We start from the raw sequence: 72089 nt of genomic DNA, 5'->3' as shown, positions 1-72089 counted from the left end.
GCTACAGTAATCAAAACAGCATGGCATTGGTATAGAAAGATGTATTTGTGAGAATTATCGTGTATACATACTTATGACACATATAACTGTTCATATATGTTTACATACATAAAATATGATATGATATCTAATACACATTTTTATTACAAAAATAAGAATAGCTTTGTAAATAATATAAAAATACTGCCTCATCCAGGTCAAGGTTGGTTTCTGGTTTGTTTCTGGTGGTCTTCTCCTTCTTCAAAATTTTTTCTTTGTTTCTTCTACTAGTTCACTCACCTCTGTGGCTGCTGGTAAAAGAAATAAAACCTTTGTTAGTTTTCCAGCATAGATGACTCCATGCGGGGAATTACATTTAGAATTAGAATCATAAGATTCCTTTTATTTTTTGAATCAATTGCATTTTCTTTTTTTTTTTTTAATTTACTTTTTTTTTTTAAATGGAGGTACTGGGGATTGAACCCAGGACCGCATGCATTAACCCAGGGCCTCATGCATGTTAAACATGCACTCTACCACTGAGCTATACCCACCCCTTGGCTCTCTTTTATTTATTTTTATTTTTTATAAGCATAGTTTTTTAAACTTTTTTTTTCAGGGGGAGTAATTAGGTTTATTTATTTATTTATTTGATGGAAGGACTGAGGATTGAACACAGGACCTCATGCACATGCTAAGCATGTGCTCTACCACTGAGCTCTACCCTCCCCTCTCCAGATCTCTTTTAGAGTTAAAGAGACTGAAGAGGTCTCTCTAGTTTCCTCATCCCCATTTCAGAGATGAGAACACTGAGGTTGGAAGGAATGGAGAAGGTTGCCTACGTCACAATGCACATTTGGTTGTGGAGCAGGGATTGAAAGGGGGCTTCCGACCTGAGCCTTGTTCACCCCATTCTGTGCCCTGTTCCTTACAGTGTCCGTAACTCAGGGGCTGACCAAACAGCTTGTCCATTATTCTGAATCTGGATTTACTTTGACCCCCCCCCCCCGAGCCCACCCTGTCCCCCTTGTGATCATTTCAGCACTGGAGAAAGGGCAGGAGGGAGGTGAGGGGCACTACATGACAATTTGAAAAAAGAAACGTTGAAATGATCAGTAAGTGAGCCTTAGATTTTTAAGATGCCACTCGTACTCCTCCTATGTACATTAAGTAATCCAAGTCGCTCACTGGAGTCTCACCTGTCTCTCTAGGATAATGACAGTTAAGTGTTTTTACTGAACATTTATTAAGTGCCAGCTCCAGGCCCTGATTTCAGTGGCTTAGCGTATAACTCACTTAGTTCTCACCCCCTCACCACGGCATAGCTGAAACCCTTGCTATCATCACTGCTATTTTACAGATGAGGAAACTGAGGCCCAGAGGGTGAAGTCAGCCTGTCTTTACTGCCCCACACCCTCCCAAGCACACGAGCCCCTGGATGTGTACCCTAGTGCCCCGCGGCCTGGACTCGGGCGGTCCGTGCTTCCCCATGTTCGCGGGGTGCACATGTCGCAGGCAGCCTTCTCCTTGGAGGCGGGCGCGCTGCTGTCAGGTTGGTGGGGGAGGGGTTGGGGGGCGGCGGCCTGTGCCGCTGCAGCCGGGAAAGGGGTCGGCCCCTGCGAGCCTGTTGATTTGCTCCCATCTCCCGGCGGCCTGGCCTGGGGGCGACCTCTAATGCCCCAGGTTCGTGGGACTCAGGTTACAGATCAGTCTGCTTCTGAGGGGCGGGCGCCGTGTGGTCAGTGTGAGGGGGCAGCGGCAGCGCGAAATGGGAGCAAATCCCCGCGCTCGCACGGGGCAGCCCCAATCCCGCCATCGCCGCCGCTCTTGCGGCCCCCTGACAGCACAGCGCTCCCCTTCCAGGAGCAGGCTGGCCTGTAACCTGTGACCTGCGAACCTGGGGTAGCAGAGGCTGCCCCCAGGACAGGCCGCGGGGGCGATGGGGACAAATGGACCAGTGCACCAGGGGCAGCGCCCCTCTCCATGCCGCTGCCCCAGCTTTGCGGGACCTTTGTTTCCAGGTCAGTTGGCTCTTGGGAGGGAGGCAGGTGCCGTGTGGTTTGGGGGCGGCAGCGGAGAGGGTTGCTGTCCCCCGAGAGCAGGTGGACTTGCTCCCACCTCCCCCTGGCCTGTCCTGGGGGCGGCCTCTGTTGCCCCAGGTTCGAAGGACGCATGTCTTCATGCCAATCTGCTCCTGGGAGGAGAGCACAGTGCAGTCAAGGGGCAGCGTCAGATACAGGCAAGGACTTCCCAGGACTGGGCTGTAGCCCAGGATAACTAATTCTCCTTTCCTCTTTTGCTTCCTCAGTTGGTGGCTGCAGCGGCTTCTCCATTATAGGTTGTTATCAGCTATTGAACATAGGTTTTTGTGCTACACAGAAGAAACTTTTTAAAAAATCTGTTTCTATATATAGTGTAATATTTGTAAATCGTCAACTCCCAAATTTATCCCTTCCCACCCCCTTTCCCTGGTAACCATGAGATTGCTTACTAAGTCTGCAAGTCTGTTTCTGTTTTGTAGATGAGTTCATAGTGTCTTTTTTTTTTTTTTTAGATTGCGTATGTGAGTGATATAATATGGTATTTTTCTCTTTCTGGCTTATTTCACTTAGAATGATGACCTCTAGGTCTATCCATGTTGCTGCAAATGGTGTTATTTGATCCTTTTTATGGCAGAGTAGTATTCCACTGTATAAAAATACCACAACTTCTTTATCCAGTCATCTGTTGCTTCATTTAGGTTGCTTCCATGTCTTGGGTATTACATAGAGTGGTGCTTTGAATACTGAGGTTCAGGTATCTTTTCGCATTGGAGTTCCCTCCAGATAAATACCCAGAAGTGGGATTACTGGACCATAGGGTAAGTCTGTTTTTAGTTTTTCGAGGAATTTCCATACTGTTTTCCATAATGGCTACAACCAAACTACATTCCCACCAGCAGTGTAAGAGGGTTCCCTTTTCTCCACACTCTCCAGCATTTAACTTCATGAACTTGAGTGATGGCCATTCTGACTGGTGTGAGGTGATACCTCATTGTAGTTTTGATTTGCCTTTCTCTGATATTTAGTGATACTGAGCAATTTTACATGTGCCTATTGGCCATTTGCAGTGTTTATTGGAGAAAAGCTTGTTTAGGTCTTCTGCCCATTTTTGTCAAATCTGCTGGCTCACTTTTTAATAGATTCCTGTGGCCTGCAGATATTTTCAAGCCTGTTTTATTTCTTTAAACACAGGGAATATAGTTGTATGATAATCTTTGATAACTCTAATATCTAATATGAAAGACATATTTATTCTACTTATTGTTTTGGCTGGCTTTATGTTTACGATGCCTTGTTTTCCTGTGTGCTTGGTTATTTTTGACTGTGTAGTGCTCATTGTCCTTGTAGTGTTTATGGACCTCTGTTGAGGAACCATTAATTGATAAAAATATTTGTGGCTGATTCTTCCAGGTGCCCCCAAGAACTACCAGTCTGGGATCGTATTAAATAAATTCACAGTGTGAGGTCTTCTGCATCAGGCAGGCAATGTGAGGCTTTGATGCCCATCCCTTCATGTTTGTAAGGAAGTGCATTGAATATTTAATTTGGAATGTTGAGGGTTGATTCAAATAACTTGGCTGAAATTTCTTTAGGGAAAATTCTCTATATTATTATTATTTTATTATTTTATTATTTTATAGTACCTAGTCCATGGGTACTATGGCCTTCTACAGGTGGGGTGAGAATCAGAGACAGAAAGGCGAAGTTGCTGCAGAGAAAGAACAGAGTGAAAGAACAAGCGCTTTGGGGCTTCCAGAGTAGATATAACAAAGGGGGTGAACTCAACAAACCCATGCCTGCCTTTCCTTATATTGACATGTCCTCAACATCCTTGGCAGGAAAGAGGCATGGTTGTTCCCTCCTACCTGTGATTTCGGTCCTCTGAGACTTGGTATCAATCACATCAATTTGGTGGCCAAATAAGTTGTACTATCTTTTCCCTCTTTCATAAGTGGATCCCTTGACCAATATTATGAATCTTGGAGGGTGGGGATATATCTTGTCTTTCCTTTCTTATTTCCTTTAGAGTCAAAAAGAGTGCTATGCCCCCGGTATTGTTGGACAAAAACTCATTGCATAACGAATTGGTTTGGTTGATTTGCAGTTTCTATTAGAGCTGAATTTAGAGGTGCCCTGTGATCCAGTAATCACACTCCTAGAAATACTCCCCCAACAAATGCTTCTTTATGTTCCAAAAGACATGAATAAGAATGTTTGTAGCAGGACTAGAAATGATTCAAATTCTCATCAATGGTAGAATGAACAAGTAAAGCATGGTACAGTCATCAAGTGGAATACTATACACCCAGGAAAATGGACAAACTATGGCTACATGTAAAACATAGAGGAACCTCACAAACAAAATATGTGCACAATACATCAGCAATGAGAGACTTCACACTGTGTGGCTCAATGGAGATAAAATTTAAAAAGAGGCAAAACTACTCTGCAGTGTTGGAAGTTAGGGTCATGATTACCTCAGGCTGGTGGTAGGGAAGGAGGAAGTGAGTGGGAGAGGGCCAGGGAGGGCTCTGGGTTCTCTTTCTTGGTTACATTTCTGTATCTTGTTCTGGTTTCCCTGCTAAATTGACCTTGTGAATATCAATCAAACTGTATATTTATGATATGATTTCTCGATGTATGTTGTATTTAAAATTTTTCAAGGTAATAAAGCAGAGTTGAATGTCATTTTCTTTTCCTAAGAAAGACCATTTCTGTTCAGTTTTTGGGTCTAGAGGAGCCCTTCTCAATATGGCTTTTGGGTTCTCTCTGGGAGTTAATGCTGGGGTAACAGCACCCAACTCTGAAAATCAGCACCAGGGCATGATACCTCTGGGGCAGCTCGGAGCAACTCCAGAGATCTGTGTGAGACGTGCCTCAGTGTACAGACCCACCAAGGACTCACTCGCTGCTCCACCCTCAAGTGAATCTGGTCGTGTTTTATTCAGTAAAAATATGGATTTTTATCATCTGCCCTTCCTTCTCTCTGAAGGCGGTGGTTATGAGGATCTGTCACCAAAATCCAGCCTCTATCTCTTAGGGGGCTTTCTCTCCCTCCCCCACCCCCCCCCAGCACTTGATCCCCTGCCAGCTGCTCTCCCCTCTTCCTTAAGAGCCCAACTGTCTGGAGGAAACTAACAGGGCCAAGGGGCAGGGGCTTTTGTTTCCCGTTGTTCTAGGAGTGGGTCTGGGTTGGAGGGTGATGCTAAAAGGGAGGGAAGGACATTAAAAGTGCACATAGATTACCCTTCGGTTTGTTGCTCAGGACCCAGTTTCTCTCTGCACAAGCAATCTGATTTCTCTTTGGGTCTCTAAGGGCTGAGAGCAGCACACGTGTGGACCTATCAGGGTGATGTGTGCACATGCACAATAGGCACAGACAGGAGGGGCGGGGCGAGACCCCCGGGACATGGTAGGGAGGACACCTAGAGTGGGGGTGACTTTAGGAAAAATGAAGCAAGGTTTTAAAACACAGCAACAGATTCGCATCTCAACTGAGGCGACCATCCCAGTTTTGTTGTTTCCCTTTTGCTGAGCAAATCTGTTTTCAGAAATGTCCTTAGCAGTGGGAAGGATTTGGAGAGGGAAATGGGCGGGTAGCAGGTTGGGTGGTGGGAGGGGGAACCAGCGACTTGACGGCTAGTGTTCTCCCATTTGTCAGAGGAGAAAACCTTTAGAAATCCCTGAGGAGAGCGACTCCGGCTCCCCGCTTTCCGCTCTGTTCTGACTCACAGACACAGCAAAGCCAGATTTTGAAGGGTTTGAAGTTGTAAAACTTGAGGGACCCTCATTAAGAAAAATAATACAAAGTTACAGTTGCAAAACTACCAGGGCCCCTCCCAGGACCTTGAAAAGGGTTCACGTGCGTGAGGGACCCAGGTTTTACTTCATTAGCTTTGTAGTAATGCCTCCATTCACAGAACACTTTCTTTATGAAAGACACGCTTTGAAATAAATTTGGAAGTTTGAGATTTACAAATGTTAGTCACTATATATAAAAACAGATTTTAAAAGTTTCTGCTGTATAGCACAGGGAACTATGTTCAATATCTTGTAAGAACCTTTAATGAAAAAGAATACGATAGCGAATATATGTGTATGTATGTATGACCGGGACATTGTGTTGCACACCAGATATTGACATATTGTAACTGTACTTCAATTAAAAAAAAAAGAAACACTACAAGTAATTGTATATAAAATAAGTGGGTAATCTAGGGTACATCTGAAGATAGAAAGTGATGTGTAAGATAAAAGTGGTAATGTTTGGAACAGGACAGAGACTAAGAACCATAACCAGCTGACTGATACCTTAAGTGCTATTGCAACAAAGCTCTCTGAAATTTCCATTTGAAAGGAAATAAGGCGAATGGGAAATATCTGATTTAAAATTGCAAGAGAAGTGACCCAAATGTCCACTGATGGATGAATAGATAAACTCTGGTATATCTATTGGAATATTATTTAGCCTTAAAAGGGAGGAAATTCTGATGCTCGCTACATCGTGGGTAAACCTGGAAGACACCATGCTCAATAAAATAAGCTGGTCACAAAGACACAAATACTGAGTGATTCCAATCATATGAGGCAACTAGAACAGTCCAGTTTATAGAGACAGAAAGTAGAATGGTGGTTGCCAGGGGTTGGGGGTGAGGGAGTGGGAGTTACTGTTTAAGGGACAGAGTTTCAGTTTTGCAAGATAAAAAGAATTCTGGAGATAGATGTGGTGATGGTTGCACAGCAATGAATGCCACTGAACTGTATAGTTAAAAGTGATTAAAATGGTACATTTTATGTTATATATATACATATAACCACAATTTTAAAAATGGCAAGGGAGATTTGCAGCTACAATTCCTACTGCCTCTTAGCTGGGAGACACTTTCCAAAAACAATTTCTCACAGACTTGGAACTTTCCAAATCAACCATCCTCAAACATGGAAAATTTCAGACATGTACTTCTATCTGGTTTGGGGACATCAAAATGTGGTTAACCTCGTTTAAATTGAAAAAAATCAAAAGACTTTTTCTTTCCAATGATTAAGAGGTCATGTGACCCCAGAATCTGAGTTGGTTTCCAAGGCACACGCAGGACCCTGAGCAGGGAGCTCCATTTCTGCATGAGTCATCCTCATGGGCAGGGGTGGCTTGGTGGCTCCTGGGATGCAGCTGTGTACTCCGAGATGTCAAAGGCCTGCAGGCCAGTCCGTTCTTTGCTGCTAGTGATAGCAGCACGATGGCCACTTCTTTGTCCCCGACCCCAACTGTAACTCCTGCTCAGGGCTAAATTGCACCTTGCTCCTCCAGCGACCTCAGGGGGATTTGGAGAAGCTTAATGAAACCCAACAAGGGTGGGAAACCCAACAAGCTGGTTGGCAGGAAGCATGATAAGAATACGAGTCATTTTGCAGCCCCCACCAACCTGGCGCTGTAGCGGCCACCCCTCCCCCTGCAAATCTGGCCTGTACGAAAGACCCACGGAGAGACTAGGCAGCTGCGACCCCAAAGACCGAGAATTCAAAACCTGAGTCGTGAAGGAAGTGTCTGCAGTTCTCCCAGGGTGACAGGGCCTCACCTCAGGGGAGCTGCTCTTAGACCATCAACTCGTCTAATGCATTACTTCCTGGGAAGTGGGTGCAGGGTGTTTATAATGCTCAAGGCTATGATTTTTATTTAATATGATGTACTAGATGTAGAAAACCCTAAAGGCTCCACACAAAAGCTATTACAGCTGATAAAAGAATTAGACAATGTTGAAGGATATAAGATTGACATACAGAAATAAGTTGCATTTCTTTACACTAACAATGAAATATCAGAAAAGGCAAGTAAAGAAACAGTTGGTTTTATAATTACATCCAAAAAATACTTAGGAATAAATCTGACCAAGGAAGTGAAAGACCTATATACAGAGAACTACAAAACACTGACTAAAGAAACTAAAGATGACTTAAAGAAATGGAAAGCTATCCATGTTCTTAGATTGGAAGAATTCATATTGTTAAAATGGCCATATTACCCAAAGCAGTCTACAGATTTAATTCAATCCCTATCAAGTTGCACAGGGTATTTTTCACAGAACTAGAACAAATAATCCTAAAATTTATATGGAATCACAAAAGACCCCGAATTGCCAAAGCAATACTGGAGAAAAAGAATGAATCTGGAGGAATAAGCCTTCCAGGCTTCAGACAATACTACAGAGCTACAGTAATCAAAACAGCATGGCATTGGTATAGAAAGATGTATTTGTGAGAATTATCGTGTATACATACTTATGACACATATAACTGTTCATATATGTTTACATACATAAAATATGATATGATATCTAATACACATTTTTATTACAAAAATAAGAATAGCTTTGTAAATAATATAAAAATACTGCCTCATCCAGGTCAAGGTTGGTTTCTGGTTTGTTTCTGGTGGTCTTCTCCTTCTTCAAAATTTTTTCTTTGTTTCTTCTACTAGTTCACTCACCTCTGTGGCTGCTGGTAAAAGAAATAAAACCTTTGTTAGTTTTCCAGCATAGATGACTCCATGCGGGGAATTACATTTAGAATTAGAATCATAAGATTCCTTTTATTTTTTGAATCAATTGCATTTTCTTTTTTTTTTTTTTAATTTACTTTTTTTTTTTAAATGGAGGTACTGGGGATTGAACCCAGGACCGCATGCATTAACCCAGGGCCTCATGCATGTTAAACATGCACTCTACCACTGAGCTATACCCACCCCTTGGCTCTCTTTTATTTATTTTTATTTTTTATAAGCATAGTTTTTTAAACTTTTTTTTTCAGGGGGAGTAATTAGGTTTATTTATTTATTTATTTGATGGAAGGACTGAGGATTGAACACAGGACCTCATGCACATGCTAAGCATGTGCTCTACCACTGAGCTCTACCCTCCCCTCTCCAGATCTCTTTTAGAGTTAAAGAGACTGAAGAGGTCTCTCTAGTTTCCTCATCCCCATTTCAGAGATGAGAACACTGAGGTTGGAAGGAATGGAGAAGGTTGCCTACGTCACAATGCACATTTGGTTGTGGAGCAGGGATTGAAAGGGGGCTTCCGACCTGAGCCTTGTTCACCCCATTCTGTGCCCTGTTCCTTACAGTGTCCGTAACTCAGGGGCTGACCAAACAGCTTGTCCATTATTCTGAATCTGGATTTACTTTGACCCCCCCCCCCCGAGCCCACCCTGTCCCCCTTGTGATCATTTCAGCACTGGAGAAAGGGCAGGAGGGAGGTGAGGGGCACTACATGACAATTTGAAAAAAGAAACGTTGAAATGATCAGTAAGTGAGCCTTAGATTTTTAAGATGCCACTCGTACTCCTCCTATGTACATTAAGTAATCCAAGTCGCTCACTGGAGTCTCACCTGTCTCTCTAGGATAATGACAGTTAAGTGTTTTTACTGAACATTTATTAAGTGCCAGCTCCAGGCCCTGATTTCAGTGGCTTAGCGTATAACTCACTTAGTTCTCACCCCCTCACCACGGCATAGCTGAAACCCTTGCTATCATCACTGCTATTTTACAGATGAGGAAACTGAGGCCCAGAGGGTGAAGTCAGCCTGTCTTTACTGCCCCACACCCTCCCAAGCACACGAGCCCCTGGATGTGTACCCTAGTGCCCCGCGGCCTGGACTCGGGCGGTCCGTGCTTCCCCATGTTCGCGGGGTGCACATGTCGCAGGCAGCCTTCTCCTTGGAGGCGGGCGCGCTGCTGTCAGGTTGGTGGGGGAGGGGTTGGGGGGCGGCGGCCTGTGCCGCTGCAGCCGGGAAAGGGGTCGGCCCCTGCGAGCCTGTTGATTTGCTCCCATCTCCCGGCGGCCTGGCCTGGGGGCGACCTCTAATGCCCCAGGTTCGTGGGACTCAGGTTACAGATCAGTCTGCTTCTGAGGGGCGGGCGCCGTGTGGTCAGTGTGAGGGGGCAGCGGCAGCGCGAAATGGGAGCAAATCCCCGCGCTCGCACGGGGCAGCCCCAATCCCGCCATCGCCGCCGCTCTTGCGGCCCCCTGACAGCACAGCGCTCCCCTTCCAGGAGCAGGCTGGCCTGTAACCTGTGACCTGCGAACCTGGGGTAGCAGAGGCTGCCCCCAGGACAGGCCGCGGGGGCGATGGGGACAAATGGACCAGTGCACCAGGGGCAGCGCCCCTCTCCATGCCGCTGCCCCAGCTTTGCGGGACCTTTGTTTCCAGGTCAGTTGGCTCTTGGGAGGGAGGCAGGTGCCGTGTGGTTTGGGGGCGGCAGCGGAGAGGGTTGCTGTCCCCCGAGAGCAGGTGGACTTGCTCCCACCTCCCCCTGGCCTGTCCTGGGGGCGGCCTCTGTTGCCCCAGGTTCGAAGGACGCATGTCTTCATGCCAATCTGCTCCTGGGAGGAGAGCACAGTGCAGTCAAGGGGCAGCGTCAGATACAGGCAAGGACTTCCCAGGACTGGGCTGTAGCCCAGGATAACTAATTCTCCTTTCCTCTTTTGCTTCCTCAGTTGGTGGCTGCAGCGGCTTCTCCATTATAGGTTGTTATCAGCTATTGAACATAGGTTTTTGTGCTACACAGAAGAAACTTTTTAAAAAATCTGTTTCTATATATAGTGTAATATTTGTAAATCGTCAACTCCCAAATTTATCCCTTCCCACCCCCTTTCCCTGGTAACCATGAGATTGCTTACTAAGTCTGCAAGTCTGTTTCTGTTTTGTAGATGAGCTCATAGTGTCTTTTTTTTTTTTTTTAGATTGCGTATGTGAGTGATATAATATGGTATTTTTCTCTTTCTGGCTTATTTCACTTAGAATGATGACCTCTAGGTCTATCCATGTTGCTGCAAATGGTGTTATTTGATCCTTTTTATGGCAGAGTAGTATTCCACTGTATAAAAATACCACAACTTCTTTATCCAGTCATCTGTTGCTTCATTTAGGTTGCTTCCATGTCTTGGGTATTACATAGAGTGGTGCTTTGAATACTGAGGTTCAGGTATCTTTTCGCATTGGAGTTCCCTCCAGATAAATACCCAGAAGTGGGATTACTGGACCATAGGGTAAGTCTGTTTTTAGTTTTTCGAGGAATTTCCATACTGTTTTCCATAATGGCTACAACCAAACTACATTCCCACCAGCAGTGTAAGAGGGTTCCCTTTTCTCCACACTCTCCAGCATTTAACTTCATGAACTTGAGTGATGGCCATTCTGACTGGTGTGAGGTGATACCTCATTGTAGTTTTGATTTGCCTTTCTCTGATATTTAGTGATACTGAGCAATTTTACATGTGCCTATTGGCCATTTGCAGTGTTTATTGGAGAAAAGCTTGTTTAGGTCTTCTGCCCATTTTTGTCAAATCTGCTGGCTCACTTTTTAATAGATTCCTGTGGCCTGCAGATATTTTCAAGCCTGTTTTATTTCTTTAAACACAGGGAATATAGTTGTATGATAATCTTTGATAACTCTAATATCTAATATGAAAGACATATTTATTCTACTTATTGTTTTGGCTGGCTTTATGTTTACGATGCCTTGTTTTCCTGTGTGCTTGGTTATTTTTGACTGTGTAGTGCTCATTGTCCTTGTAGTGTTTATGGACCTCTGTTGAGGAACCATTAATTGATAAAAATATTTGTGGCTGATTCTTCCAGGTGCCCCCAAGAACTACCAGTCTGGGATCGTATTAAATAAATTCACAGTGTGAGGTCTTCTGCATCAGGCAGGCAACGTGAGGCTTTGATGCCCATCCCTTCATGTTTGTAAGGAAGTGCATTGAATATTTAATTTGGAATGTTGAGGGTTGATTCAAATAACTTGGCTGAAATTTCTTTAGGGAAAATTCTCTATATTATTATTATTTTATTATTTTATTATTTTATAGTACCTAGTCCATGGGTACTATGGCCTTCTACAGGTGGGGTGAGAATCAGAGACAGAAAGGCGAAGTTGCTGCAGAGAAAGAACAGAGTGAAAGAACAAGCGCTTTGGGGCTTCCAGAGTAGATATAACAAAGGGGGTGAACTCAACAAACCCATGCCTGCCTTTCCTTATATTGACATGTCCTCAACATCCTTGGCAGGAAAGAGGCATGGTTGTTCCCTCCTACCTGTGATTTCGGTCCTCTGAGACTTGGTATCAATCACATCAATTTGGTGGCCAAATAAGTTGTACTATCTTTTCCCTCTTTCATAAGTGGATCCCTTGACCAATATTATGAATCTTGGAGGGTGGGGATATATCTTGTCTTTCCTTTCTTATTTCCTTTAGAGTCAAAAAGAGTGCTATGCCCCCGGTATTGTTGGACAAAAACTCATTGCATAACGAATTGGTTTGGTTGATTTGCAGTTTCTATTAGAGCTGAATTTAGAGGTGCCCTGTGATCCAGTAATCACACTCCTAGAAATACTCCCCCAACAAATGCTTCTTTATGTTCCAAAAGACATGAATAAGAATGTTTGTAGCAGGACTAGAAATGATTCAAATTCTCATCAATGGTAGAATGAACAAGTAAAGCATGGTACAGTCATCAAGTGGAATACTATACACCCAGGAAAATGGACAAACTATGGCTACATGTAAAACATAGAGGAACCTCACAAACAAAATATGTGCACAATACATCAGCAATGAGAGACTTCACACTGTGTGGCTCAATGGAGATAAAATTTAAAAAGAGGCAAAACTACTCTGCAGTGTTGGAAGTTAGGGTCATGATTACCTCAGGCTGGTGGTAGGGAAGGAGGAAGTGAGTGGGAGAGGGCCAGGGAGGGCTCTGGGTTCTCTTTCTTGGTTACATTTCTGTATCTTGTTCTGGTTTCCCTGCTAAATTGACCTTGTGAATATCAATCAAACTGTATATTTATGATATGATTTCTCGATGTATGTTGTATTTAAAATTTTTCAAGGTAATAAAGCAGAGTTGAATGTCATTTTCTTTTCCTAAGAAAGACCATTTCTGTTCAGTTTTTGGGTCTAGAGGAGCCCTTCTCAATATGGCTTTTGGGTTCTCTCTGGGAGTTAATGCTGGGGTAACAGCACCCAACTCTGAAAATCAGCACCAGGGCATGATACCTCTGGGGCAGCTCGGAGCAACTCCAGAGATCTGTGTGAGACGTGCCTCAGTGTACAGACCCACCAAGGACTCACTCGCTGCTCCACCCTCAAGTGAATCTGGTCGTGTTTTATTCAGTAAAAATATGGATTTTTATCATCTGCCCTTCCTTCTCTCTGAAGGCGGTGGTTATGAGGATCTGTCACCAAAATCCAGCCTCTATCTCTTAGGGGGCTTTCTCTCCCTCCCCCACCCCCCCCCAGCACTTGATCCCCTGCCAGCTGCTCTCCCCTCTTCCTTAAGAGCCCAACTGTCTGGAGGAAACTAACAGGGCCAAGGGGCAGGGGCTTTTGTTTCCCGTTGTTCTAGGAGTGGGTCTGGGTTGGAGGGTGATGCTAAAAGGGAGGGAAGGACATTAAAAGTGCACATAGATTACCCTTCGGTTTGTTGCTCAGGACCCAGTTTCTCTCTGCACAAGCAATCTGATTTCTCTTTGGGTCTCTAAGGGCTGAGAGCAGCACACGTGTGGACCTATCAGGGTGATGTGTGCACATGCACAATAGGCACAGACAGGAGGGGCGGGGCGAGACCCCCGGGACATGGTAGGGAGGACACCTAGAGTGGGGGTGACTTTAGGAAAAATGAAGCAAGGTTTTAAAACACAGCAACAGATTCGCATCTCAACTGAGGCGACCATCCCAGTTTTGTTGTTTCCCTTTTGCTGAGCAAATCTGTTTTCAGAAATGTCCTTAGCAGTGGGAAGGATTTGGAGAGGGAAATGGGCGGGTAGCAGGTTGGGTGGTGGGAGGGGGAACCAGCGACTTGACGGCTAGTGTTCTCCCATTTGTCAGAGGAGAAAACCTTTAGAAATCCCTGAGGAGAGCGACTCCGGCTCCCCGCTTTCCGCTCTGTTCTGACTCACAGACACAGCAAAGCCAGATTTTGAAGGGTTTGAAGTTGTAAAACTTGAGGGACCCTCATTAAGAAAAATAATACAAAGTTACAGTTGCAAAACTACCAGGGCCCCTCCCAGGACCTTGAAAAGGGTTCACGTGCGTGAGGGACCCAGGTTTTACTTCATTAGCTTTGTAGTAATGCCTCCATTCACAGAACACTTTCTTTATGAAAGACACGCTTTGAAATAAATTTGGAAGTTTGAGATTTACAAATGTTAGTCACTATATATAAAAACAGATTTTAAAAGTTTCTGCTGTATAGCACAGGGAACTATGTTCAATATCTTGTAAGAACCTTTAATGAAAAAGAATACGATAGCGAATATATGTGTATGTATGTATGACCGGGACATTGTGTTGCACACCAGATATTGACATATTGTAACTGTACTTCAATTAAAAAAAAAAGAAACACTACAAGTAATTGTATATAAAATAAGTGGGTAATCTAGGGTACATCTGAAGATAGAAAGTGATGTGTAAGATAAAAGTGGTAATGTTTGGAACAGGACAGAGACTAAGAACCATAACCAGCTGACTGATACCTTAAGTGCTATTGCAACAAAGCTCTCTGAAATTTCCATTTGAAAGGAAATAAGGCGAATGGGAAATATCTGATTTAAAATTGCAAGAGAAGTGACCCAAATGTCCACTGATGGATGAATAGATAAACTCTGGTATATCTATTGGAATATTATTTAGCCTTAAAAGGGAGGAAATTCTGATGCTCGCTACATCGTGGGTAAACCTGGAAGACACCATGCTCAATAAAATAAGCTGGTCACAAAGACACAAATACTGAGTGATTCCAATCATATGAGGCAACTAGAACAGTCCAGTTTATAGAGACAGAAAGTAGAATGGTGGTTGCCAGGGGTTGGGGGTGAGGGAGTGGGAGTTACTGTTTAAGGGACAGAGTTTCAGTTTTGCAAGATAAAAAGAATTCTGGAGATAGATGTGGTGATGGTTGCACAGCAATGAATGCCACTGAACTGTATAGTTAAAAGTGATTAAAATGGTACATTTTATGTTATATATATACATATAACCACAATTTTAAAAATGGCAAGGGAGATTTGCAGCTACAATTCCTACTGCCTCTTAGCTGGGAGACACTTTCCAAAAACAATTTCTCACAGACTTGGAACTTTCCAAATCAACCATCCTCAAACATGGAAAATTTCAGACATGTACTTCTATCTGGTTTGGGGACATCAAAATGTGGTTAACCTCGTTTAAATTGAAAAAAATCAAAAGACTTTTTCTTTCCAATGATTAAGAGGTCATGTGACCCCAGAATCTGAGTTGGTTTCCAAGGCACACGCAGGACCCTGAGCAGGGAGCTCCATTTCTGCATGAGTCATCCTCATGGGCAGGGGTGGCTTGGTGGCTCCTGGGATGCAGCTGTGTACTCCGAGATGTCAAAGGCCTGCAGGCCAGTCCGTTCTTTGCTGCTAGTGATAGCAGCACGATGGCCACTTCTTTGTCCCCGACCCCAACTGTAACTCCTGCTCAGGGCTAAATTGCACCTTGCTCCTCCAGCGACCTCAGGGGGATTTGGAGAAGCTTAATGAAACCCAACAAGGGTGGGAAACCCAACAAGCTGGTTGGCAGGAAGCATGATAAGAATACGAGTCATTTTGCAGCCCCCACCAACCTGGCGCTGTAGCGGCCACCCCTCCCCCTGCAAATCTGGCCTGTACGAAAGACCCACGGAGAGACTAGGCAGCTGCAACCCCAAAGACCGAGAATTCAAAACCTGAGTCGTGAAGGAAGTGTCTGCAGTTCTCCCAGGGTGACAGGGCCTCACCTCAGGGGAGCTGCTCTTAGACCATCAACTCGTCTAATGCATTACTTCCTGGGAAGTGGGTGCAGGGTGTTTATAATGCTCAAGGCTATGATTTTTATTTAATATGATGTACTAGATGTAGAAAACCCTAAAGGCTCCACACAAAAGCTATTACAGCTGATAAAAGAATTAGACAATGTTGAAGGATATAAGATTGACATACAGAAATAAGTTGCATTTCTTTACACTAACAATGAAATATCAGAAAAGGCAAGTAAAGAAACAGTTGGTTTTATAATTACATCCAAAAAATACTTAGGAATAAATCTGACCAAGGAAGTGAAAGACCTATATACAGAGAACTACAAAACACTGACTAAAGAAACTAAAGATGACTTAAAGAAATGGAAAGCTATCCATGTTCTTAGATTGGAAGAATTCATATTGTTAAAATGGCCATATTACCCAAAGCAGTCTACAGATTTAATTCAATCCCTATCAAGTTGCACAGGGTATTTTTCACAGAACTAGAACAAATAATCCTAAAATTTATATGGAATCACAAAAGACCCCGAATTGCCAAAGCAATACTGGAGAAAAAGAATGAATCTGGAGGAATAAGCCTTCCAGGCTTCAGACAATACTACAGAGCTACAGTAATCAAAACAGCATGGCATTGGTATAGAAAGATGTATTTGTGAGAATTATCGTGTATACATACTTATGACACATATAACTGTTCATATATGTTTACATACATAAAATATGATATGATATCTAATACACATTTTTATTACAAAAATAAGAATAGCTTTGTAAATAATATAAAAATACTGCCTCATCCAGGTCAAGGTTGGTTTCTGGTTTGTTTCTGGTGGTCTTCTCCTTCTTCAAAATTTTTTCTTTGTTTCTTCTACTAGTTCACTCACCTCTGTGGCTGCTGGTAAAAGAAATAAAACCTTTGTTAGTTTTGCAGCATAGATGACTCCATGCGGGGAATTACATTTAGAATTAGAATCATAAGATTCCTTTTATTTTTTGAATCAATTGCATTTTCTTTTTTTTTTTAATTTACTTTTTTTTTTTAAATGGAGGTACTGGGGATTGAACCCAGGACCGCATGCATTAACCCAGGGCCTCATGCATGTTAAACATGCACTCTACCACTGAGCTATACCCACCCCTTGGCTCTCTTTTATTTATTTTTATTTTTTATAAGCATAGTTTTTTAAACTTTTTTTTTCAGGGGGAGTAATTAGGTTTATCTATTTATTTATTTGATGGAAGGACTGAGGATTGAACACAGGACCTCATGCACATGCTAAGCATGTGCTCTACCACTGAGCTCTACCCTCCCCTCTCCAGATCTCTTTTAGAGTTAAAGAGACTGAAGAGGTCTCTCTAGTTTCCTCATCCCCATTTCAGAGATGAGAACACTGAGGTTGGAAGGAATGGAGAAGGTTGCCTACGTCACAATGCACATTTGGTTGTGGAGCAGGGATTGAAAGGGGGCTTCCGACCTGAGCCTTGTTCACCCCATTCTGTGCCCTGTTCCTTACAGTGTCCGTAACTCAGGGGCTGACCAAACAGCTTGTCCATTATTCTGAATCTGGATTTACTTTGACCCCCCACCCCCCGAGCCCACCCTGTCCCCCTTGTGATCATTTCAGCACTGGAGAAAGGGCAGGAGGGAGGTGAGGGGCACTACATGACAATTTGAAAAAAGAAACGTTGAAATGATCAGTAAGTGAGCCTTAGATTTTTAAGATGCCACTCGTACTCCTCCTATGTACATTAAGTAATCCAAGTCGCTCACTGGAGTCTCACCTGTCTCTCTAGGATAATGACAGTTAAGTGTTTTTACTGAACATTTATTAAGTGCCAGCTCCAGGCCCTGATTTCAGTGGCTTAGCGTATAACTCACTTAGTTCTCACCCCCCCACCACGGCATAGCTGAAACCCTTGCTATCATCACTGCTATTTTACAGATGAGGAAACTGAGGCCCAGAGGGTGAAGTCAGCCTGTCTTTACTGCCCCACACCCTCCCAAGCACACAGACACACACCACTGATAGTCATCGCTTTCTGTCTCCATCCATGGGCCCAGTAATCAGGGATCAAGGACTAAGGTGTTCAGCGCACTAAGGAAGGAAAGCTCTAGGGGTGCAGAGCGACCGAGCCCAGCTGGGGCGAGGGGGGCACGTGCACAATGACAGTCAAGATAGACCAAGAAGGCCTAGAAGCATGGACAGGGCCTCAGGGGACCGCACAGTAGGCGGTGGCTGCCTGGGAGGAGGCAGGGAAGCGGTCTTCACACAGGAATTGCAATGTCAGCTGCGTATTAAAATGAAACAGAACTTGAACAATCAAGAGGGGCTGGGCTAGTTAAGAGGTTAAAAAGGGCATTTGGGGCCGAGAACACGCTGTATGCAAAAGTTTGGAAGCCTGAAGGAATGTCCGTTTCACTCAGGCCCCCAGTACACTGCACACACATGATGGTGTTTGTCGCTTAAACAGTGACACAGCCGAGAGGAAAGAGGTGGGGCTGTGAGTCATCCTCTCTAACTGCACTGTTCCCCCAGCCACCTTTGGCCTCAAAGATGCCAAAGAATGACTTGCAATTGAGCTGCCATGGCAAGAAAAACCTGATGGTGGAGAGCAGCTCTGCGCTGAGACGAGCCACCAAAACTGGACTGAGATGTGTCAGCTTTCAAAGTAGAAGGACCGGACGAGTGAGAATTTAAACTAAGAAGGAAGGTGGGTATTTGGGAAGACACTGAAAATTTGCAAAGCAGTAATGGAAAGGACCTTACGGTGCAGGGGCAGTGAGGGAGATGCGCAGTGTATAGGGAAGGAGGGGACCAGTTAAAAAAGTCTGATGACAGAATTTGCGACAGGGATATGGGATGTGGGAGGTGGTAGACAGCCAGGGCTGTCCTGGACCAGGCACTGCCAGGGCCACGGAGACAAGGGCCTGGGTTCTGACCTTGGGCTATGGGGTCTAGAACACGGACAGCAGCTTGGCATGACCACAGGTGTAGGCAAGGCTGGGCAGTGAACAGGGCCCCAGCCCTCCCAGGTAAGCCCCAGCTGGCCGCACTGAAGATGCAGGTGTGCTTACCTGGGATGGTCCAGCTCCCAGCGGGGAGCATCTCTGCTGGGGCCTCTTGGTCATCTTTTCTCTACATCTTTACCACCTCTGTGCTCTTCTTCTTAGGGATGTACTTCACGTATCTGTGTCTATCTACAGATTTTTCCAACGTATTCACTCCAATGCTTACATGCCCATGGCCTTGTTTGTTACAGGAGGCAGTTTAATCATTACACTTATCGAAACATGGACTAACCAGAGCGTAGAACGGGTTGAAGTTTGTTCACAGCAGGGGAGCGTTGCATCACCCAACTGGGAGAGGCTGGGGAGAACCGGGGGCTAGGAAATGAAGGCTTATTTTCTCTGGAGCACACAAAGGCCTTTAGAAGCCATGTTTCCAGCAATGCAATGGGGACAGGAATGCTTTCAGTGACCATCCCCAGGCCCTTCAGTCAGCCTTTTCTGTGGGCAAGCGTTTCTCCATACAGTCTTCCCCTAAAGGGTCAGATGGTGCAGTGCAGCTGCTGTGTATGGTTCTGGCTGTGGCTTTGAATTTTGGTGTTTACCTCCACCTGCAAAGTGAAACCAACCAAAGATCAACTCTGCTGCTTGATTCTAGCATTTACACAGCAAAAAAAACAGGCTACAGAGTCATGGACTTAGCTGAGCTCCTCTGTCCTGGAGGAAAATGAATTGCTAGGGCAGCCATCCTTGAATGTCATGCATAGGTGGGGATGTCGCATCGAGCTGTACTGCAGTCATCACCGGTGACGCTTTAGCTCAAGGCTCGGTGGACCCTGCTGACTCTCCTGGGCTCAATCTTTCAGAAAGATGTGAAGTGGCGTGGCCAAGGAAGGCTGTAACCCTTCCCTGAGAAACCCATCACTCCGGAATCTCAGGGAAACTTAGCAGAAGTGTGGCCAGAGCGCCACTCGCACACACAGAGTGGAGATGCACTGTGGCTGGATGTCTCCCAAGTGCCCATCAGAGCTAAGACAGATTTCAGCATGGTGATGCACCCACACCCATATGGAGCTCATTTCTCTTTCACGGTGGCAAAAAAACAGCCAACAAAGGACTTCTTCCTGCTTGTCCTGGACTTCCCCACTGCAGGATTTCTGCATAGTCAAAAGTGATGAAAGGGAAGGAGGAAATAAGGTGAATGAAGTTTTTCAGATGGAAAAGCAGGCTGACTTGGGATTTTCAGGAACGTTTTGGTCAGTTTGTATTTTATCTCAGAGATGCCATCAAAAAGCCTGCCTTTCCGTATGACTCATGTCTCCTCTTTTTTTTATTCTGGTGCTTTGACTTCTTGGGGGCTTTTTGATCCGGGAAGAGACTGTCCCTCTGCAGGTTGGCTAGTTTCTAGAGACTGTGAACCTCTCACCTGAGAGCGCCGCTTTCACAGGCAAATCAGCCAATCCAGAGCCCCCCTTCCCCCACCTCCTCCATGGGACTCTCTCACTGTCCCCCTGCCCTAGTCACCAGGCCCAGGTTTCAGACCACTAGGGACAGCCCTCCACCCCAGAGCCCTGAAATGATTAAAATTAGCCAATCCTGAGCTTGATGACTCTGCCTCACCTGTTCCTTCCCCCAGAAACCCCAGTAAAGGCTCTTGCCCTTCTGCCCCTCCTCCCCCCATCACTGGCCCTGGAGCTTCCCCATGTGGTCCTCCCCCAATGGCGCAGTGCTCCCTCCTCCTGGGACCTGTGGGTAACAAGCTCTTTTTTCAATGGCAGTCACCTCCTGATCTGTTGGCCTCACAGTACCTGAGTAAGAATGAAACCTACATTTGGACATGCTCTTTCCCAGCGCTGCTGACCTGGTGAGTGGGCACCAGGACGGAGATGCAGTGCTCCCCCAATGTGAGGCTGGCCTTCCTTGCCCCCCACGCCCACCCCTCACCCCGTCTCTTCAGCCATGTCCTGTCCCATCAATTATTTGAAAATGGTAACAAGCAGATTTTCCATACCTGCTGAGAAAACCAGATAAAAAACTAAGGGAAAATCTGTCCTCCTCCTCCCACCCCCCTGCTCTGAAGGAAATGGCTTTCATCAGGGTCACTTTGTCCCCTGGGAACTGCCTGACTAGTCCACCCAGTTTCAGGGTGGTTGAAACAGGATGGGGCAGACAGATGATGTGTGCTGTGATCCCCTCCAGAAAGCCGCTCTTCTGGGAACCTGGTTAACACTCAGACAGCTGCTCTTCCAACAGGTCGAGAAAGTCAGAATCAAGGAAGTGATTGCATTAAAAATCTCTACTATTAAAAAAAAATCTCTTTAATTCCCTATTTTCTCCTGACCATCTCAAAATCCTTCACATGAGAACCAGTCTCCTGCAGGTGGGTTACACACACGTCTCCAACAGATGGAGGCAAGGTTAGCTGGAGCATGTGACTTATGAGCTGAGAAATAAAAGACACCAAGGATGCTGGGGAAGCCTTTAGACTGGAGGAGCCGGTCACATTCCTGTGAGGCCAGTGATGGGACACACGCCACCTGACTTGCCCTTCAAGGACATGCCACTCAAGGACCCTTAAGGACAGCACATGGTTAAAGGGTGGGGGGATGGGGGGCTTCTGATGCCATGGGATCGTTTGGCCCTGGCAGGTTGACACTTCATCATGTGCCCACTGGGTGGCTAGTGAGATGGACACTTCTCAACTCTCATCTTCAGCGAGAGGGTTTTCCAGCAAGGGGCAGCCCAGGGGCAGATGAGACGTGTCTGTGCTGTGCCCCTCTCTCCCACCATTGCCCTGTGTCTATGGCATTTCCCCTCCTCCTGCCCATCCTCCTCATGTACCCCCTCCCTCTTCATCAGTTTTCTCTTTTGCCTTTTGGTGAGGATGCTGTTGAACTCTGGGAAACCAGGTTGGAAAAGCCATAGCCTTCAGCTCAGTGGCAGAGACAGTCCTAACAGCAGCCCCACCACCACCTGGCTCCAGACAAAACTGACAGCAAGCATTTCTGAACTCCTGCTGCATGCCACGCCTGCTCGATACCCGGGGCCTGGGGATGGCTGAGCTGCCGCCTCGGGGCATCCATGTGCGGCAGGACTAGACTGTGTGCGGGCAAAAAGACAGGCCCAGGGTGTGGTCAGGGCAGCCTTGGACCTGGGACAAGGCCTTACGTGGAACGAATGGTCAGGAGAGTTTCTCCTGGAGGCACAATGTGACCACATTTCAAACACTGGAGGGCTGAGGAGGGTAAGAGGCACTTGACTTGCCCTTTGTTTGCTCAGGGTTGAAGACCATGGCCAAGGAAGGTAGCCTTGAAGATGCCCTTGGCTAAGAGGAGGGGCTGAAATCACCCTTCTTGGTCAGCGTGAGTTCCCTGGTCCCAGATATATCTGGGCGAGAACTAGCCCCCACACTGACCCCTTAGACTGGTGGCTTGTGCTTTATCCATGAAAAGTCAGAGGTGAAAATCATTGGTGAAAATAGAGTCTACTTCATGAATCCAATACTGAAAGGGAACTTAAAAATGCATTTCCCTATTTTAGAAAATGAGCCTTTTTTGTGAGTACACAGTGAGTTCTGAGGATGGGCTGAAATAACTATAAGTCTGTGTGCTAATGGGATGGTTATAGTGGGAGCCTGTGATTTTATTCCTTGATGCAGTCATGGGATGTACATCAAGAAAATCAAAATTATAAGGCTTTCCATAGAGTAAATACTCAGTAAATGTTTGATGAGTTGAAATGCATTGACTCATCCTGTCCTACAGGTCAGGAAACTGAAACAAGGCATCTGCAGCTTGAGTAGAACAGGGTGGGATTCTGGGCCTGGCTGTCCTTGTTCGTGACCCCAGCAAACCACGCAGCTCCGTGCCTGCTGGCCCTCGCGTGACCTTGGGAGAAGACTGGGCTGCTCTGGGGAAGGACTGGTTTACAAGCTCAAAGTGCTACTATTGCTGCTCATTGCTGCTCTCATTGTCACTGTTGCTATGCTTTAAATATTACAAGCATACAAGATTTTAAGCCAGAAGAACGCCTTCCTTAACAAGGGGAAAGAGGCAGCATACGGACGTAGCTCTGAGAAACGGTGGAGCAGGAAAGAGGGAGGCGGGTATAGCCGGGCACGGGAAGGCTGTGTTGATCAGACACAGGCTTGCGTCTGTTGCCGAATGGAAGTTCGTGTGCCCGACGCAACCTGAGGCCAAGCAAACTAAAACATCAGAGTTTGGAGCAGAGAAAGGTTTACTGCAGGGCTGGGCGAGGAGGACGGGGTGGCTCATGCCCAGGAAAACCCCAAATTCCTCCAAGGGTTTCAGCAAAGAATATTTAAAGGCAGGGTAGGTGATCAGCTCTGCACAGTCCTCTGGTTGATGTGGAGGGAACAGGGTGTCAACAGCATCACCCCGTGGGAGCCGGAAATCTGGGGACCATGTGCTCTTGATCATCAAGGGGTTAATTTCTACTCTTTGGTGGTGGGTTTTAGTATCTGAAAAACTCAAGAAACATACATGAGACACTATGATCTGGGTGCTTCAGAGAGGGGCTGCAGGAGAGGACATAGAGGAGGGGTCTCCCCCAGGAAGGCCCCACAGGGTCCTGCTCGGTTACAAATCCTAGCTTTTTAAAAATCTGTGTGACTCTGGGTGAATGTCAGAACTCCTGGTGGTAGATCGTGTGACTGTTGAAATACTTTCTGCCCTTCCCTGCGGAGCTGTCCCTGGGGGAAGATTCTGCTGCTTTTCCCGTTGCCATTAGACTTGTCAGGGTGACTGAGTTTGGCCAGTGAGACGTAAGTGGAAGTGACATGAGCCTCCTCTGAGCAGAAGTGTGGTCCGTCCTTGCCTCTTTAACCCGTGCCATGGGGAGGGCGGCATCTCAGACGAGGGCTGCTCCCTCAGCCTGGAGAACCCAGCTGTAGCCAGTGTGTAACACGGGTGAGAACCTTCTGTGCCGGTCAGCCACCTGGACTTGGCAGTTGTTACTGCATTATAACAAAACCAGCACTGATGGGTGTGCTGCGAACCTCAATCTCTTCATCTGCAAAATGAACATAATAGAATCCATGGTGAGAAATGTGGTGATGATCACGGGGCTGGTGATGAGAGTCCTCATAATAAAAATGTCCACACGGCGAGCGCTTCCGATGTGCCAGGGGCAATCCCCAATTCTGATGTGCTCTGTATGTTGTAGCTATTTGCTCCTCACACAACAAACCCATCATAGGAATACCGTTATGATCCAGATTTATAGAGGAGGAAACGGGCACCCAGGGGCTGACATGTGTGAAGGAGACCGAATCGTGGCAGGAAATTAGTAAATGTCAATCTCCTTTCCCTTTCTTTGACAGCAATGGTGGTTTGGGGGCTTTCTTCCCCACCACCACCATCCCCGACTCCCTAACCTCCTGTGTCAGAGGCATGAGGGAGACTAATGAAGCTGCTAGAGGACACACTCCCCCTGGAAGTCCATCAGCTGTGGGACATGGGCAGATGCCACGTTCTGTAGACCTTCCCACTGCACCTTGCGCGGGGGTCTGGCTGAGACCAGGTGTGTGCCTGCTACCACGGACTAGCTTCTGGGTAGTGAGGAGCTACAGTCCGTGAGCTCATGATCAGCTTGGGCCACCACTGTCCCATCACTTCACGTGTGGCCTGATTACTCCTGCGGTTTGTTTTACCTGAATAAAATTTGCTTAGCTTAACGGCAGATTCAAGCAATTTGCAAAAGACATAGCTTGGGAATTTTGAGTGAGGATCAGGTTAGGGAGGAAGTCGCCCATGACTTTTTCTTTGTAATATCCTGGGGTGGTAGTTAATTAGCACAAGGGTCTTTACTTCGAGCAGCTGCTTAGTGTAAATTCTGCCGAAGCTCAGGGAATTTCGTCAGGGCGAATTAAACAGTGAGGTCAGAAGCTGCATTTCCCTTCTCTGAAAAATAATAATCATAATTACCTGCCACTCCACAATGATTTGAAGGCTAAAAACTGCATCTCACTGTTTTCCACTCGTTTCTCCCCAGATGCCATGGCGGCTAGTGCTTCCCAGCCCAGCACACATGCTCTGCACAGCGGTGCCTGATGGTGGGAGCCACACCAGGACTGTCTGATACATTCCCTGCTCCTTTGTGCTCCTTACCTTGTTTGACTGAAAACATGCAAACTCTGGAAGGTGGTTTCACTGCCATATGGGTGATGGAAGCTGTAAATGTGATTGTAATAAATCACAGGAGGATTGGAAAGGTGCCTGCAGGTTTACCTGCCTGAAACTGAGCAGGGATCTCCCCCCACAAACGTGCTCCCCCCTTCCCTTCCAGATCCTGGAAAACAATGCCTCCTTTCACCAGTTGGAAATCTGGTGTCCCTCCTGATATATTTTCTTCCCCCCACATCCAGTCCACAGCACATCCTAAATGTACCTCGAAGACATTTCATCCAGCTGCCTCCCAAGCTCCACTGGGTCCAACCTCTGCTCTTGAACACTTACTGCCACAGCTTCCTAAGGTCTCCTGGCTCCAGGTCATCCTTCCTCCAGCAGTTTGATCCATAACCCCACAGTCTGTCCTTGTCCCTTAATTGATGACACGCCAACCCCCACGATTCTGTCATCTGCTGTAGATGCCCAACCCTCCCCACCTGGCGGCTCTACTCATCTCTTCTCTAGTTCTTCCCAGGCCAGCTCCTACAAGTCGTCCAAGTGTCAGCTCAAATGTCACTTCTTTAAAAAAGTCTTCCCTGATCCCACCACCCAGTCAAACCTGGTTCTCCTGTCCCGATCTTTCACTGCCTCTATTATTTGCTACACTGAGGGCAATATCACAATCTGTATGTCTGTCTTTACTGGGTGGTGATTTGTTTCCTGGGGCCCTGCCACCCTACACTGTTAGCAAGGCCAGTCCCAGGGCTCAGGGCTAATTACTATTTCACAGCGGAAGGACAGTTTCCAAAGAGCAGTGTGTCTGTGAGATGATTGACAGGTCTAGTGAATAGTCAGTGGGGAGGGAGATGGCATGGCAGAGGGCACCATGAACAGGCTGTTTAGGGGGACTGGGTGGACATGATGGAGAGACTTAGGGCAATCAGGAAACTGCTGTGGTTTGGGCAGGTGGGCAAGGATGGAGGGGGGATGTGCCCAGAAAGGGGCGTGTTTCATATGCATTGAGCAAAGATGACAGTGAGATTCAAGGGAAAATGTCCCAGACACGAGAGACATGGGAAGTTAGGCATGCAAAAAATGGACACGTAAGGTTTAAAGGATTTTTAAACATCACACTAAGCTTAAGTTTTTTCATGAGTTTAGAAATGTTTTCAATATCATTTGCAATTTTTCCATTACTTTAGGTTTTAAAGCAACTTTCACTTTGTAACTCATGAAATGGTGGTGACACCAGTGAAGATACGTGGGCAAGAGAAGGAACCACAGTAGATTGACAGGTGCAGACGGCAGCTCACCAAGGTCAGGGCAGCCCCGGGCCCTGCAGCGCTCACTCTTCTGGCTCTGGGGCGATGTTCGCTTCTCCCTGGCTTTGTGTCCCTGAATCCCTCCTTCCCTCGGCACCCCCTCTCTGAGAAGCCTCTCTGACATTTTGGTCAAGTGGATGACCCATTCTTGGTTCCAGAGCCCAGCAGAAGCACCTCCAGAGAAGTGCCCACCTCACGCTATTGCAAGGTCCGCTTGTCCCAGACACACCCGGGTCTGCACCCAATTTCTCTACTTACTAGCGGGGTGGTCTTAGTGAGAATTCTTCTGGTTTTCAGCCCTGCACCTGCCGGTTAAGCCTGGTCACTGCTCTAGACTCATTCATTCATTCAACCCTTCCGGCATGTGCTCCTGCTACGGACTGGGTCCTGGGCTAAGGGCCGAGCTCAGAACTACAAACAAAACAGGCAAAGTGCCTGCTCTCATGGGGTTTATGTCCCCTGCAGAGAGACAGTGACTATGATGAGCATATAACGCATCAGCTCCCAGGGGAGGGCCAACCCCGCCCTCCCCCGCCCCCCAAACTTTGGCAGCGCCTCCCTGCTGGGGCCTCCAGGAAGGGGCGTTTGGAAGCAAGGGGAGGATTATTTTCCAATCAGGGGGAAAATTCTCTAAGGTAACACACGACCGTGACACTGATCTTTTTCCTGCTTAAAGTCAGTGAATCTAGAAAGCTCCTCACCCTCTAGAAGCGAGGAGAAAGTCCCCAGGCATCTCCTTCTTGACGGGAGCTGAAAGGAAGAGCCGGTGCAGCAGGGGGGCTGAGGAAGACTCTGGGACAAAGACCGTGGTGACTGTCGTGTTTGTCTGATCCTGCATGTGACCCGCCCAATGTGCTGGAACAGGTCAGAGGGGAAAGGCAGAAACCGAAAAAGCCCTGAGGACAAGAGGCAAGAAATGAAGACGGGGCAGGGCAGGGAGATTTCCTAAGAGTCCCACCGACGCCATTAAGGGGGATTAGAAGTGCTACGTCTCTGTGTGCCATTTGCAGCTTTTGTATGCATAATTTCTATATAAGACAGCAGCTGAATAAACGAGGCATATTTCAGAGTGTGGTTCAGCTATTCCCGATAAGCCTCCCTTGTTTACATAGTATGCTAAATTGAATGCGAAACACACACTGCACCAAGGACTTGGGTCTGGGAATGTATCAAGAACTCAAAGGTCAATTACAGAAGACAAATGATCCAATTTTTTTTTTAAGTAGGCAAAAGATTTACCAAAGAAGATACACAGATGGCAAAATAGCACATGAAAAGACACTCAGCATCATTTTCATTAGGGAAATGCAAATCAAAATCACAATGAGAAATTGCTGAACAGCAGTGAGAGTAGCTAACATTTCAAAAAGGAACCATACCAGAATGCAGTTTGGTGCAGCCATTATGAAAAACAGTAGGGCGATTCCTTAAAAACCTGAAAACAGACTTACCCTATGATCCAGCAATCCCCCTCCTGGGCATATATCTGGAGGGAACGCTAATGTGAAAAGATACGTGCATCCCAGTGTTCATAGCAGCATTTACATTTAGTTCATAGCATACTATTTACAATAGCCAAGACATGGAAGCAACCTAAATGTCCACCAACAGATGACTGGATAAAGAAAATATGATGTGTATATATGTGTGTATATATATATAATGAAACACTACTCAGCCATAAAAAAGAATAAAATAACACCATTTGCCGCAACATGGATGGACCTGGAGATCACCATGCTAAGGGAAGTAAGTCAGAGAGAGAAAGAAAAATACCATATGATTCACTTATATGTGGAACCTAAAAAAATGACACAAATGAACTTATTTACGCAACAGTAACAGACTAACATACATAGAAAACCAACTTATGGTTAACCGGGGGAAAAGAGGATGGGGAGGGAAAAATTGAGTTTGGGATTTGTAGATATTAATCACTGTATCTAAAACAAATAAACAAGTTTATATTTTATAGCACAGGGAACTATATTTAATACTGTGTAATGACCTATAATGAAAAACAATATAAAAAGGAATATATATGTATAAATCAATCACTATGCTGTACACCAGAAATTAACACAACATTGTAAATTGACTAAACTTCAATTTAAAAAAAATCAGATGTTGCAAGGATATGGAGGAAACTGGAACTCTCCCCCATTGCTTTGGAAAATAGCCTGTTTCTTAAAAGTTAACTGTACATCCACTGTCAGGTCCAGCCATCCCATTTCTAGGTCTTTATGCCAGAGGAGTGAAAACATGTCCACACAGAGACTTGCACACGGACATTCAGCAGCTGCATTGAACTGGAAACAACCCAAACATCCTTCAACAGATGAATGAGTCAGCGAATTATGGTGATTCCACACAGTGGAATCCTCCTCAGAAATGAAAGGCATAAATTGTTGATATATGCAACAATACAGGTGAATGTCAAAGTATTATATTGAGTGAAATAAGCCAGATAAAAAGAATGCCTAGTGTATAATTCCTTTTCTGTAAAATTCTAGAAAATGCAAAAGTATAGTAACAGAAAATGGATCAATGATTGCCTGGGTGGGGTGGGGGCTGGGAGTGCGTGGGGCTGGGGGGGGTGAGATGGGGGGGTCCAGAAGGAGGGATACGACGGGCACAAGGAAACTTGACTGTGTTCATTATCTCCATTGTGATGAGTTTCACTAGTGCACACAAAGGACGAAATTTATCAAATTGTGCCCTTTAAATATGTGCAGCCTATTTTATGCTAGTTATACCTTGACAAAGCTGGGGTTTTTTCAACCGTGTATAAAACCTGGGCTGGGTGGGGAACAGCACTTGAACGGAATGATGCAAGTAGTGACTGTCTAAATTTCCAGCACCCAGAGTGGGTGGGCATCCAGTAAGTGGCACTCTGCAGACTGATACCTGGGCAGGTCTTTCTTCTGAGGGTGCCCACAGCACGCTCCCCAGTATCCCTGAGTGCTCCTATCTGACATTTCACACTTGGATTTCTGCGAGTGACACGGCTCCGACTCCCTGCCCACTCACTGAGCGAGCCGGCCTGGAGTCTTCAGCTCTCTCTCTTATGGATGTGTGTTCTAGTTCCATCATTGCAAAGATTTCCAGCTGACGTGCAGGTTTATGAGCAGTGAGAAGTATGAATTCAGGCAAAAGTGTGGAGGACAAGAGGCAGCAGGAATCGAACCCTTGTGGGACAGTTCCATTCATGTTCTGTGCTCACATGGTGACAAAGTGCAGAGAACAGACACCCAGAATTTTTACACCAGTGGAGGTTACTTCATAAAAGGGACAGGAGGTCAACACCATCACTCTCCTGAACTTTAGTCCCTCCACCTGAAGACCGGGGCTAATATCTCACAGCATTGTCATAAGGTTCCAAAAGAAAATGGGTATAGATATAAAATTTCTTTCTTTTTAAACATTTTAACCATTCTTTACAGACACGACAGATTTCCGAGTTTGACTGAAGGGGAGTGCGTTAGTTTGCTGGGGCTGCCATAGCTCAGTACCGCAGGCTGGGGCTTAGACAGGCCATGGTCTCACGGTTCTGGAGGCTGGGCGTCTGAAGTCAAGGTGCCGTCAGCAGCATCAGTTTCCTCTGAGGGTCTTTCTTCTTGGCTTGCAGGCTTGTCTTTACATAGTCTTCCTTCTGTGCTAATCTGTGCTCTCATCTCCTCTTCTTATAAGGACACCAGTCATATTGGACTAGGGCCCACCCTCACAGCCCCATCTTAATTTAATTACCTCTTTAAAGGCCCTATATCCAAATACAGTCATATTTGGAGGTACGGAGGGTTGTAAACTTGTGGCGGACAAAATTGAGCTCATAACAGGGAGACAGACGGGGCTGATGGGCATCTGATTGCAATTTTGTTTTTCAAGTCACCAATTATACTGGAAAATGAACAGAATAGAATACAGCAGAGCCCACACAATAGGCCAAAGATGATGCGTGGGATACCAACAGGCAAAAACATAATTTGAAGAGACAGTGCAAGCATCAGAGCTGGACACAGCAGGTGTGTTGGAATTTTGAATGGTGAAATGACAAACTTTGTGTTATGTATATATTTTACCATGATCAAAAACTATAAAAGAGCAACCCCACAGGTAACTAGTATCGTGAACACATTAAATTAAAAAAAAAAAAAACTGTAGCCACGTGGCCTCTGAGAAGGAGAGTTCTTGGTCCTGGAGGGCTTTCAACTCCTAGATCTCATTCCTCGTGGGCTCGGCACCACCTCTGGCCCTTGGGGACTGTAAGACACCCCGATTGTTCAAATTAAATTAGTCGTTACTTGAGCTTCCCAAGTGGGTTTGTGTTTCTTGTTACCAAATAATCTCTGATTTGGAGCGATTTTCTTTAACCAGGCCGTCTCCACATGCCTTCGTCCACAGGGTCCTTCACACCCACTGACACTCATGGGGTCACAGAAGAAACTTTAGGGGGGCTGCCTGGCTGTGTACGTTTTAGGACACAGCCCATCAGCAGAATGTTGTAGAACGCAGTGTTGATCTCTCACCTGGAAGTTATGAAAGAGCTTCTGAAAACTAATTAACTTTAAAAAAATTAATGATAAGTTATATATATTATTATGTTTTCTTCCAGAGCCATAAAGCTCTTAGAACGTTGAATTCTGGGTTTATGTGAGTACAATTTTTGTACCTGCTGTATACTGCACTTCATTTTCTTTCAGCTTTCCCATAGATCAGCTTAACCTTAGCAGATTCCTCCAGGGAATCCTCTGGCCCAGCTTGAGCGGCCCCCATCCCCAGCACAGCCCATGCAGAGTGTTTTCCACAGTGTAACACCTTCTTGTTTATTAATGTGCTCGTTGGATGCATGCTGCCCACCCTGAGCCAGAACGTACGCCTCGTGGGATCTCATTCCCCGTGAGGTTATTCCTAGCCCCGAGGAGGGCATCAGGCACTCAGTCACTGTGCAGGGACTGAGAGAATGACAGCTCCCAGAGCTGCCTCCTGTCCCCTTTCCCAGGTCTGCCAACCCGAACACCCTCTGAGGCAGTTCGCCACCAGAGACACGGCCTCCAGCTCCAGCCCTCGGCCCTGCGGGGGCCTGGTCCCACTGTGGCTTTATGGCCACACTCTTTCTCTCTTTCTTTAAACCACTTAGTCCTGCACTTAGAGCTCGTCTCTGACACCTCGCCCATTAGCAAGCAGCTCCTTTTGGTTTTTGTCATAGAAACATACTCTACTTGGGGATGGCAATCAGATCTTTGCCTGCCAGAATGTTTGGAACCTTTTGCGCCCTTGGGGGATGAGTGGCAACAACTTGCTCCAGCTGGTGCCGCACTTTGCTTTTGTGAAGATCATCGAGTGTGGTGCAGAGAGGCAGGGGGCAGGCAGAGGCCGGGAAAGCTTCAGGTCTGCATGCCTGTTGGTGCCTTCAGGGCCGCACATGGAGCCCTGGGGGAAGGGAGAGGGGCTCAGGAACATGTTGTTTGGCTGGAGGACCATGGATGCCTGATGGCGTAGGGTTTACTGTCAGCTGCACCACTTGCTAGGTGTGCTATCTTGAAAGAGCCGCCATTGGTCCAGCATGCTGGCCTGTATGTGATGCTGTTTGGGGGGTGCTATGCTGCATGCTCACCCCACACCTCCTCTGTTCCAGGCTCTTCCTCTGCGCTGGGTTTACTTGCTCTCATTTGATCCTCACAACGACCTTGAAGCAGGCATTATTATTACCACTATACAGAGGAAGAAACTGAGAACTAGAGAAATGTCTGAGCCCCTAAGGACAAAGATCCAGGACCAGAACCCAAATCTGTCCAACTCCAAAGCCCTCTTTCTACCTCCCCATCCTTCCCCCTGAGGGGTGGACATTTGTGACTCCCTTTCCTCTGAAGGGAGCCTCCCTGCAGCAGGTGTTCTCAGGAGCAATGAGGGCTCCAACAGGGCACATCCACCCCAGGCACCCCTTGGCAGAGAACTGCTGCCTGCAGCCTGGCCTCGTTCAGTGTGGTTTGTAGTCAAATGCCAAAGACTGAGGTCAAATCCCCATTCAGGGCAGCTCCCACAGCCTCGGAACCACAAACAATTGTGCACATCTCCTGGCAGAAGAAGCCACATCCCAGGCATCCTGGGCCACATACCTAAGTGAAGAAACTCAGAGATCCTTACCTTTGCCCAACCACCTGAAGTGGAGGCAGGGTGACCCGTTCTGAGCAGCAAAGAGAACAAACTTTCGGGAGCTGAGCAGGGCAGGGCGAAGGTGAGTGATGGAGAGCGGCCCTTAGCAAGTGTTCTCATCTCCCTGCTGCCCTAAAGGTGGTGCTGACTGCAGGTTAACGCAATGAGTGACTTCATGGGCAGGACATCACAGGGCTCAGTGGCCTGTGTTGGAAGAGAAGCTTCTGGTAAGTCAGTGACTCAGTCAATTGCTACTCAAAAATCAGTGCACAGAGCCCGTGTTGGACTAAATGCAACATGTTAAGAGTCAAGAAAGGAATCTTTTGGAGGAGGGACTGGCCTCCAGATGGACCAATGCCATTTGTTTTCAACTCCATTTGTCTGGTTGTTAGGCTGTTTTAGGAAAATGGTGACAATGAATTTCCTCCCTGACTAGTTTGGGTAATGTTCACACCAGTCTGGGTGATGTTCACATGTGTTTGGTGGACACCGATCCCTTACCTACCAGTAAGGACAAGGACATGGAAATTGTGCAGAAAACTCCAACTAACACGGGGAAGCCTAATTAGAATTAATGACTTCAAATCCTTGGGTATTACTTACTGAGCACCTTCTGCCCAGTGCTATGTGTTTCCTGAGCACTGCTTCATTGGCTTCTCCTGTAACCCTCGTGCAATCAGAACTCTCACTACCTCATTCTCCAAGAAGAGGAAGCTGAGGCCTGGTGCTACGAGGGCATTTGCTGCCAGTGGCTGAGCCAGAATGCCAGCCCAGGGCAGACAGACTCCAGGCCTCACGTGGTCAGTTGTCCTTTATTGAAGGACGCGTTATTTCCGGTCAGAATATTAGAGCTCTGTGTCTATCAATGGTGTGGTGTGGTGTAGCCAGATGGTTGAGGACGCCTCTGGCTGAGGACGCCTTCCATCCCTCCTCCTACCTGGAGGCGCTGGTGAGATGCTGAAACGTGGTCCAGAGACCTGAAGGATGGTATGGAAGAGCCAAGGTGAACACTGAGGACTGTCCCATCAAGGCAGTCATGGCATAATAAACTCAAGGAAGAAAAAACACTGTGCTGAACACCATCAGCTAGGCTAGGAAAATAGGTGCTGTAGGGGCAGGGAAGGTACCTGGTGGCTTTGTGTGCCTGGCAGGGAGGCAGGGATGGGAGGGTTGTAATTAGTGAGGTCCCGTGACATCCCCAGCCCGACGGTTGGGACAGAACCCCCAGGTGCTCAGGTCAGTGGCTGATGGTGTTCAGCTCACAGACAGGGTTTGGGAAGCAGGGTCAGAGCAGTCTGGATGATTTTCTTCAAAAGCGCTTGCTTGTTAATTGCTTTGGAGGCCTGGGCTCATTGGCACTTGTCCAAGAAGGGGAATTCACCATGTCAGTAGCGCTGTTCCCAAGGACATGGGCACAGCTACTTTTACGAGGACCCCAGAGCAGGAGCTTGGTTTTCAGAGAAGTCCCTTTTGTCCCACTTTAGAAATTCCTGTTTTGGAATATGGTGACAATCCATCATTTGACAACTTCAGGCTCTGCCCTAAATTCCCTGTGCCTTTCTGCAGTTCAGGTCAAGATGAAGGGAAACAGAACCTCTCTGATTTCCCAGCCGCAGTTCCCAAAGTTTGATTCTGTGCTTTTTGAGAAAGACCCCAGGACCCTGGGGAGGCAGAGCACTCGCAGCCTGTCACTTTGCAGAGCCCAGCGATTGCCCCCAGTGGGAACCCTGCCACCACCTCCCCCAGGACAGACCATCATTTCTAATGCTGGATTATGGCAAGGGGGACTTACCATGTTAATGAGGTCCTTAATTATTGCTGAGACTCTGAGGGATTCCAGGCCAAACAAATAGCAAAGCCCACATACTTGGAGTGAACACCTTCAAAACCACCACGATCACGATGAAGATGACACATAGAAATGAAAGATGCCTGGAATTCCTGGTTGCCAGTTGCTTGTCTAAAGTTCATGCCTGCGGTATGAGAGGGAACTTGAGGGCAGAGATGGGGCAACCTAGCTGTGACCTGGAAGAAAACCTTTCTCTTGTATCGTCTGCTCTAGTCCCTGTATACAGGCCGGTCTCAACATAAATGAGATTTCAAACGTTTGTAAGAACAATCATTCCTTCAGGAAACCCAGTGATAGCTCATAGAAAATATTTGACCTTGTGTTGCAGAAGGCAAGTTCATGTGCCTGCCACACCATGAGACCTAACAAACTGAAACATCAGAGTTTGGAGCAGAGAAGAGCAGAGAATGTTGATTGCAAGGCCGAGCAAGGAGGACGGAGTGGCTCAGGCCCAAGAAAACATGGAACACCCCGAATGCTTTTAGCAAAGCTTATTTAAAGGCCAGGGGAAGGGGGAGGGGAGTGCCATCGCAGGATGCTTGATCAGCTCGTGCACAGCCCTCTGACTGGTTGATGTGCAGGGAACAGGGCATCAACACTATCACCCCCTGGAAGCCAGAAGGCCTGAGGGCCACATGCCCTTGATCATCAAGTAGTTAATTTCTTCCCTTTGGTGGTGGTTTTTAGTATCTGAAAAACTCAGGAAATATGCACGAGATACTATTATCTGGGTGCTTAAGCAAGAGGCTGCCCAGAGGACATGGGGAAGGGTTTGACCCTGGAGGGTCCTGCTTAGTTATACTTGCTCTTGCATTTTTATATTTTTAATTGTAATAGTACCAAGTAGAGTCAGATAGAGGTGATAAAGATCAATACTGTATGTTAGCAAGTGTTCTGGCTCCCTGTCCCCCAGACTCCCCTCCCTTCTGAAGTTAGACCATGTGACTTGCTCTGGCCCACATGTGTATGATGCGCATTGCTTCCAGATTGAAACTTATGAAAGCCAAGGTTTGCCGTATCCTCCTCCTGCCCTGGCAACTGCGGAATCACGTGTTAAGGTGGAGCTTGTGTCATCTTTGGTTCCTGAGTTGTGGCAATGAACAAAGCCACTCCTAGCTAATGTTAGAGCAAGAGTGAGATCAAACTTCCCAGGGTTGAGCCACTCAGATTTGAGGATGGTTTTTTCCAGGAGCCCATCCTGAATGATACAACTTCTGAAATACCGGCTCTGGGTAAGTCAGATGCATGGGACCCTCCCCAGTCCTTGCTGATTTTGCTAATTGTGGGTTGGTGGTTTAAAAATATGTCCCCAGATTCTTTTACACCCATCCTTTCAAAAAGGAGAGCACAATTTTCCTCCCCAGAGTGTGTGCCGGACACTTAGTGACTTGCTTCTAACAAATTAGAGCAAGGCTAATGCCAGGGCTAAGACCACTGAGACTATGTGATAAAAGGCTTTGGGCTTCCTCCTTGTCCTCTCTCTGGCTCTGTTACCAAGTCCAAACTGGTTCTGCTCACTGCACGACAGGCCAATAAATCAGGAGAAGAGGTGTTGGCGCAAGGAATGGTAGCTTTATTCAGAAGGCCAGCAAACTGAGAAGATGGCAAACTAATGTCCTGGAGAACCATCTTACCCTATTCAGAATTCAAGCTCCTTTTTTTTTTTTAATTTTTTTATTTATTTAATTTTTCAGTTGGGGGGGCATAGGTAATAAGTTTACACATCTGTTTATTTAATGGAGGTACTGGGGATTGAACCCAGGACCTTGTGCATGCTAGGCCTGCACTCTACCACTGAGCTATACCCTCTACCCCCTCAAGCTCCTTTTATACTAAGGGGGTGGGTGGTGTGGTTGGTTGTTGCAAACCTCTTGGTGTAGGAATCCTTTGTTTTTGCAACTATCTACGTGGGTCAGGTCATGCTGTCCCTGTAAAACCTCTGACAAAACAAACATTATTTTTTTATTCTACAACATCTTATCTTTATATGAATGGAAAAGTGTTAATATCCTTAAAGGCTAGAGCCTTAAGAATAGACTATGCTGTATATTTCAGGCTATAGGTAACATTCTTTCACAAAAGGTGCGGAGCCAAGAAGGCAAAGCCCAAGAAACAGAGCACTGTTTAAAGCCAAAGGAACAGATCTAATAGGGAGTCTGATTTGTTCTTTTCTGTTACGGTTCATTTGCTCTGGAGAAAGCCATTGGCATGTCATGAAGACAGCCACGCAACTCCTGGAGAGCTCCCCTATTGAGCCACTGAGGCCTCCTGCCAACATCCGTATAGGGGAGCCATCTTGGAAATGGACCCCAGTCTGAGTGTCACATGAGTGAAGGCTTCACCAACATCTTTACTGCAGCCTGAAGAGAGACTGTGAGCTAAGCCATTTCCCAATTCCTGGCCCAAAGATACTGTGAGCTAATAAACACATGTTATTTAAGGACTATGTATTGGGGGAATCTGTCACGTAGCAGTAGGTAACTAATACAATGGGGAAGGGATTAGACTTAAAATTTTAAGAATTAAAATATTTACTTCTAGTGATACTGGCATTATCTGATGTCTTGCTCATGGAGCTCTTTAGACTTCTCTCCCCCATAACCTCCAATGTCTGCCAAATAAAAGTGAAAAAGAAGTTTAAAAAAGCAATGGACTTGCTATGCAATCCCAGCTTGGAGATAAATTCCTTAATGTCTTTCCCAATCCAACTGGTGCCCCTAAAACCCTCCTTGATAGTAATTCTAGAATTGGCCCAACCACTTCAAAAACTAGGGTTGCCAAATAATCAGGAGACGGTCTCGAACCTTTCCCCTTTATCTTGACAGGAAGAAGTTTCTCAGAACAAGAAGAAGATTATCTTTGGGACCAAGAAAATGGATAATTGGTTAAGCTCCAGTGAAATGCAAAATAGTGTTTCAAGCTAACGGCGAGTCTCAGAAAAGACAAACCAGCGCAGGATCAGAGGTGGGGAGGCCTGGATGTGGTACAAGCCTAGTTCTCAACTACAGCTGGAGACACAAGAGACATGTGCAGTAAGTGAAAAATATAAGATGAAATTTAAGTGGTGAAGACTGTCACATTGACTCGGCCTATCAGCAGAAGGGCTACATTCTAAGCTTGAGCAAGATCACCCAAGCCTGTGGTTTTATTCCCAGAGAGCTGGCTGCTTGGAAAACAGAGGCTGGGGCAGGGCAGAGAAGGCAGGAGTCCCACCTCCCTCTCAGAGCACTGTGGACTTTGGAGGAGGATGGACTAGTGACCCCTGGTGTTTATTCTCATCTAAGATTCCCCACTTCTGAGACTCATCCAGGTCTTAGGGGTTTTCTGTGCTGTTACTTCTACCAACAACTGTTATTTACTGAGCCACTTACCATGGCCAGTATACTGACTGCTCCAAATGCATAATGTTATTTAATCTTCATGATAACTGAATAAAGGGAGACATTACTATCTCATCTTTCAAATGAGAAGCCAGAACTCCAGAAGTTTCAGGAACTTACCCGGGTAGTAGAGCTTAGGTGAGGCAGGGCCAGGGCTGAGCCCACTCTCCAGGGATGGAGTCTGCCCTCCTCCTTGTGCTAACAGGTGATCTGTAGTGGATACTCACCCCACCCCCACGCTGCCCTTTTCCCTGTGACTCAGCCTGTCTCCTCTTTGTGGAAGCAGGGGAATTTCACAGAACTCCAAGCACTTCCCCATTGGGAACACTTGGAGGGAGGACCTTTGATCTCTAAGCCAGGACCGCTCTTGGGTGCAGGTCTCAGGACCTCTGAGACCTTCCCCCTTTCTGGAAAGTGGAGATCTGCTCAACTGCTGTGCCAGTGACCTTTACTGAGTCTCCCCAAACACGTGGCGCCCGGGCCCGGGGAAGTGCTGCAGAGTCTGGGTTGTTCCCTGGACTCCTGGCCCTGATGGCCTGGGCTGGCTCAGCTTCCTGACTGTGTGCGCCCCGGAGAGCAAAACTGTGCCCCTGGGGGCAGGGGAGGCTCCGTTTAGGTCCAGTTGGGCAGTAGGAACTGAGAAATCACTGCCTTCCGAGATTGGGGGAATTCTGAGAGCTGCTTCCGTGTAAGTGACAGGACCCAGCAGAGGATGCATTTCTGGTACACTCCTCTGTGACTTCAGTGGATGTTCTGAAACATGAGGCCAAAGACTGGGCAATGAAGTGATCCCCAAGGAGTGCACAGCCTAAAATGTCTTCCTGCACCCACAGAAGGAATCTGTGACCAAGGCTGGGAGAAGGACCAAGACCGGACCCTGGGCTGGGAAGTGCAAAGCCTCGTTGTGAGTCATCAGCAATGAAGGACCCTTTACAGCTGTGCTTACTGGAAGCCGCCTGGTGGTAGCCCCAGTGGTCGGCAGGGAAAGGCTGGCTCCTGCTGCCTCGCCCCTCCCACCCAGAGGGGTACAATTTCTCTGGCTGTACTGAGGCCCCCTTTGCTCCTGCCCCCTCCGTCTGCGCACTCTTGCCCCTCTGCCTTTGGTCTAGGAATCCCCTTCATTCTCCTCACAGAAGGCGGCTCTGGTGGACGCAGACGCTTTGAAGTCACGTGCTACTTAAGCTCAAGAGACGCAAGTGGACAGAAATCAGTCCCCACATTTGGTACTTTAGTACAGATAAATTTGTATCTATTGTTCTTTTCAGATTTTTTTTAGTATCCACTAATTACAACGCACTCCTTTTGGGGATCACTACAAGTGTGGCGTTGGGGCCAAGGATGGGAAAGAGGTGAAAGGGACGGCAGAAGGAGGGAGAGGGTTTCTCTTGTGCAGTTTAGGGACCGAAGTAGGAAACTGAGCCCAGCAGGGTCCACTCTGAGCTGCCCCCTCGCTTCGGACAGGAGGGAGCAAACTCTCCTGTCAGAAGAACAAAAGAGAAAAAGAAAGGAAGAAAGAAAAAGGCAGGAAGGAAGGAAGGAACAAAAAGGAACAAGAAGGAAGAAGGAAAGAAAGAGAAAGGAAGGAAGGAAAGAGGGGGAGGGAGAAGTTAGCATGTAATTATCTAGAACAAGACAAAAGCAAAATATAAACAGGTTGAAACTAAAGGAATGGAAAAAACTGACAATTTTTAGTAAATAAAACATAACAAATGGGGGGAAGATACATAGAAATTGTTAAGATAATCATTTCTTATAATAATTAAAAGTATGAAAAACATTGTCAGTAGCCTCTTTATTTTCTGTCATATGTATGTGTCTGTGTGTCAATTTTAATGAAGGTTGAAAAAGAAAACACATTCACTTTCTGCCTCAGGATCCCCCATCTCTGTTCCCAGCAGCTCGAAGCTCCCTCAGACCTGGCTCCTGTCCTGGCAGGAAGGTGAGAAAAGAGAGGACCCGCTGTACTGGGCACAGCAGGAGACCTGGGAGGTACGCTCCAGGTGTGTAGACTCCAGAGAACTTTCACGTAAGCCACAGTTACATTTTTGTGTAGGCTTCCTGCACTTTCCCACTGTTCAGTTGCACAGGGTCTCTTTTCTTGTGGGCTTCTCGGTGCCCTGTCATGTCTCATTCTTACAGGCTGAGCTTGTGTTCCAATTGCAGAGCTGAGTAGACCAGAGGACTTGGCTTGTGCAGACAGTGTGACGTGTTTTGTTTCTGTTCCATGGGAGAGAGAGGCTTTGTCATGACACTTCAAAAATAAGGAGCTCATCTGACATAGGTCTCAAAAATGTTCTCCTAGAACAGTCTACTCAAGCAATAGAAATAAAAGCAAGAATAAACAAATGGGACCTAATTAAACTTACAGGCTTCTGCACAGCAAAGGAAACCAGAAGTAAAACAAAAAGACAACCTATGGAGTGGGAGAAAATTTTTACAAATGAAACCGACAAAGGTTTGATCTCCAGAATATATAAGCAGTTCATATGACTTAATATGAAACAACCAACAACCCAATCCCAAAATGGGCAAAAGACCTAAACAAGCAATTCTCCAAGGAAGACATACAAATGATCAATAGGCACATGAAAAAATGCTCAATATCACTAACTATCAGAGAAATGCAAATCAAAACTACAATGAGGTATCATCTCACACCAGTCAGAATGGCCGTCATTCAAAAATCCGCAAATGACAAATGCTGGAGAGGCTGTGGAGAAAGGGGACCCCTCCTACACTGCTGGTGGGAATGCAGTTTGTTGCAACCACTGTGGAAAATAGTATGGAGATTCCTCAAAAGACTAAAAACAGACTTAACATATGATCCAACAATCCAACTCCTGGGCTTATATCCAGAAGGAACCCTACTTCAGGATGACATCTGCACCCCAATGTTCATAGCAGCACTATTTACAATAGCCAAGACATGGAGACAGCCTAAATGTCCATCAACAGATGACTGGATAAAGAAGATGTGATATACTTATACAATGGAATACTACTCAGCCATAAAAAACTGACAACATAATGCCATTTGCAGCAGCATGGATGCTCCTGGAGAACATCATTCTAAGTGAAGTAAGCCAGAAAGAGAAAGAAAAATACCATATGAGATCGCTCATATATGGAATCTAAAAAAAAAAAATCAAAAACAAACAAACAAAGCATAAATGCAAAACAGACTCATAGACATAGAATACAAACTTGTGGTTGCCAAAGGGGTGGAGGGTGGGAAGGGATAGATGGGATTTCAAAATTGTAGAAAAGATAAACAAGATTATACTGTATAGCACAGGGAAATATACACAAGATCTTGTGGTATCTCACAGAGAAAAAAATGTGACAGTGAATATATATACATGTTCACGTATGACTGAAAAATTGTGCTCTACACTGGAATTTGACACAACATTGTAAAATGATTATAAATCAATGAAAAATGTTTTAAAAAAAAAAGAATAAGGAGCCCTCATAAATGATTTCAGCAGATGCCCAAACCCTCCCGCTTGATGGGGACACCCTTGAATTTCATGGGAGGCCACTGCCACTCTATATGTGGACACCACATAGCTGGTCTAGTAGAGCCTGGGACTGATAGAGGGATCGGAGACACGGGGTGGGGAGTAACCCCAAAGCATGCCGCATGGCCCTTTCCCTCACAGCAAGAAGGAAGACACCATGCTCAGCAATAAAATTACACGTATCCAGTATTCGTGATAAACTCAAGGACTTTCACATAGACTTTTATGTCTTTTAATGTCCTGTGAGGATGCCACTAGGCTGGATGGAGTTTGGGCAGGAAAGCTTAGGGCATCAACCCGTGCTCCTGATTTTGAGGACTATGTTCTTTCTGGGACATTGGGGTTTTCCAAATCCCTGGAAGTTCACAGACATATTCTTAAGGAATCTGTTTTAAAATGTATTCAGGGTTTGTTTTACTCAGGTGTGGCAAGGCAAGCAGACAGGGAAATGACTGTCATGAAGGAGGACATTTTTACACTCACAGATCTGTAGAAAGAGGAGGCGTGGCATGCAGGGCCATGAGGAGAAGCACCAGGGTGGTCAGGAGACAGGAGAGGCAGGGAAAGGTGGGCAAAAGCCTTTGCTGTGATTTCCATGGGGAGGAACAGGCGAGGCAGGCTCAGCACACTCACGACTGGCTGGTTTGAATGAGTCCAGCAGACTCGGGTGTGCAGGACTGTCCCTTGTTGTCCTGTACCTGGTCCTGGGCAGTTAGGGCCAAATGTGTAGGGGTTTTCCCCACACCGAGCAATTCTCTGTGACATCAGCTGGATGTCCTATAACTTTACTCGATTCTGATACAACCTACCAGGAGAGAGTGTCAGATCCCCCAGGTTAAGGGCTCAGCCCCACGAGACTGCCCCCTATTTCAGATTGTAATTATTAAGCCCCAGGCTGCCCACAACGTCTGTCCAACCTGGTTACAAACTGAAAGGTTCCATGAACCCTTTCTCTAGTGTGATTAATTTGCCAGAGAGGCTCAAAAAAATCAAGGGAACACTTACTTAGGTTTGCAAGGACCTGATGAAGGATACAGATGAATAACAGATGAAGAGATACATAGGGTGAGGTCTGGACGGGTCCTGAGTGCAGGACCTCCTGTCCCCGAGGAGCTGGAGCACATCACCCTCTGGGTATGAATGTGTTCACCAGCCTGGAAGCTCTCCAAACCTCTACTGTTGGGATTTATGAAGGCTGCCTCCTGTAGGAATGAGCCATTATTAACTCCCTTCCCAGGTCCTATCCCCTCTCTGGAAGATGGGGTGGGAGTAGGGCTAAAAAGTTCAAGCTTTTAATCATGGCTACATCTTGCTGGTGGCCAGCTCCAATCCAGGAGCCAGCCAGACACCCACCCAGCATTGTCTTGTTAGAACAAAAGATATTCCTAGTGCTCTTAAGGATTTTAGGAGCTCTGTGCCAGGAACCAGGGGGCAGAGACAAATATATATATATTTTCTGTTATCCTTCAGATACTGCCTTTTGTTTATCCATTCACCTGTCAATAGACACATGCATCATTTCCACCTTTTGGCTCTTGCATATAATGTTTCCGTGAACACTGGTGTGCAAGTATCTGAATTCCTGATTTCCATTCTAGTGCATATATTTCTTAGAGTGAAATTGCTGGGTCTTGTGATAATTCTACACCACTGGAGACCAGAGACCTTCCTCTTTCTGCTCTGCTACCTTCTACAGGTTAGCTTTGTACCTACAGACAACTGCCCTCTTGGTCTCAAGATGGCTGCACAGTTCCAGGCATCTCACCAAAAACAATAACAATATCCAGAAGAAAAAAGACTGCCTTTTCCTTGTGCACTTTTTAGCTGTGCAGAGTCTTTCTCAGAAGTCTCCTGTAAGCTTCCTTTCACATCTCCTTGGCCAGAACTTACCCACCCTGAAACAGCAAGGGGAATGGATTGCTGTGGCTGGTTTATAGACTAGAGTTTAGGATTTACCCTGAACTGAGGACAGGATCACCTTCCCAGAGGGAGAGACCTGAGCAGAGTGGGGGTTCTGTTTAACAAAGAAGATAATGGAATTCAGGATAAGGCAAGGCAATGTGCACCACACGAAGGGCTGGAATAGAGATTTCTCCAAAGAAGAAGTGCAAATGGGCAATAAGCCCAGGAAAATGCCCCACATGACCAGTCATCAAAGAAGCACAAATCAAACCACAATGAGATACCACTTTACACCCTTTAGGATAATTATAATAAAAAAGGAAAAGAAGGAAAATAGCAAGTGTTGGTGAGGAGGCAGAGGAACTGGAGCCTTCCTTTATTGCTGGTGGGAATCCAAATGCTATGGAAAACAATTTTGTGGCCTCTCAAAAGGTGCAGCGTAGAATTATCACAAGACCCAGCAATTCCACTCTAAGAAATATATGCACTAGAACGGAAATTAGGAATTCAGACACTTGCACACCAGTGTTCACGGAAACATTATACACAAGAGCCAAAAGGTGGGAATGATGCATGTGTCTATTGTGGATGAGACTGTCAGATTCTCCTGGATAGTGCTTAAAAACAAAACTTACAAGGAAACCCAAAGGAGCAGCTTCCTGAAGTGTCAGTCCCCTGGGGTCTGGTGGAGGGGCCAGAGAGAGAGGAGAGCCCATGTTCCCCGGTCAGAGTGACCAGTGTCCCCTCCTCTGTTGTGCTGTACACCAAGCGATGACCCGAAAGGCTGCATCTTGTTATCCACTGTATGTAAGTAAAGATCATTCCTGGGAAAGGCAGGTCTGCTTTAAGCCTCCTGATCTTCAGAGAGGCCATGGGCCTCCAAGGAAAAGCACTGAGGAGGGGGCTAGTGACCAGGCCTGGGGGGGTCACTGAACCTCCCATCCCCTCAACATTGAAATGGGGACAATAATGGTCTGCTTGCCAGTTGCTATAAACAGGAAGTAAGATGGTTTCCGTAGGACTGTTGCTGGCGCCCGGGTGGCTCTGGGTAGTGGGATGAGTACCATTGGCCTTGGCACTGGCTTGTATTTTTAATGAGATCATGCACAAAGTGAATGCAGTGTGAGTGTGTGTGTGTGTTGGGGAGGGAAGGATGTTAAAACCTGAATTCGTTAAATGTACTCCTTTAAAATACACAACAGATTTTATTTGGAGTGATGGAGACCCCAGAGTTCACCTCTTCCTTTTCAAAAATAACCTTTTGTTGACATATAACAGATACACCAAAAAATGCGCCAGCGTGTGTACAGCCCAGTGTGTTTGCACAAGGGGATCACACCCATGTCATTCCACCCAGATAAAGGCAAAACAGCGTGACCCCGCGCCAGGCAGGATTCCTTCCCAAAAGCCATCACTGCCTCACTTCTAATACCTTGACTTACTTTTGCCTGTTTTTAACTTTGAGGTAAAAACTTATACAGTGTGTGTTCCTGTTTCTGGCTTCTTTTGTTCAGCTTTACATTTATGGGATTCATTTGTATGACTGCACACAATATCCTCTTGCTGTAGAAGATTCCAGTGTATGAATATGTCGCAATTTGTTCTATTGAGAGACATTTGGGTTGTTTTTGATTTTCACTATTATAAACAATGCTGACGGAAATATTTTCTGCTATGTATTTCAGGGAGGGGACAGACAAACCCAAGAGTAGAACTGCTGGGTGATAGGGTATCATGACTCAGTGTCTGACAAACAGCTGTCTAGGTAGGTGAGCTAGCCGACACTCCTGCTGTTACGGAAACGACAGGCCAGCCAAGAAACAAGCACCACTCGGAGGGTTGGAGTACTCAGATTTATTACGCTGGCGGGCTCAGAGGGGCTTCTGCTCCGAAGCTCTGAGCACCTCCAGGACGTGCATATGAGGTTTTATAGGGTTAATTACAAGTATAGGGCTATTAGCCAATAAGGCTCAAACAACAAAAAGCAAGGAATCAGTACACTGGAGCTTATCAATTTGGAACAGATCACGTTACTGACACTTGTTGAGCTTGGATTTACGAGTTAGCTTGTTAGCCCAGTAAACTGACACTAAACTTTAGATTTACAATTTAGCCCGGCAGAACTTATATCAGTAAACCGACACTTATCACACTTAGATTTGTGACTGAGCTCGTTAGCCCAATAGACTGACACTAAACTTCAGATTTATGAGTTAGCCCAGCAGAACTCAGATCAGTAATCCGACACTTGTTGCACTTAGATTTGTGACTTAGCTGTTAGCCCAGCTGGGCTTTTCCTTCACACTTTGACGTCCAAAGAGCTATTTGTTTTCTTCAACACTGCACATGTGGGGTTCACACTAAGCCCTTGTATTTTATGCATTAAGTTTAGACTTAAAAATTCTGATGCCAGCTCAGGCAGTAGGTCTGACACCATATGACTCTCTTATTTCCCACCTGGGAGTTGGCGCTCCACATGCCGTCACCAGGTGAGGATCTGCGTCTTCTCTGCAAGCCATCTCTCTGTGCGCTGCACTGACACCCTTAGCATATGGGGATGGTAAGAACAGGTGGTCCTTCTGGGGAAGTCACAAGGGGGTTTCTGGTGTCCTGTCCTGAGTCATAAATGCTGAGTTACCTGTGCGTCATGGAGTGGCCTTACCCTTAGCTGAGCCGTCCTGACTCCTTAATTCCTGGCTGGCTGGGCACCATCCAGGTCCACTCTCTGGCCCTCCTGGAGGGGCTTCCAACTCCCTAGGACAATGCAGGAATTCCTCCTGACTTAATGGGACAGATGGGACTGTTTGGACAGAGGGGAAAAGTCTGTCAATTTCAGAGTCAAATCATTTAATAATTGTTCTTAAAAGCAATGGACAATATTTTCATTTGAAAAGGACCCTGCAGAAGACCTAAATAGCCATCTTTCCAAAAAAGGTATCCAGATGGTCAACATGTACATGAAAAGATGCTCAGCTTCACTAATTATTAGAGAAATGCAAATCAAAACTACAATGAGGTATCACCTCACACCCATCAGGATGGCCACCATTAAAAAGTCTACAAAAAAAAATGCTGGAAAAGGTGTGGAGAAAATGGAACCCTTCTACACTGTTGGTGGGAATGTAAATTTGTGCAGCCACTATGGAGGAGATTATGGAGGTTCCTTTAAAAACTAAAAATAGACTTACCATATGATTTAGCAATCCCACTCCTGGGTGTATATCTGGAAAACACTAATTTGAAAAGACACATACACCCTAGTGTTCACAGCAGCACTATTTACAATAACCAAGACATGGAAACAACCTAAATGTCCATTGACAGATGACTGGATAAAGAAGATGTAGTGTATATATACAAAGGAATATTACTCAGCCATATAAAAGAATGAAATAATGCCATTTGCAGCAACATGGATGGATCTGGAGATCGTCATTCTAACTGAAGCAAGCCAGAAAGAGAAAGACAAATACCATATATCACTTATACATGGAATATTAAAAAGAAAGACAAATGAACTCATTTATGAAACAGAAAGACTCACAGACATAGAAAACAAACTTATGGTTACCAGGGGGTAAAAGGGGTGGGAAGGGATAAATTGGGAGATTGAGATTTACAGATACTAACTACTATCTATAAAATAGATAAACAACAAGTTTATACTGTTTATGCAGGGATCTATATTCAGTATCTTGTAGTAACCTATAATGAAAAAGAATATGAAAAGGAATATATGTACGTACATGTATGACTGAAACATGATACTGTACACCAGAAACTGACACAACATTGTAAACTGACTGTATCCCAATTTAAAAAAGATTAAAAAAATAAAAATAAAAGGGACACTGCAAAAATTGGCAGTGTCTTTTGCCAGTCTGAGATTTTTGGTTTCAGCCTGGATATTATTTGAAAATATCTAATGCATCATTTATTATATTTAGATCTTAAAAAAAAAAAGAAAGAAAGAAAGAAACTTTACACATAAAACTAAAAGAAAGCATCCAGGTAGGAATATGTGAAGGAGTAGTTGTGAGAGTAAATCACCTCTGACCTGCTTCCCCTTTTAAAGTACATCATATCACTTAAAAAACAAAACTAAGCAAGACAGTGGCTCATTTGTAGGGCCCTGGAACTGCCCAGCCCAGCGTCCCTGGTCTTTGCTCACACAGAAACAGACCGCCCATCAGGGTGGGTGCAACCATGGATGTCTGCTGGACTCTGCAGGGCTGGAGGCAGGAAGCCCTGAGAGGCACTGCTCAGACCCATGGGAACCTGAGCTAAGACCTGCCATCCAGCCCACTCATGCCTTCTGGCTCCCCTGCAGCTCCTTCTCTAGGCCTTACCTCCCCACCACCTCCCTGCCTTGGCCCTGCAAACAGAGGTGCGGGTCCCCTTCAAATGAACATCACTTCCCTGCATCTCCACCCACATCCCAAGACACGCATCCATGCGGACAGATGCAGCTGGGGGCTCATCATGCCTGTGGGACGTGTGTCAGGTGTGGGGTCACAGGCCTGGGCTGAGCCTGCCAATGTCTGACCCTCTGTGTTTAAGAGCGAGGGTGCCAGAGGTGGGGGAGGGGAGGCTTCTCTCCCTTCAAGGAGATCCAGTTTCCCGATGACCCAGGACTTCAGGAACAGAGATGGTGGGCAGCAGGGGTGGGCGTGAAGAAAGATAATAATCTGCTTCACAAAAATGTCCGAGGGGCTTTATATAAACAGCTAATCTGCTGCATTTTCAGCACACTTCAATCTACTGAAACTTCATTTATACACAACTTTTCTGGAACACATCTTTTAATAGGAGGTGTTACTGTATATATATGTAAATAATTCCTAAATGAAAACAATTAATCATGGGCCTTGTGATCCTTACAAGGAATCTGTAGGCTTGATTTTGCAGAGAATGTGGGAATTCTGGTGGCCAGAACCACTGAGAGAATGGGGCTTTTGCAAGAACCCTGCTCCCTGGGGGCCTTACAGGAAGCCCGGCCTGTCATTCAGTGACCTCACCAGTCAGGTGAGTGAGTACATCTGAGTCCCCTGAACCTCTTTCTAAGAACATTTTAAAATTATGTTTTGTCAAAGTAATACATATTCATTGATTCATTGATAACTGGAAAATGGAGAAAAACTCAAGAAGAAAAGTAATTCCATTATTCTGAGGCAACCACGAGTAATATATTTTATATATATATATATTTAATATATATAATATTTATTTAATGTATTAAGTAATATATTTAATTAATTAGTTGATATATTTAATTAATATTAATATAGCTAATATACATATTTAAAGACATGCACAGTCGCCCCTCAGTATCCAGGGAAGACTGGTTCCAGGACCTGCCTTGGATACCAAAATCCACAGACGCTCAGGTCCCACAGGCAGCCCTCTGTACCCTCAGCTGCAAATTCTCGAATTCAACCAACCTCGATTCACATAGCACTCTATGTATTTATTGAAAAAAACTGTGTGTAAGTTGACCCATGTTGCTCAAGAATCAACTGTATATACATATCTTTAGGTTATTTTTTATCTGATAATATAGTACAATTCTTATTGGACGTCGCTGATTATTTTTCTATAATGACAGCTTTAACATTTATGGCACCTTCACTCCGTCACTTAAGAGCTATAGCACTGTAAGCATTGGATTCCTAGGGCTGCTGTAACAGACTACTACAAACTGGGTGTCTTAAAACACAGAAATGTATTCCCTCAGTCATGGAAATCGGGTTCAAGGTGCCAGCAGGGCTGCACTCCCTCCGTGGGCTCCAGGGGAGGGTACTTCCTTGCTTCTTCCGGCTTCTGTGGCTCTGGGCACTCCTAGGCTCCTGGCTGCATCACTCCAAACTCTGGCTCCATCTTTCCCTTCTCTTCCTCTGTCTATCATAAGGAAAATTGTCATCGGATTTAGGGCTCACCCTGGTAATCCAGGATAATCTCATCTCAGAATCCTTAAATATATCGGAAAAGACTCTATTCCAAATAATGTCTCATTCACAGGTCCCAAGAATTTAGACGTATCTTTTGGGGGCCACCATTCAACCCACTACAATGACTTTAGGGGAAAAAATCTAACCTAAATCTCAGTTTTCTCATCCATAAAATGGGAGATTAGTAATCGCTCTCCTAAACAGCTGTGAGGATTGAATGAGTTACTCCAGCAGAAGTACCTGCCTGGTATATGCCAAACTCTCAGCGATGGTTAACTAGTTGTTATTTTATTCTTCTTCCAGTTTTATTGAGACATAATTGACCTATAGCACTGTATATGTTTCAGGTGTACAGAGAAATGATTTGACTTACATACATTATGAAATGACTATCACAATAAGTTGAGTGAACAGCCATCATCTCATAGAGATAAAAAATTAAAGAAATAGAAAAAAATTGTTTTCCTTATGATGAGAGTTCTTAGGATTTACTCTACACAATTTTCACATGTAGCACACAGCCTTGTTAATTATATTTATGATGCTGTACATTACATCCCCAGGACTTACTTCTCTTGTAACTGGACCTTTGCACCTTTTAATCACCTTCATCCAACTCCCTCTCCCCTCGAGTCCCACTTCTGGTGATCACAAATCTGATCTCTTTTTCTATGAGCTTGTTTGTTTCTGAAGTACAATTGACTGACAACACCATCTTGGTCCCTGGTACACAACATAGTGATTAGATATTTCTATACATTACAAAATGATCATGATGATAAATCTGGTTACCATATGTCACCATACACAAATATTACACAATTATTGACTATATTCCCCGTGCTGTACATGTCATACCTGTGACCCATTTATTCTGTAACTGGAAGTTTGTACCTATTAATCTCCCTCACCTATTTCTCTCCTCCCTCTACTACCCTCCCCTCTGGAAACCACCTGTTTGTTCTCTGTATCTATGAGTCTGTTGCTGTTTTGTTATGTTTGTTCCTTTGCTTTGTTTTTGAGATTCCATATATAAGGAAAATCTTACAATATTTGTCTTTCTCTGTCTGATTTATTTCATTTAACATGATACCCTCTAGGCCCATCCATGTTATCACAAATGGCAAGATTTCATCCTTTTCATGGCCGGTAATATTCCATTGTGTGTTGTGTATTGCACATCTTTATCCATTCATCAGTTGGTAGACATTTAGGTTGATTCCATGTCTTGGCTATTGTAAGTAATGGTGCAGTGAACATAAGGGTACATATATTTTTTTGAATGAGTTTTTTCATTTTCTTTGGATAAATACACAGGAATGGAATTTCTGAATCATATGTAGTTCTGTTTTTAACTTTCTCAGTAAACTCCATCCTGTTTTCCATGGTGGCTGTACCAGTTTACATTCCCACCAACAGTGCACAAGGATTCCCTTTTCTCTACACCCTCACCAACACTTGTTATTTGCTGTCTTTTTGACATTCATCATTTTGACGGGTGTGAGGTAGTATCTCACTGTGGGTTGATATGCATTTCCCTGGGAATTAGTGCTGTTAAGCAACTTTTCTGTCTGTTGGCCATCTGTATGTCTTCTTTGGGAAAATGTTTGTTAAGGTTGTCTGCCCATTTTTCAGTCAGATTGATTTTTGATGTTGAGTTGTAGGAGTTCTTTGTATATTTTAGATATTAATATAGGTAATAAAATACATTTTGTATATTTTAGATTATCCCCTCATCTGATACGTCATTTGCGAGTATCTTCTCCCATTTAGTAGGTGGCCTTTTTGTTGTGTTGATAGTTTCATTCACTGTTCAAAGCTTTTTAGTTTGTTTACTTTTGCTTTTATTTCCCTTGCCTAAGGAAACATATCCAAAAAGTCACCACGAAGACTGATGTCAAAGAGTGTGCTGCCTATGTTTTCTTCTAGGAGTTTTATGGTTTCAGGTATTACATTCAAATCTTTAATTCATTTTGAGTTAATTTTTGTGCATAGTGTAAGACAGTGATTCAGCTTCACTCTTTTGCGAGCAGCTGTCCAGTTTTCCCAACACCATTTATTGAAGAGATTGGTCTTTCCCTATTGCATGCTCCTGGCCCCTTTGTCATAAATTAACTGACCATATATGCGTGGATTTATTTCTGGGCTCTTGATTCTGGTCCACTGATCTATGTGTCTGTTTTTATGCCAATATCATATGGTTTTGATTATTCAGCTTTCATTCTTCATGACAGTGCTGCGAGTAGGGAGAGAGAGAAATCCTGAGGAAAAAAAAAAAATCACTGGGTACCAGTCCTTAATATACCTCCAGACGTGGGATCTAGTCTGAGCTTAAGTCTCCAAATGTCCACAGGTTCCTGAAAATTACAAAAAAGCCAAGTGCTCAAGATTTCTAAAGGTTTCCCCACTCTGTCCTGCAAACTCAGCTTGAGAAGAGAGAAGGAGGGGGTGGCCGGGGGAGACCAGCCAATTTCCCAGCCTATGTATTTGTTCTACTCTATTTCCTGCAAACTTTTGAAAACCCACTCCAGGGAGCAGTAGCATGTGCATTGCACAGCTCATGAGTTTTGATCAGGGAAACTGTTGCCTCCAACTGAAAAACAGCCGAACTTTGGAAGTGAATCTCAGAGCAAGAGAGTCGGGGAGAGAATGTCAGACCTGCCAGAGCGGGAAGCAGGAAGGGGTCCTGTGCCCTGCAGTCCATCCCCAGGTCCCGCAGGGCACCTCCCTGTTCCTTCATTTCTTTATGAAGACGACTTCACACTAGCTCTTTTCAGAGGCCATTGCAGCCCCGGTTCCATCTCGAAAGGGGAGGAATCACAAACTTGCTGTAGGAGAGTTTGAACCTCCCAGCCTTCCTCCCAGCTTCAACGTGTGACTTTTGGTGAAGCTCAGGCTACCTGCCGTCCACTTTGGCCCTGCTCTGAATCCCACCCCTACCCCCACCCCCACATTCAGCTGGGAGGAAATGCAATCCATGTGTCTGGGACAGCATCCTCCTGACTAATCACAGTGTGTCTTTGTCACCAGAGGGTTGAGTTGGCTTCTCCTTGCATCCCCTCAGACTCGGGAAGTGCGGGGCCAGCCTTGGGCTCAGAGGAATTGAGGACCCTGTGGGCTCTGACCTTGCAGAAGCCCTAGCTTGGGGTCCACCAGCTTCTTGGCTCTACCCTGGTCTTAACTCATCTCCCCTCCCCAGTTTCTTGGCCCTCAGCCCCCGAAATCTCCAATGACTCCCTTATGGCCAGTGGTTTAAATGCTAAACACCATTTGCATACATGTCAAGATGACCCACGTGCTGCAAACTGACCAGACGGTGCGAGCAGCAGCTTCCCTTCTCGTCAACCGCGAATGTCACTGTGAGCACAACACGAACAAGACAGTTGTCAGCAGGTATGAAAACAGCCACTGCCCCCGGCCCTAGCGCCTTGGCAAAGTCCTGCTCTGTGTCCTTTCAGGCTCCCCTACGAGCATCTTGCCTGCAAGGTCCGCTGTGAGCCCGACCCTGTGAGCGCCTCTGCATCAAGCCTTCTGCTCAGTCAGGAGAGAGCGTCCCCCACAGGGAGGGGCGGAGCTGAGGACCCAGCAGAGGCCGCACTGAAAGCTCGGCTGGAGGGGAGGGCTTCTGAGACCCCCATCCTCACACCTCATCATGTAGGTGCTCATGCAGTCTTTCTAGCAACCACGTGTCCTAAAGACCACTTATTCCACCAATGAAAAATTATTTCTAATACCTCACAGGCTAACAGGCTCTCTGTGCAGATTTATACAATGATGTCTGAAGCACTTGCTGAAGTTGCCTGTCGAGTGTTAAGTTCGTGATTGCTTATTAACCACTCTTAGGGTGTGAAGTTAATGTCTCACTTTTCTAAACACATCACAGGGTCACACAGCAGTATTTTGAAATCTATGGCAAACAGTATTATAGAGTGATCTGGCCCTAACCAACTTCTTCCAGCTTCTCTCTGATTACTTCTCTATACAGACCCCCAAACTCTAGTTAGACTGTCCATTGTCACAAGAATAGAAGAGGTTATTTTTTCTCTGAATTCATTTATTTAAAGATAGAACATAGCCATTCAACATCACAGAACACAATATCAACACACGGAATAAATCTGGAGAATTAAATTGAATTGGTGTATTTCATTTACATTAGTAAATATCTTAAAAGAAGCCAATGGAGATTTTAAGATTCGTTAAGCCATGAATGACACAAGTAACTAAGAGTTTCTCCCTAAGTTAGCAGTGGAACCGCCCGATGTTCAGGTTGAAAGATTCCCCATCCAGGTAACTTGAATTTTTGGCCCAACCCACATCTCCGGTGGAATTGGGGATGCCTAGTGCCTTCCCAGGACTGCCCGGTACCACCAAGTGCCTGTCTCCCCACTCCCACCTCAAACTCCTGCTCTTACCTTAACTGTCAGCCCCTCCCCCCTCATCCCTGCAGTTGCACAGCTCCCCCTCCCCTCCAACCTCCCTTCCCCCTACCCTCCATCACCCCTCTCCCCGGACCCCGGTTTTCTACTCCTTCCTCCAGAGCGCACGCAGCCTCTTCCTTCTCCAAGCACAGCTCACAGCATGCTATTGGATCCAACCGTCTGTGCCCGATGTTTTGGGATTAGGAAGAGCTGAGCCCAAATGTTGGATTCATTAATTCATCAGTTCCTTCCTCTCCTGGGCACAGGAAACCCTGCCTCTTCTCCTGGGTGCCAGCCTGTGGCCATATTGCTGGGACTCGTTCCCACCCTCTGCAGGGAAGCTGTTCCCCTTCCCCATTCACTGACCCCAAAGTCAAACCCTCTGTCCCTCCAGGACCACAAAGGAATGTCTGCCTTAACCTCTCCCACTCAGGTTAATGTTTATATAACCAAAGAGCCACTGAGGTGTTCCACAGACCCAGGAGACTTTTCCTCCCTTAGAGGAATTTTGCTAGACCAAATTGTCCTAGAATTTGGCATTGGACTAGACCACAATGCCTCCGTTTCCCCATTGCTGAGGCTCTGTGGGTGCATGCTCACAGGGGCACTGGGTAAAGACAATTTCTTAATTATATTATTTTCACTGCAATAATCTAGAAATTCAAACTAAACATATTCCGGATCACCTGGGTGATCTAGGGGATTTTAGTAGCCCCGCTGATATTTCACGGTTATATTTATTTATGATCAGGTTGGCACGAGTGATTGCCTAAGTCCCTTAACTAATCATACAGAGTTTTGCACAGATGACCTCAAACCCTGAAGCTTGAAGGGCTAGTTCCAGGATCTGAAACAGTTTTCTTTAAAAGGACAACACAGTACTTAATGGTAGAATATATATATATTATAGTGAATAGATAGGGACTACATATATGCTATAAATAATGACTAAATATATATATGTGATATGCTACATATTTCGTGTGTGAGTGTGTGTGTATAAAATACTGTAATATATATAATAACTAATCTCCAGATCCTGAAGCTGGTCACTGTGGGGGAGGTGTGGTTTTATATATAAATATTATTCCATTTGGCATATATATAGGTGTCATACATAAGTGGCTGGCTTCAGGGTGTGGGACCATAGACCCCTCCCCCTCTCCACCATTGCCCATGTCTCTCTGCCAAGTCATCTCACTTGCTTCCCTTCCTTCCGCTTAGCCACGACTGGGATCATCTTGGATAAGCTGATCGGGTGACTGTTCCCAGTGTGAAGTCCGTGGCCCTCACGCAGGCTGCAGCAGCCTCTCCGCCCTCTGGTCACAGGCTGCTCTCACTCCCCGCACCAGGACCGGCACAGCCAGCCCCTGAGGACACTGCTCCAAAGGGGGAGAAAACGGAGCTCATCCGGTTGCCTTAAATTGCCCCCCAAACAGCCTCATTTTCTCATTACAGTGGCCTCGTTTTCCCCTAGAACATATTTTTATGTATTACTTATTTGTCATTTGATTTACACATTCATTAAAGGAAACGTGTTTCCCTGGCAAAGACTGATGAAAGCCTGCTCCTAGGGTATGAACTTGACTCTTTCTGGACAGATTAAAAAAAGCAGTCTTCTTCATACTTACATTTTGGGCATTTTCACTCACTCCAGGCAAAGGGAACAGCGTGTTGAAAGGCGCGCGGGCGGGAGACAGCGTGTCTGCTTTATGCCACGGGGCCGGATGAGAAGCTGGACGGTAGGTCAGGATACAGGGAGAGGAAAGAGGCTGGCGGCAGCTGGACCAACTTTATTAAAGGTTTATTTACAGGCAAAGTTCTCTGACCTCGGAGCCTGTGAGCAATTGTAAGCGGGGACTGGTGGGACTGATGAGATGTCTTCTTTGGCGCCAGTAGGAGGGTTGGGAAGTGCACAGGAGGTAGGCACCTGCACCAGAAAGGGACCCTGGTTCCTGGCTGGCCTGTACTTGGCTGATTTTAACACCTGTGAGGTTGACTCACTTTCCTGAGTGTTTCTGGCTCATCTCCTGACCGAGGTCCAAGCTCCTTGAGGACAAGCATTGCTCCTGCACTGCTCCTGGCTATAATGAGTCCCTCCCTGTGTCCCATAGCAGGTGTTCAAGAATGCTTTGGTCATTTTGCTTACTTTTCTTTTTAGGGGTGGAGGTAATTAGGTTTATTTGCTTATTTATTGAATTGATTAATGGAGGGACTGAGAATTGAATCCAGGACCTCGTGCATGCTAAGCACAAGCTCTACCACTGAGCTATACCCTCCCCTCACTTACTATTGTTGCTTTTTAAAGAATCACAAATGTGCTGAAAATACCATTGACAAAGGTGTTGATGGTTATCTTTGATTTTGACTCTCAGTCTCGGCATTTCCATCCAAACAGGACCACAGGTTATGACCCCAGACTAGCATGGGTATGCTAAGTGAGCTTGGAAAAGCACTGATTTCTCTAGGTCACCATTTCCTCCCTAAAGGATGAGACTGTACCCCCACCTCCCTCCCACATTGTGGGGACAGATGGACAGAAAGGCGTGTTAGAAGGATGCGGCAATCAGTGTTGAAACCAGACCATTGACTCTTCTCCCAGGAGATGTGTTTTTCTCACCCCACCACTGCCACCCAGGCCCCCAGGGACAGGCCAGCCTTTCCCAGAGCACCTGGCCCCTCCCCACCGCATCCCAAACCTCACCAGCCAAACGAGGCAGGTTGGAGGTTGTCATTCATTTCACAGGAATGTGTGTCAGTTGCACATCATACGACTCCCCTCTCTCCGATCCCAGATCCTTGCACGTTGCCCATCTGGCCTCAGTGGGCTTCCCAACACCTGCCTGATGGCAACTTCTTCAAGCTGACCTGCGGCAAGGCTGCAAGGGTAGGGGCATTGCCCATTGGAGCTCCCATCTCTGCAAAGAGCAGTGGATTCATCATGAGGACACAGCTAGGGGGGACAGCCCAGAATCCCAAAGGAGCCCAGGGTCAGGCTCTGAGGAGGAGCACCCTGTCCTGCTGGGTTTCCACGTGGACCCAGGATTCATGCCTAATGCCCAGGGCCTGGTGATAAACAGGGGCAGGGGCCCCACCGCACACTCTTCCACCTCCTCCCAGCAGCCGCCAGTCCTCCCCGACCTGCCAAGCACCCACACGACCTGTCACCCACAAGTGCCTGCTCATCTGGTTTCTTCCCCTCTTAACGCTCAGTGCTGAGCTCACCCACTAGGCTGAGCTTTGAAAGAGAACTAGCAATAAATTCCAAATGTGCTTCACATAAATGAGAGTAGCAAACGTGAGTTGTCCATTGAAAGAGCTAGCTTTCTATAACCACATCAGTGTTTTACTAGCAATGAAGTGTTTTACTTGGGACTGGAGTGACATGAAAATCACCGTTGTCCACAGATTTCTCCATTTTTATTGTCAGTCTTCCACTGTTTACCTCTGAACTGCTACCTAAGCCTAATAGTATTTTTTTAATTTTGGGGGGAAATTCCATGCTGTTTTCCATAGTAGCTGCACCAATTTCCATTCCCATCAACAGCACACAGGCTTCCCTTTTCTCCACATCCTCACCAACACTTATTATCTGTTGTCTTTCCAGTAATGCCCATTCTGACAGTTGTGCAATGCTATGTCACAGTGGTTTTAATTTGCATTTCCCTGACGATTGGCAATGTTGAGCATCTTTTCATGTGTCTGTTGGTCATTTGTATGTCTTCTTTGGGAAAACGTCTGTTCAGGTCCTCTGATCATTTTGTAATCGGGTTGTTTGTGGTTTGTCTTTGGTTTTGTTTCTGATGTTGAGTTGCAGGACTTGCATGACTTGTCATACAACTTGTATGACATCTTTGTATATGTTGGATATTAGCCCCTTATGAGAGATACCATTTGCAAATATCTTCTTTCATTCAGTAGATGGCCTTTTCATTTTGTTAATTGTTTTCCTTTGCTTACAAAAGCTTTTTAGTTTAATGTAATCCCCATTTGTTTATTTTTGTCTTTGCTTCCCTTACCGAGAAGAAATGTTTTAAAAATATTGCTAAGACCAATGTCAAAGAGCATATTGTTCTTCTAGAAGTTTAAAATTTTCAGGTCTTACATTTAAGTCTTTAATCCATTTGAGTTTATTTTTGTATATAGTGTGAGAAAACAGTTCAGTCTCAGGATTCTTTTGCCTGTAACTGTCCAGTTTTCCAAATACCATCTATTGAAGAGACTGTCTTTTCCCCATTGTGTATTCTTGCCTCTTCTGTGGTGGATGGATTAACCATATAAATGCGGGTTCATTTTTGCTCCATTGATCTATGTGTCTGTTTTTGTGCCAGTACCATGTTTTGATTGCTATAGCTTTGAAGGGTAGTTTGAACTCATGGAGTGTGATGCCTTCAGCTTTGTTCTTTCTCAAGATTGTTTTGGCTATTTGGGGTCTTTCGTATTTCCATATAAGTTTTAGAATTATTTGTCTTAGTTCTATAAAAAATGTCATTGGCATTTTGGTAGGGATTGCATTGAATGAGTAGTTTGCCCTGGGTAATATGGTCATTTTAACAGTATTAATTCTTCCAGTCCATGAGCACAAAATATCTTCCCTATGTCTGTGTCATTTTCAGTTTGTTTCATCTATGTCTTGTAGTTTTCTGAGAACAGGTCTTTTACCTCCTGGGTTAGATTTATTCCTTGATATTTTATTCTTTATAATGTAATTATAAACGGAATTATTTTCTTAATTTCTCTTTCTGATAGTTTGTTGTTAGCGAATAGAGGTGTAACAGATTTCTGTATATTAATTTTGAATTGTGAAACTTTACTGAATTCATTTATCAGTTCCAATAGATTTTTGGTGGCATATTAGGATTTTCTCTGTTTCGTGTCATTTGTCTGCAGACAGTGACAATTATACTTCTTCCTTTCCAATTTGGATTCTTTTTATTTCTCTTTCTTGAAATAGAAAGTGGCTAGGACTTCCAATACTAAGTAATAAAAGTGGTGAGAGTGGGCTTCCTTGTCTTGTTTCTGATCTTACAGAAAATGCTTTCAGTTTTTCACCTTTGAGTATGATGTTGGCTGTAGGTTTGTCTATATGGCCTTTGCTTTGTTAAGGTATGTTCTCTACCTCCCTAATTTGTTGAGTTTTATTCAACAATGGATGTTGAATTTTGTCAAAAGCTTTTTCTACATCTATTGAGATGATTATATGATTTTTAGTCTTCAATTTGTTAATGTGGTGTATCACACTGATAGATTTGTGGATGTTCAACCATCCTTGCATTTCGGGAATATACCCCCTTGATGATGCTCCATAATCCTTTCAATGCATTTTGCAATTTAGTTTACTAGTATTTATATTGAGTTGAAGTGTTTTTTGCATCTATGTTCATCAGGAATTGTTGGTGTAAGTTTTCTTTTTTGTAGTGTCTTTATCTGGCTTTGGTATCAAAGAATGTGCTTGGATGCACTCTTTCCTCAATTTTTTTCTTTTCTTTTCTTTTTTTTTTTTTTTTGAGGATAGGTGTTAAACCTTCTTTAAATGTTTGGTAGAATTCACCTGTGAAGCCGTCTCATCCTGAACTTTTGTTTCTTTGAAGTTTCTCTTATTATTGATTCAATTTCATACTGGTAATCAGTAATTTATATTATCTATTTCTTCCTGATTCAATGTGGGAGATTGTACACTTCAAGGAAGAAATGCTCCAGTCATCACTTTCATTCTGTGTGTGTCTTGAAATCTGTAGTGAGTCCTTTATAGGTAGCATGTCTATGGGTCTTATTTTTTTTTTTAATCAACTCAGCTGCTCTATGTCTTTTGATTGGAGCATTTCTTCCATTTGCATTTAAAGTAATTATTGATACGTATGTACTTATTGCCATTTTGTTAATTAGTTTTCAGTTGTTTTGTGGTTCTTTTGTTTTGTTTTGTTCCTTTCTTCTTCTTTGGCTCTTTTCCCATGTGATTTGATGTTTTTAACTACTTTTGGTGTTGTTTTGGATTCCTTTTTCTTTTGTGTGTGTGTGTGTGTGTGTTGACAACACCAAACCCTAATCACTTACTTCTTCTCATTTTCCCTAGGAATTCAGACTCATTATTCATGTAATACACATTGACTGACTGCCTTCTGTGTGCTTTGCTCCATACATCTGGTGCCCTCAAGGGAAGACCCAGTGAAGAGCCGTGGTCCTCTGAGCTAGGTGCCCGCAGAGGGATGTCCCAATGCACCGTGGGAGTGTGTCAGCCGGGCGCCTCCCCAGCCATGCAAGGGGTGGGGAAGGCTTCCCGGGGCTGTCCTCTGCCGCCTGGGTGCGGGAGGGGAGAAAGGAGTTAGTGCTGAGAGCTCAGCAGGGGCCTGAGCATGGGAAGCCCTGGGAGCCATGGGAGGAGATTTGGGTTTTATCCTGAGGTTAACGAAGAGCCATTGTCTGAGCTGGGGAAACTGATCAGGTTTGCAGTTAGGAAGCCCTAGCGGGCCAAGGGGTGGCGAGCTGACTGACAAGGGCAAGGGCACTCAGGTGAAAGGCTTTCTCAGTATTTGCAGCAGGAGAGGAGCTGGTTTCCATGTGAAGGCTGCCGGTACACAGGGCCAGCTGGGGAAGGGAGAACCTCAGGGACCATTCATTCAGTCCCTACCCACTGCTCGGTGAACAATCCAGCAGGACAGAGCTGCTTGGAGAAGAGGGGCTTTTTCTGGGGTAACTGGTTTTCCCTCATTGTTCCACTTGTGAGTGACTCATAGAATGACAGAGCTGGACCCAAGCTTAAAGCCCCCAGTTTTACAGATGAGGACACAGATGAGAGCAGGGATGCAGCCAAAGATGGCCATGACCGCGGGGACAGGCACAGGGAAGCAGAGAGAAGAAAACTCACAAGAGCCTGTCACCACCAGCTCCTCCCACCAGACCTGCTAAGAGGAACCTAACTGGGTCGTCGAAGCTTTCTATAGGAGAAGTCCTCCAGCGTGGCCCCCTGGCCCCCGCCCCTAGCCCCCTGCACCTTGCAGGCGGGCTGCGTGCTATTAGAACAAGACTTTCTGCTCACACCTCCTGGCGTTTGCATCTGCCCTCCTCTCACAGGACTGTCTCTTCCTTCTTCCCTGGTCACCCCCAAGGTTCCTTCATGGACTGGCTCCAATACCACACCACCCAGGGCCCCACTGCCCGGCCCCTTCTCATGTGGACAGATGCAGACTGGAGGCTTCCAGCACAGAGCTGGTCCAGCTGCTTTTCTGCTGGGAACACCCTCGTGCCCATCGCCTCTCCAGTTTCCAAGACTGGCTCCTCCTTGGCCTCTGGTCCTGGCTCAGATGCCTTCATCAAGTGCTTCCCTGTCTGTCTCCCGCTGCGTTCTCTCTCCCAGTGAACCTGCTTGTTTTCTCAGCACTCATCGCCGACTAGCATTTTATATTTGGTTTTGATGTATTTAATTTATTGAAAAAGATGTATTGCCCTCCTACTACATGCCAGGCATGTGTGGATAGACCTAGGTTAGTCGAAGGCAATTCTGGTGGGAAAACCCACCCAACCAGTGGCCAGTGTTGGCCAGCAGGTGGTTTAGGTGTGGACATGCGGCCCAGCTCTGCTCAGTGTGATAGAGGGGATGATGGGGAAGCTCCCTTTGCCCTAAAAGTTAAAAATAGAAAAAGTGCACAGCAAATAATCATTGCCTCCTCCCCTGGGAAGCTTGTGTAGAGACAGTGACCCTGAGGCTGAGCGTCCACCCTGCGGCCACGCGGTGGGCCTGGGGCAGAGGGGCACAATGGACATGAGCTCCACCTTGGCATGGCGCTTCCAAGCCTGTCAGCCCCCCAGCCATGTCCACCCTGTTGCTGGAGATCATGAGCTCTTTGGTGTTACTTTTTCTGCTACTGGATCAGGCAAGATGCATTTGGCTAAAAGTAATTTTAAAATTTTTTTTAAAAACCCAACAAGCTGATGACTTAAATCAGGTGTCAGCAAACATTTTCTTCAAAGGGCTGGATAGCAAATATTTGAGGCTTTGTGGCCACGCAGTCCCTGTCACCACAGCTAAAAAGTGCCACCACCACCACATCTGTGCCTGGCCATGTGCCAGGAAAACTAGGTCACAAAATCAGGCAGCAGGCTGGACACAACCAAATGGTTGAAACCATAAAAGCATCTGTCACTGACCTGATGGCAAGACTGAGGAAGGTTCTTGGGCTGGTTCCAAAACTGTCACGTGGCATCTCTGTGGTTCCCTGTCTTCCCACCCAAGGCTCCAAGTCGGCTTCCCCAGACCTGAGCTTTACATGGTGCCACCCACAGGGGACAGCAGGGATGAGGGAGGGACCTCAGCGTCCCCACACTGCCTGCGCAGTGGCCCCTCCGTTCCCCCAGGCCATGCTCAGCTGAGTGAGGAAATCTTTGGAGACTAAGACCATCATGATGAGCTGTCAATGAGACAGAAGTTACAGTGACTCAGAGCAAGGGAGCACTGGAGGAGGAGCAAGATGGGCCAGCCTCCTGGGGCTGGGACAGCAGCTGTGGGGCACATCTTTTGACATATTAAATGCTAATATTAATATTTAATTAAAATTAATTTGAAATTTAAATCTTAAAAAGATAATTGCAGATGTAAGAAGACCACCAAAGAAATTATTAGAAGACAACGCCAAAGGGGGGCACATTTCTAACCTCATGTGTGTAATACTTTGCAAAATGAGTTTACATGCATTTTCATTTCATGCTCTTGACAAGCTTGTTCAGAGGTTTGGGGCCGAGGTTGCAGGTTCAGATTTGGGTCTTCTAGGCCCTGAGCCCTGGCCTGTTCTCTATATCGCACCCCGTGAAGATAAGGCGCAGATACCGTGGGAGAGCAGGGCTCATGAGCGCGGGCTGAGGGCCCAGGTGTCCGACCTGGGAAAGCAGGGGCAGGAGGGGCTGCAGAGGACAGAGACTGGCTCAGAAGATGCTCCACCTGTTGTCTTTGTCTCTATGACAGCACAGAGTTCAGAGCTCAGCTCAAGCTAACTAACCTAGCAGGCAGAACCCCTCCCTCCAGGGGGCCAGGCTGCCGGGGCGATGGGCATCAGACGTGCTAAGGAAGGGCCCTTGAGAGGAGCCGGTGGCCCCAGTCCAATAACCCTAAGCCCCGCCAGCCATTTCCACCTGGGATTTGAGGAGTGTGGACAAAGGAGCATCGAGGAGGTTGGGGGCGGGGCGAGGAGCCACTAAAGGGGGCCAGCAGGGCCTGCAGGTCAGACTGAGCTTGGGGTCCAGGCACGGGGGGGGCAGGGAACAGTACCTGCAGTCAGAGAGGCCGTGGGAACTGCTCCGTCACCTCTGAGACTTCAGGCGGCCTGGGCAGAAGGGGATGCCACCTACTGTTTTGGTTTTTTTTCTCCTTTTTCTTTTCTTTTTAACTTTTTTATTGAAGTGTAGTTGATTTACAATGTTAGTTTTAGGTGTGCAGCAAAGTGATTCAGTTATATATACACATACATAGATATTTTTTTTTCTTTTCAGATTCTTTTCCACTAAAGATTATTACAAGAAATTAAATATAAGTTCCCTGTGTTACACAGTAGGTCCTTGTTGTTTATCTATTTTATATACAGTAGTGTGTGAGTGCTAATCCCAAACTCCTAATTTATCGCTCCCTGTCCTTTCCCCCTGGGTAACCATAGCTTGTTTTCTATGTCCATGAGTTTGTTTTTGGCTTGTAAATAGAATTTGTATTTTTTTTTTGGATTCCACATAAAAGTGATATCATATGATATTTGTCTTTCTTCGTTTTACTTACTTCACTTAATACTATAATCTCCAAGTCCATCCATGTCACTGCAAATGGCATTGTTTCATTCTTTTTTATGGCTGAGTAATATTCCATGGTGTATATCTATAGATCACATCTTCTTTCCCCAGTTGTCTGTTGATGCTGCCTACTGTTCTATCTTCTTACATCTTTGGTAAGACCTGACCATACTCTGCCCTGCAGAAGTTTCAGGGCTGAATGGAGCCTCATAAATGGTTCTTACACACACCTCCACACCCCCATACACAGCCACACACACGTGTGCATGTCCATCAATTCTGGATATTTCACAGATAAGAAAACTGAGGCTGAGTGATGCTCACAGTCACATGATGTGTATGGACATTGACCAGGTCCAGATCTGAGGGCTCGACACAGTCCACCTTCCTCCCTCTCCACCCTCAGCTGTCCCTGTCTCTGATCTGATGGGGGAGGAGAGGGGACAGGATGGCCCCATGGCCCAAGGACCCCACTGCCTACAACTGGCTGCCTTGGGATGGGCCAGATTATTAGGACTCTGCCTGGTGCAGTGGGAACTCTGAGGGGTGTACATCTAGACAGAAAAGAGAAGAGGAGGGATGGGGACGGAGGCTCAGGTCCAACCCATCACCTGGGCAGCATCCCCCAGGAAGAACTGTCAAGGGTTATTAAGTGAAACTTAGTCAGAGAGAAAGCAGCTTCCTAGGGCATGGGCAGACTCGGTCTGTGGCTGTGGGCTAACGGCCGGCTGCCTCCCGGTCAGGACACCTCAGGCTGGAGAAAAAGACCTGCATAAATCTGGTCTTGGCAAGGAGGAGACCAACACCTCTGAGCCTAGAGACTGTGTGTCATCTGGGATGCATGTCTCCTGCTGTTAGCGGTCACCTCTGGTCCCCTGGCTTTGTCTCCAGGTGGGGAGGCCTTCCTGGGGACCGAGCACATCCCCCCTGCCTGTGGGCCTGGGATGCACTTCTGCAAGGGAAATTGAGGCCTCAGGGCCTCCCACAGCATCTGTGCCTCGTCTGGGCCAGAGGACCCCTCTGTGATGGAAGAAGCGGCAGCAGGCAGACCACCCACATCCTGCTGAGAAAAGTGAAATCTTTTTGAAGCAAGCGAGGGTGGAGAACCCAAAGAAACCTAACAGGATGAATAAACGTTGTTTCCAGATTTAGAAAGAGACCCTCTCTCTGCCTGGAGTGGGTTTCTACAGGGGAGCGCAGCGCTGGCTGGTGAGCGCTGGTCAGGTCGGCCTCACTGACGTGAGGTCCAGGTGTGGCCCAAACATGTCCAGAGAGCTCTTTAGTCCCTGCCAATCTCCCTCCCACTTGGGGACGTGGGAGGGCCACTGAGGAAAGAGGGACCAGTCTTTCTAGAGGTGAAGAAACAGCTTGTTTTTAATTCCCACGTACTGCAAACCAGCTACATTTTGCAGAGGCATTTAGAGAAAGGATTCCTAAAGTTGAACCAAACCGGTAACAGGGCCTCCAGATGAGAAAACCTTCCCATTTCATAGAAATCACATGTGAATTCTTTCCTTCTGACTGTGCTGACCCCAGCCCGCGCCCCAAAGCTGCACGTTCTTCCCAGGCCTGGCGCTCAGACGCCGGGGGCCGTCCTTGGCATCCGAGGGAACATCATGGCTGAGTCGGCAACAGGGGTTCTCAGGTGGCCCCAGCCGAGCTGCCACTCGTGGTCCTGCCCCAGAGAGCCGGCCCTAGACCCAGGCCTCCGAGAGGCAGAGCCCCGAGTCCTGACCTCCCCAAGTCCCTGTCTTCTGTTCCCACCGTCAAGCCCCTGCTTTGTGTGAGTCTAACCAAATGTCCCTGTAAGATATTACTCCTTACTTCCCTCAGATAACTCCAAACAGAATATTTCCCACTTTTCAACTGATTTCCATAAACATAAGTTGTGGCCTACTCTGTGCCCAGCACCCTGCGGTCATAATGAGGGATAAGACAAAGTTTCTTTCCTGGAAGGTGAGCCAGTGAATTCCGCCTGGACCACATTAAGGAAGGTCTGTGGATGGGGAGGGGCTGATGGCTACTGAGCACGAACTCAGCGCCAGGCTCCCGGGAAGTGGGAGGGAGCCTGCCTCGGAACTGGAGGCAGAAGGGAGGTAAGTCTCCCACTGAAATAGGAGAATGCAGACTGGAACAAAGGTGGAGACGTCCCAGTGGAGTGGGTGGAGCCAGCCCTGTCTTTAAAACAGCATTTAAAGCAGGAAGGAAGTGGGAGGCTTCTGGGAGAGGGCAGGTGGGCCACAGGAAAGCACAAGGCGAGCCTGAGGGATGCCCCTTCCTCTGTTTCTACTGTGGCATCTGGCCCTGCCTCTATACGTGTCCGGGCCTCAGTACTAAAAGTCCGGGGGTTCCTTGACAGTTACCTCCCTAGCTGCATCCCCAGGCCTCAGTGAATGTCAGATAAGTGAATGAGTATATGTCTTTTGTCTCATAAAGTCCATCAAAAGGAACCACAGGGGAATGGCTTGGTGGGATGGGATTTTAAGGAAGTACCTCTAGCAGTGAGGAGGGAGGGGGGATTCAAAGGCAGGATGTGGGTCGGGAATCTATTATGATACTCCCTTGAGCCGGGCCCCCCGAACCCCTCCAGGGCTTCAGTGCTGCCTACCCTCAGCCCCCCAAGCCTGGAGACCTGACCCCAAGCCCTGTTTCAGTGGCCCGGCCACGGCACCCCCAAGGCCAGCCTGGACCTTCCTGGCTCTTTTAGCCTGTGCCTCGGATGTGGTCCTCAGACCCAGCCATCACCTGCTCAGCCCACATGGATTCTGAGCACCACTGTGTGCCAGGTGGCCCGTCACTCACCAAGCCCTGAGAGGACATTTCCTTTGTGCTTCTGGTTGTCACGCCTGGTGACAGAGTGCCTGGTAACCTGTCAGCTGTGTCCTGGGGGCATGTCCTGCTCCCTCACTCCCTGCAGGGTGAGACTCAGAGTGAAAGCGCCAGGCCCCCTTAGACAGTGAGCCTGAGCAGGTAAGGGGTATGGGAGCCTTGGTGTCGACCTTTAAGCCTAGTTATGGGGTCCAGGTCTTTCCATCTGGGCGGCAGGACATGCAGGTAGGCCAGGGCTGGGCTCCTGCCCCTTCTGCAGGCTCTGACCTCGACCCCCCTTCTCCTCAGTGCCCCCTGTGCTGCTAGGGTGTGCTTCTGCCCAGGCCAGAGGCAGCCTCCCAGGCAGTGACTGGAGCAGCAGGAGTGGTATCCCACTCTTCCCAAGAGATCCACCCAAGCATCTTCTCTTCTTTCCTCTCTTGTGTTCCCCCCTCAGTGTCCCCCTCCCTGTTTGCTTCCCCTTCCCCACTGCGCAGGCCCCAGGTCCCCTGAAAGTGCTGCCTGGCCTCCGGTGGCCTAGTCCAAGGAGCTTGCCCAGGCCTGCAAAGGGAAGCTCCTCTTTGCTCATTCAAACCCGCAGGTGAGCAAAAGCACATGTCCGCCCACATGGTTTGCAAGCTGACAAAAAGAGGAGGTGCGTAAACCCCTGTATTAAAAACTCCAACCTTTAAAAATCACCTCCATTTAGAAGCACAAAAAGGAACCATTAAAGGGTCTTCACTGCTCCCTGACACACATCACCGTCTCCCCTCATTGCTTGAGAAGAGCCATCACATCAGTAAAGGGTTCCAAGCAAATGTCATGCTGCGGTCCTAACAGGCACCTGTCAGGAGGCCTGGATTCCACCCATGGGTGGGCTGGACCACCAGCCAGAAGCATAGCCAGGAAACCAGAGAGGCAGACAATGGCTTGTGAACATCCCCCACCCTCTGTACCCCTCTGCTCAGGCTTCTGTAACAAATACCACAAACTGGGGGACTGCTTAACCCACTGGGATTCACTTCTCCCAGTTCCGGAAACTTAGAAGTCCAAGACCAAGGTGTGGGCCCATTCAGTTCCTGGAGAGGCCAGTTCCTGGCTTGCAAATGGCCACTTTGTTTCCGTGTCCTCACTGGCAGAGAAAGCGAGTGAGCTGTGGTGTCCTCCCTCTTCTCAAAGACACTCATCCCATCACAGGCGCCCCACCCTCATGACCTCATCAGAACCTAATGACCTCCCGAAGGCCATCTCCAAATACCATCTCACTAGGGGTTAAGGTGTCAACATCTGAATTTGCAGGGGACGGGGCTCAACTCAACCCACAGCACCCTCCTCATCTCAGGCGCATCTCTCTGAGCAGATGACCACTCCAGGGCAGGGGCTTGTGGTCTGCATTTTTAGCCATCTTCCCATGGGACAGGGCCGACCAGATGACATTTAGAATCCCACCAACCTGCTGGTCGGAAAGGGCAGACTGCCCTGTGGGAACCTCAGGGAAAGTCGACCTTCCTGGACTAAAACTGCTCTTCTGTGCCCAGTCCCAGAGCATCCAGGGGCCCCTACAGCTGTCTGAGTGGGAATGACTAATTCAAAAAGAGAGAAATGACAGTAAAATGGTTGTTTCCATGTGATGACAGCCTTGATGCAAGAATAGGAGCTGAATGCCAACCCCACTGACCCCCCCGAATTGTCCTCCCATGAGCACACGTGAAGATGGATGGGCTCTGGCTAATTCTGAACCACTTTGAGGATTAGAGGGTTGGTTCCTTAATAATGAGTTGCTGTCCAATTTGGAATTCTCTTTGCTCAAGATAACATTTTTTTAGGTCAGCTTTCTTTCTATTTCCACTAAGACACTGTGAATAATGATGATTTAGTGAGAAATTTTTAATAATTTCTTAATGAAATGTAGAGAAAGCTGACCTTAAAAAATTTGTCTTAAGCAACAGAATTGTGAATCAGTTACAGAAATAACCATTTTTTATTGTTAACTAAAATACGTATGATCATATAATAGACATGTGGCTAATACGATTTTGAATCACATGGCTAAGATTTTTTAAAATGCTTCATCATTGCCTCCCCAAATTCCTCAACTCCCCCAAATGTATGCTGGGAAAATTAACCTTTCCTACTTTGTTTCCTTAGGCCTCGAACATAGATTTTGTTTCCTTTGCGGCCTTAGAAGGATGTGAGCTGGCCCTTTTCCAAGCCCTCATTGTCTCTCAAAGAATCTCTGTCTTGGTGATTATATTATTTCTGGAATATAATTATGTTACAGGCTCTCACTCAATCGTTACTTCCTGAGGGTCACAAAGACTCAGGTAATGTTATGGTTTATCCACAATCCACTATAAATGTGTGTGAAATGCCTTAAAGAAAAATATGGCAGAAAACTGGCCCACAGAGAAGCCTCACAGAGCACCCGAGACCTGAGCATTACATCCCCAAAGTGGAATCTTCATTTTACATCTCATTCCCCTAAAGAAGCTAGGTTTTCCATCCATCACTGTGCGCCCCTAGTGGTGGGAACCCACATTCTTCTTCCAGAACCCAAAATCAGGGTCTAGAATTGAAGCTCCTGTACCCAACACTGGCTTATCCTTTAAGCATGGGAACCTCCCTGATCTGCAGCTGGTCCATCAGAAATGAGAGCAGTCTTGTTGGAGACCATGCCCTTTAGTGTATGGGGTCCACTCGGAATCCAGGTGGGTGGTGCTAGGAGTGAATTGCAGAAAACCAGTTGGTGTCAGGATCCATAGGAAAATTGGTAAAACAGTGCATCAAGCTGGGAGATCCAGCAGGAGTGAAGCCCCCTGATGATGAGGTGTGGATGGAGACGATGAGCCTCTGGAGGGGCAGGGGTGTCTCATTGAAACCCAAGCTAAGTTAGCTTCTTAAATCGCTCATAGTCCCATCTCCTTGCAGCCAGAGGAGATCATATTTTTGCCCAGAGACTGGGTTCATCCTGGCTTCAGTGGCTCTAACAGGGAAAGCCACTGAACATCTCACCTCCCAGAGAGTGTGGTGCACCTCAGGGATGGTAAGACCAGCCCTTCCCTCGCCCCAGTCCACTCTGTTCTACCCACTTTCTTATTCAGAGCTCCTCGAGGGCCAGGTCACCAGCCACAGTTCCCAGGGACAGCAGGTCCCTCAAGTCTCCTAATTTACCTTCAAGGAAACACTAAAAGCTCATCTGAACATCAGGACAGGCAGGGGAAATAAGCATGCCCCCTAGGACAGTCCAGTTCTCTTCTGCAAGCTTCAAAAACTGTCTCCCAAAAGGTGGCCCAGGCTGAAAGTGTATCACTTCAACAACAGAGCCAGGTGAGAGCACAGACACCACTCATAATCCCACGCCAGTGTGTGGTGAGCATGGGACCTCGAGCCTGGCCAAGGTCTAGAAAGGGGGGAGCAGGGTTGATGCAAGCAGCACAGCATGGCCCTTGGCCCCCAGACCTTGGCGTGCAGGCACTACAGGGAAGTGGGTGCCTTGAGATTCTGAAGTCCAATGGGACGTCCACATATTTTGTTACTATTAACCACCTAGAGGTGAGCATGGCTCCTGGGAGATTCCTGGCATTTGTGTCATCTCTGAATTCTCTTTGTGCCCCATAACCTGTACCCTCTCAGTCTGTGCTGGCACCTGAGACGGTTGACACAAGCCCTTGGGCTCTCTCCGGAAAGGCTGGTTGATTTCTCCTGCGTTCCTGCGGTTTGAGCTGCAAGCATGTGGGGTGCTGACCTCTGGGGCTGTAGCCCAGAGCTCTGCTCGGCTGGGCCTCCCGGGGCCATGTGCACAGCCGGCTAACTTGGCCTCCCTCCCAAGACTCAAGTCCTCGAAGCAAACTGACTAAAATCGCCTGGCATCCTTTTTCTTACTGTCCCTGAAGAGTGGACAGCTCCACACCTGAGCTGCTTATTGAAGCCAAAATTTCAGTGCCAGTGACCCTAAGTCACAAGTGCCTTTTCTAGGAGGAGGCTCTCATGCATTTAGTGAGGAGGGAGGGTCTGGGGTCACAAAATGTCTTTAGAGGAGGGCTTCAAGGCCAGCATCCTCGAGACCATCAGAGGCGCCGGTGCACAGACCTTCTGCCTCTCAGGCCACACGGGACCAGGGCAGAGCCGGTGGGGTAGTGGGCCTCGCCTGGTCCTCCCCTGGCTCTGTTTGGCTCATTCAGCTGGAACTCTGCTCCTTCCAACTCCTCCAGTGCACAGGGCACCTCGAGGACCAGCCTGCACCTGTTACTCATCTTCTCCTTCATCCGTCTGCCCCCGAGCACCTGCCTGCATCCCGGGTGGCAGCCTGTGAGTGTGACACTCTGATGCCTGCTCACGTCTGGGTGAGGGCTGGAAGGCTCTGTCCTTGATGCCTGTGCTGAGGGCGACTTCTCCATCTTGTGGTGACACTTTACGCTCAGCGTTCTGAGAATGTATCTATTTGGAGAGAAACTGCTGGGAGCGGGTGGTGCTGTGGAGGGCAGGCTGACTCTGTAGCCATTCGGACCTCTTCCAGGGGATGCAGAATGGCACCTCCCAGACTGCTTCACAGAGGACATCCCAGAGATCCCGTAGGACCACTGATTAGATGCTTTGGGAGGGATCTGCATCTGGGCTGAGTCAAACAGGGAGGGAGGCAGAATCTGTGCCCTGTGCCTTGAGATCTGGCGACTGTACTCGTGGCCTCTCTGTGATCAGGAGTGCAGGGACCGTCCCAGGGGCAGCTCCTTGTCATTCCAGCCCAGGGTCTATTAGTTCAGCTATAAACCATTTACTGTCCCTGAGAACCCCTGTGGTGCAAGCTCGCTGTGGGAGACGTCATGCTTACTGTGCGGCCTGTCAGAGCCCTATCAGAGGACGCTGACACAGACGTGCGCAGTGGTTCACTGGTCATTTCACTGTCTTGCAGGGGAACAGAGGAGCAGAAAAGTGCTGAGGGCCTGGCATAGACAGGCAGGGAGAGAGGGTGTGGGGAGGGTCAGGACAGACAGACGGAAGGTGACTGTCAGCCCGGAGCCCCATGTGCCCTTGTGGGCTGTGCGAACACCTATTGCTCAGCATGGCTGTGAGTCCCTGCAGGCAGAAGGGGGCATCTGATCTGTTATTTAGAAACAAAATGAAAAAGAATGTCACCAGTTCTTGAAAGCCCCACCTCTGGCCACACTACCTCCTCTCTGACGTAATTGACTTCTCCAATGACCAGCCCACTTAATGGGGTCGGGGTTGTCGAGAAGTTTAAATGCATCTAATACACTCCCTCCATATTAGTACCCCCAGAAAGAGTGGAGATGGAAGACCCTTCCCCCTCCTCACCCAGCCCTGTCTCCTTTCTGCATCCAAGGGCCTTATGTGCATGGGGCAGACACCCCAATCTCGTGTCCCTTCACATGGCCATGCAAGCCTGGGAGTTCACACACCTGCAGTCTTCTGTCTTTGAGAAGATGAGCCCAGGGAATAGGCCTGTGTGACCCTCAGAGCCACCCCAGGCTTGGTGGCCAGGAGCTCCCGGGCCCAGACAAGGGAGTGTACCAGGTCCCAGACACACAGACTCCTCGCCCCACAGGGAGGGGAGTGGCTAGACAGGAGCTGAGAGCAGGGCCCTCTCAAGTGGGGGGCACAGGGGCTGGGGTGGCTCAGGGCTAAGGCGGGTGCTGTGACAGCCCCTACCCTGTAGTCAAGAAAGACATACCCCCTCAACTAGCTTAGGGAAAGGGGCTCTTATTTGCCTCCCTTACTTGGGAGAAACAGAAGAGGAGCAGCCCTTGGGCAAGGTGGGTTCTGAGGACTCAGGAGCGTGGTCAGGGCCGGCCTCTCCCCCTTCACCTCCCCCCGCCCTGGGGTGCCAGTGGGTGGACTCATGGAGACAGGCCTCTTCCGTGTGTGGCGGAAAGATGCACAGATCACATCCATATAACAGCCGCAGAACTGAGGACAGACACTACCATGCACATTGCAAATACCAGGTCATGTGTCCCTCCTCGGGCAGATCGTGGCATCCAAGAGGAGGGTATTAGGACAAATCAGCCAGGGTCAA

General features: G+C 46.6%; 2 long non-coding RNA genes across 3 annotated transcripts; both read left to right on the top strand.

The window, feature by feature from the left end:
* The first annotated feature begins 17521 nt into the window (after positions 1-17521).
* Positions 17522-28765, top strand: LOC140691444 (uncharacterized). 2 transcript variants are annotated; one of them, XR_012067067.1, is made up of 4 exons: positions 17522-18560; positions 24197-24396; positions 24868-25087; positions 26186-28765. It is a non-coding gene; the product is annotated as an uncharacterized lncRNA (long non-coding RNA). The 2 variants fall into 2 exon arrangements; XR_012067066.1 differs by having other exon boundaries at positions 17529-18560; positions 24868-28765.
* Positions 28766-30434: 1669 nt separating this feature from the next.
* LOC140691416 (uncharacterized) lies at positions 30435-39464 on the top strand. The gene is made up of 2 exons (XR_012067024.1): positions 30435-35539; positions 37133-39464. It is a non-coding gene; the product is annotated as an uncharacterized lncRNA (long non-coding RNA).
* The last annotated feature ends 32625 nt before the right edge of the window (positions 39465-72089 follow it).

Source organism: Vicugna pacos, chromosome 35 (genome assembly GCF_048564905.1).
Source record: "Vicugna pacos chromosome 35, VicPac4, whole genome shotgun sequence".
Classification (NCBI taxonomy): domain Eukaryota; kingdom Metazoa; phylum Chordata; class Mammalia; order Artiodactyla; family Camelidae; genus Vicugna; species Vicugna pacos.
This window is presented reverse-complemented; position numbering and strand designations above follow the sequence as displayed.